The sequence below is a fragment of the Xyrauchen texanus genome, chromosome 38 (genome assembly GCF_025860055.1).
Source record: "Xyrauchen texanus isolate HMW12.3.18 chromosome 38, RBS_HiC_50CHRs, whole genome shotgun sequence".
Lineage (NCBI taxonomy): Eukaryota > Metazoa > Chordata > Actinopteri > Cypriniformes > Catostomidae > Xyrauchen > Xyrauchen texanus.
The window spans coordinates 2,281,973-2,354,061 of record NC_068313.1 but is presented as its reverse complement, the minus strand read 5'-3'; the positions used below and the strand labels follow the sequence as shown (position 1 = coordinate 2,354,061).

Sequence of the window (72,089 nt, the reverse complement as noted above, 5' to 3'; positions counted from 1 at the left end):
CATGTTTATGTTTCTATGTTTGCTCCGAGCCCATTCTTCCGTGTTTCCCTAGTTCCGTGGTGTTCGTGTTTTGGTTTCGGTTTTGTCCCCCCGTGGATGTTTTCATTTGTGCCTATCTGTTTATGTTTAATTTTGTTCAATAAAACCGTGTTTGGATCCGCACCCCTCGTCTGTCTTGTCCTGCTTCCACACCAGTAGTAACAGTAGGTCTAGCGGGAAGATTAGCAGCTGTACATCATCACATCATTAGCTGGGTAATTCCTAGCCAATCGCATGTAAGCCATTGCTTTATAAGTCTACTCACAATCTATCACATTGCTGTTTCAGTGTGCTAACACGGCAACCTCCACCACCCCACCACCACCAGTTGAAGCCTGTCCCATATGGGGGTAGGCTACTCCCCCTGCCTCCTCTCTCCGGCAGGACATGATGGTTCCGGGTACAACTCCCTCGGACCACCGGACTGGGCCTATGCCTAAGAGAGAGACATTACTTTCTGTTCTACATCTATCAAATAAATGGCATCTTAAACTTCTCTCAAGCCTGCGTCTTCCAGATAGAACTAATATTCTGCCTTATATCTCCTTTTGTGTTTCAAACAATTAACATGTCTCATCGTTTTAATTTGATTGATGAGCTAACTTAAAATCTGTCAAATTGAAACTACCTTTAAATTGCCTGTAATTAGTTATTATACATACATTTGTGAATGCAGTTCATTATTAAGATTTATATATTGTAGAAAAAGTTTACTCCAAAGAATTCTTAATTTGTAAATGTATATCCTGTAGAAATTAAACAATGAGTATCTGAATGTGCAGTGTGTTTAATAAATAGTAAATATGGCTTATTTACTCATTTTTAAGTATTTGGGATTTTAAAAACAAAAGTAGAAAATACGTGAACTGAAATCAACATTGTTTCGACGTCAGGTCAGGTTTATGTTAGTTTTCATTTGGCATGAACGACGTAGATTCAACGTGACTTCGATGAGCAAAAAGATGCTGAATCAATGTCGTTTCGATGCCAAGAGAGAGAGAGAGAGAGAGAGAGAGACATCAATTCTACATTAATTCTGTGTCGGTTTGTCATCAGTGGTTTCTTTCCACATGAACAAATCTACAGGTTAAAATGATATTGTAAAGCTTTTATATTTTAGATAAATATTTAGATTGTTATGCTTATAAAATGAACAAGCATGTATGTTCTTATTGTTAATATAAATTAAATTACACATTATATTGAGTTATTTCTTCTTTGTGGCAGTAGCGATGTTGCTTGTTGCAATATGTGTAATGTGCAAATTCTTCATATTTTTCATGATGATCTCTTGATCTTCAGTGGACATAAATCATGCTGTAAAGTAAATCATGTCGACTCTTTTCAAGCTTCACCCATTGTCTGTTCATTACAAAAGTCAGTCAGTCATGTGCACGAGCTACAGGGTTAATCATCAGAATCAAAGAGGTCACAGAGAACAAGACATGTTGACATGTCTCCAGGGATCATTTTAGATTTGTGAATATAGTTCATGTGACAATCATGTCAATTTGTTTGCACGTATCCATTTATCACATTGTTTAGTTCTCAGACTTAACTCTTAATTAAATGATAAAATAATAATGCATTGTTACAATAGCAAAATAATTTGAATAATCAGAAAACACTTTCTATTAATTTTGTTGTTGATGTTAAAGGCTGTGCGTCCAATCAAACAGTTTTTAACACAAATTCATCCTCAAAAACCATCAACAAAACTACGCAAGTTAAAGAAAATAAAGATATATAACATGATGAACTTTTTTGTCGAGTTTAAACTTTTAAGGAGTTTATTTCTCTTTTGTACAATAAATACTTTTATTACTGTGTGGTATAAACTTGATATCATGAAGCGAAACTAGTTGAAAACTCCTTTTCTAATTTGTTACATCACACAGTTTCACTGATGATCCCCATTTAATATAAAACGCAGGATATAGAGGTTGAGTGAATGTGGTGTGGACTCTGTGGATGAGGGTCAGTGTGTCAGAGACGTTGTAGAAGGACAGAGTTCCTGCACTGTGATCCACATACACTCCTATTCTACAACATCTGGAGGAGTCACCGAGATCAGTCTGTATGTTATTGTGATAGAATGAGTAACAGGAGGGAGAACAGGACAAACTCCAGGACTGATCATTACGTCCAAACATACACTCAAGACCCCGTCCCTTCCTGCTGATGCTCTTATATGACACTGATATAAACACAACACCACTCCACTCGATCTCCCAGTAACAGCGTCCACACACACTCTCTCTACACAACACCTGAAGATAATCAAATCTATCTGGATGATCAGGATAACGCTGGAGTGTTTCAGTGTATTTAATCACTCTGTTCTCTTCAGACAGACGGAGGTTTTTATTCACTGTGTTTAGATCCACTGTGAACTGATGGAAATCTGATGAGATAAAAACACACGACATTTCATTTCATTGAGTCAATCTTGTCAGTGTGTGCATGTATATACAGTACTGTATGTTTCTGTGTGTGTTTGTTTCATTGGGTGAAGGTGAGCAACAATGTTTAATGACATACTTATAATATACACTCACCTAAAGGATTATTAGGAACACCATACTAATACTGTGTTTGACCCCCTTTCGCCTTCAGAACTGCCTTAATTCTACGTGGCATTGATTCAACAAGGTGCTGAAAGCATTCTTTAGAAATGTTGGCCCATATTGATAGGATAGCATCTTGCAGTTGATGGAGATTTGTGGGATGCACATCCAGGGCACGAAGCTCCCGTTCCACCACATCCCAAAGATGCTCTATTGGGTTGAGATCTGGTGACTGTGGGGGCCATTTTAGTACAGTGAACTCATTGTCATGTTCAAGAAACCAATTTGAAATGATTCGAGCTTTGTGACATGGTGCATTATCCTCCTGGAAGTAGCCATCAGAGGATGGTACATGGTGGCCATAAAGGGATGGACATGGTCAGAAACAATGCTCAGGTAGGCCGTGGCATTTAAACGATGCCCAATTGGCACTAAGGGGCCTAAAGTGTGCCAAGAAAACATCCCCCACACCATTACACCACCACCACCAGCCTGCACAGTGGTAACAAGGCATGATGGATCCATGTTCTCATTCTGTTTACAACAAATTCTGACTCTACCATCTCTACCATCAGTCTATGGGGATGCTTTGCTGCATACCTCGGTTGTAACGAGTGGTTATTTCAGGCAAAGTTGCTCTTCTATCAGCTTGAATCAGTCGGCCCATTCTCCTCTGACCTCTAGCATCAACAAGGCATTTTCGCCCACAGGACTGCCGCATACTGGATGTTTTTCCCTTTTCACACCATTCTTTGTAAACCCTAGAAATAGTTTTGCGTGAAAATCCCAGTAACTGAGCAGATTGTGAAATACTCAGATCGGCCCGTCTGGCACCAACAACCATGCCACGCTCAAAATTGCTTAAATCACATTTCTTTCCCATTCTGACATTCAGTTTGGAGTTCAGGAGATTGTCTTGACCAGGACCACACCCCTAAATGCATTGACGCAACTGCCATGTGATTGGTTGATTAGATAATTGCATTAATGAGAAATTGAACAGGTGTTCCTAATAATCCTTTAGGTGAGTGTATATTAGCATCTGTAACTAAGAATATATATTTGTATTCTCAATACTCATATCTGTAATAAATAACATTGTTATCGTGTGTTATTGGATACATGTCAATAATGTATAAATATTAAATATTTACTTTTCTTATATTTATTGTACATTTGAACTTATTTTGTAGCAATTCTATGAAGTTTAATAATAACTCAAATGTAATTTATAATTCTGAGACTGAAGAATGAAACTCAGTTTTTTTCTGCTGTTTTAAAGCTGAACAGATTTTTAAGACCAAACCTTCTCAAATCTGCTCTCATGTCTGTTAATCTTGTGTTATTTCACATTGATATGCATATATATTTCATCTTACAGTAGCATGTGTTGTTTGATTCTTTATAGTGACTTACATCGTACAAGGTCATTCCTGGTCTTGGGTTCATCAGTGATAATTTCAATGCATGTTACTATGGTAATAAACAGACACAGTTACTGTCATTTTCACATTGTATGTACATTTATTATGTTTGATTTCGATGAATATCTGATACTTTACCTCTGTCAGATATCTTGTCAATGTGTTCTGTGCAGAAATCCTCCAGTTGTTGTTTCAGTTGAGAGACAGATTTGATCACCTCATCAAAAGACAGGAGAGAACTGACAGTGATGTTGGGTAAGACTGAAGATCCAGGAGGTGTAGAGAAAGACTGAAAACTCTACAGAAAAACAACATGATAATACAGAGACAAAAACCTTCATCACCTCCACTACAGTCACATTTATACTGTGATGATTCAATGAAAATGATCAAACACTTTGACTGTATCTGTTCTGTATGTGCTATTATTCTATGATGTTCTTGATGTTCTCAGTGTGATGAATATTAATGATGAGATGTGTTACCTGCAGGAACTGGATGTGATCATGTGTATGTGAAAGCTGCTCCAGCTCAGTGTCTCTCCTCCTCAGATCAGTAATCTCCTGCTCCAGTCGCTCCAAGAGTCCTTCAGCTCGACTCACTGCAGCCTTTTCCTGATCTCTGATCAGCTGTATCATCTCAGAGCGTCTTCTCTCAATGGAGCTCATCAGTTCAGTAAAGATCCTCTCACTGTCCTCCACTGCTGTCTGTGCTGAGCGCTGTTACACACACATTACAATCAGCTCTTACTGACACCTCACACAGTCTGTGAGTCTCAAACTTCTCTTTTCCTCTTCTCAAAACTCACCTTGTGAGACTCCACAGCTCTTCTCACCTCCTCCATCTTTTTCTCGCTCTCCTGGATTCTCTGTTGGGATTTTTTCTGTGTTTCCTCCAAGCGACTCTGTTGATCAAACAAACTGCATTAAAATCTCAGATCTATACTGTATGATACAAAATCATTATTGTTATATTTCAGTTTTCACAAAACATGATTTCAAACAGGAACTAAAAAACGATCCTTTTTTATTTCATTTTGGTTCGTTCTGAGAAAATAGTTTTTTTTGTTCTGGTTCAGAAGATCAGCTGCCTCCTTTCCAAAAGGTTACTGATTAGAAGAAAATAAAAGATTGGTTTATAAGGTTCTTTTCTCACAGCACTCTGTGCTGAGGGATGGATGAAATGCCAATTGTAATATTGCCAGATCACGCAAGAGAAACAAGAAACCTGGTCTGGATAAACAAGCCCAAAATAAGACACTTTCACTCACCTCACCAAATTAAAACACTTACCTCACCAAAATAAGACACTTACCTAACCAAACCTCACCAAAATAAGACACTTACCTAACCAAAGACAATTACCTCACCAAAATAAAACACTTACCTCACCAAAATAAGACACTTACCTCACCAAAATAAAACACTCACCTCACCAAAGTAAGACACTCACCTCACCAAAATAAAACACTCACCTCACCAAAATAAGACACTCACCTCACCAAAATAAAACACTCACTTCACCAAAGTAAAACACTTACCTCACCAAAATAAGACACTCACCTCACTAAAATAAAACACTTACCTCACCAAAATAAAACACTTACCTCACCAAAGTAAGACACTTACCTCACCAAAATAAGACACTTACCTCACCAAAGTAAGACACTTACCTAACCAAAATAAGACACTTACCTCACCAAAATAAAACACTTACCTCACCAAAGTAAGACACTTACCTAACCAAAATAAGACACTTACCTAACCAAAATAAGACACTTACCTCACCAAAGTAAGACACTTACCTAACCAAAATAAGACACTTACCTCACCAAAGTAAGACACTTACCTCACCAAATTAAAACACTTACCTCACCAAAATAAAACACTTACCTCACCAAAATAAAACACTTACCTCAGCAAAGACAATTTCCTCACAAAAAAAAACACTTACCTCACCAAAATAAGAGACTTACCTCACCAAAATAAAACACTTACCTCACCAAAATAAAACATTACCTCACCAAAATAAAACACTTACCTCACCAAAATAAAACACTTACCTCACCAAAATAAAACACTTACCTCACCAAAATAAAACACTTACCTCACCAAATTAAAACACTTACCTCACCAAAATAAAACACTTACCTCACCAAAATAAGACACTTACCTCACCAAATTAAAACACTTACCTCACCAAAATAAAACACTTACCTCACCAAAATAAGACACTTACCTCACCAAATTAAAACACTTACCTCACCAAAATAAAACACTTACCTCACCAAAATAAGACACTTACCTCACCAAATTAAAACACTTACCTCACCAAAATAAGACACTTACCTCACCAAAATAAGTGATAATAAGCCATAAAATGTTTTCAGATGTGGTGAATTTATTATGAAGATAAATCAGTTGCAAAACTTGATTTTAAGCTTCTTGAGCTTGTAGATTTTAATTTTAGAACTTGTACAATAAATATTTATATTCTTAAGTTGAAATTTACATTAACAGAAATGATGTGAAAACTTGTAAAATAAAAATCTGAAGTTGAATGTTAAAATCTGCACTCAGAAATAATCAAAAACCTGTTTTGAATTCAACCACATATCAGCACTTAAAACCTCTCAAATCTGCCACTGCAACTTCAAATCTTCCGGCCTTGACTTTTGCAACTACTTTTGTGATAATCCTGCAGCAAAACTCAAGATGTGAGAGAACAGACTACCAGTGCTGGGTGGGGGCGGGGCCAATGAAGTCATGACCAATCACAAGAGCTGGAACACCTGATGCTGCACCAATCAAAACTGATCATCTTAAAACATGATGATGTCACACAACTGTGCCATAGAGGTCTGCACTGGCTTTAAAATGAAACCCGAACCTGAACTTATTACAGAGAGGAGGTGCACACTCTGACACGCTGGTGTCAGGAGCACAACCTCTCCCTCAACGTCAGTAAAACCAAGGAGCTTGTAGTGGACTTCAGGAGGAAAGACGGAGAACACAGCCCCATCACAATCAATGGAGCACCGGAGGAGAGAGTCAGCAGCTTCAAGTTCCTCGGTGTCCACATTACTGAGGAACTCACATGGTCCGTCCACACTGAGGCCGTTGTGAAGAAGGCTCACCAGCGCCTCTTCTTCCTGAGACGGCTGAGGAAGTTTGGAATGAACCACCACATCCTCACACGGTTCTACACCAGCACTGTAGAGAGCATCCTGACTGGCTGCAACACCGCCTGGTACGGCAATAGCACCGCCCACAATTGCAAAGCCCTGCAAAGGGTGGTGCGAACTGCCAGACACATCATCGGCGGTGAGCTTCCCTCCCTCCAGGACATATATACCAGGCAGTGTGTGAAAAAAGCTTGGACGATCATCAAAGAATCCAGCCACCCGAGTCATGGTCTGCTCTCACTGCTACCATCAGACAGGCGGTATCGCAGCATCAGGACCCGCACCAGCCGACTACATGACAACTTCTTCCCCCAAGCAGTCAGACTGTTGAACACTTGATCTATCAGGATCAATAATTAGCACTGCACTTTGTTTGTCATTCATCTGCATTGGACTTGCACAACAACTTCAGCCTCGTCATAAGCAAAGACTGCGCTGTGATGTGTGCATTTGTGAGCTGGTTTTGTATTAATGTTGTCCGTTAGATCATCATTCAGTTCTTCAGTCAGTGGAAAAGCAGACCGATCCAGTTACCCATCCAACCGGCTCTAGTGTGAGCAGTACAGTGGAAAAGGATGTGTGTGTGTGTGTGTGTGTGTGTGTGTGTGTTGCATTTCCTGAGGCTGCAATGTGAACTAAAAGACTTTTTGCTATTCGATATGTCTTGCCCCCACTTCCTGTTTCAGCAGGAAATACATCAGAACACCCGACAGAACTGCAGTCGTCAAGAAACTTCACTGCGAGTTTATTGCTGTGCATTTATTACATTAAATTAGTCAGGGGTATTCATTTAACAGTTTTTAAGATCTGGCCATAAACATGTTCATAATCATGTTCACATTCAGATGAGCAACAGACTACAGAAGTGAACTTCGGCCTTTAGATTGTGCAAATGAGCTGACATAATGTCCGTAACATCCACTGTGATAACATACTGTATTTATTTTTTGAAATCTAAAGGTTTTACTGCACTCCTCAGCTAAGACATTTGCATGAAAACATTTGATGGAATAAGACACGATTAGATTTGTTCACTTTAACGGTGCATTTTCTTGTTTTGGAAGGCAGTGTAACTGAACTATGGCCAGAAAAGCATTAAACACATGAGCTCTGGTCAGCAGCTGTGAGAGTGCTTTGATTATTAGACCGCGATGCGATTTTATCAAAATTAGTTGGAGGTCCAGATAAAAATGATTGGCTAACCGGCGAAATGAAAATGAAATTTTGAGCATTTAAGAATAACTTTATGTAAATATGAGCAACAACTACCAATAAAGTGCAGGCAGTGGAGCTCATGTTATCTGTCAATAATGTGGGGCATCCTGCAGTTGGAACCAGGGGGTCAGGAATTGTGGGTTAGCAGGACCCTGTTAACACCTGCTAGTAGATGCTAGAACTACACCCTATACAATTCATACCTGCTTCTTAGTCCTCTCGGCAGAAGCTGAGACGGTGTCGTGATTTTTGTGATCATCCATCGTGCACAACATGCAGATACAGTTCTGATCAGTATGACAGAAAACCTCCAGAAGCTTACTGTGTTGACGGCAGATCATCTCCTGGAATCGTCCTGTAGCGTCCATCAGATTGTGTCTCTTACCTTGGAAGAGATTCTCATGTTGTTCAAGGTGATTCTGACAGTAAGAGTTCAGACACTCCAGACAGGACTTGACAGCTTTGTGTTTTCTTCCAGTACAGACGTCACACTCCACATCTCCAGCTCCAGCGTAACAGTGAGCAGGAACAGCAGTTTGGAGTTTCATCGTCTTCAGTTTCTCCACCATTTCAACTAGCATGGTACTTTTAAATAACACAGGTCTTGTAGTGAATGTGTGTCTGCACTGAGGACAGCTGTAGACTCCCTTCACATCATCCTGATTCCAGCAGTCTGTAATACAGCTCATACAGTAACTGTGTCCACAGGGAATGGTCACTGGATCCTTCAGTAGATCCAGACAGATAGAACAGCAGAACTGCTCATGAGCCACTGGAATATATTCTGCCATTTTACTGCATGTACTCTGAGATAGAGAGACACGTACAACAGCTCGACAGCACTTTAGTTTCTGTTTCCCTGAAATGATCAGTTGACACAGTTTCCTGGTTCAATGTTTGAGGGGCGTGTGCAAAACAAGTTTGTGTCTTTACAGATAATGTTCACTAGGTGTCAGACTCACGCTGGATCTTACTGCCATTTCTGTTTGTAATCAGTTCTCATGTCCATCTGTAGTTTTTCACTAAATCAACAGATGTAGTTCAGGTTTAAGAGCATATTAGTTCTGATGCTGTAAAGCTTCATGGATTCAGTTTGCTCTAAACCTATTCATTTCAATTTAACTGTAAAAATCACAGAATCCCTTAAGATAGTTCAGTTTGTCAAGAACTCTCGGACCTTCAGTTTATCAGACTGTGATCACAGTGTCCTAGACACACAATCAGCCAATGGTGAAGTGGAATTAAATCTGGAAGAGAGTTCAAGAGGACTGTGAACCTCAACCTCACTGGTTATCTCCTTCAATGGCAGGTATCGCCGGCGATCTTGTGATTGGAATTGTTTGCATTAACTGTATGTTATTAACATTTCAAGTCTTATTTATTCGTGACTAACTATGTGTAACGGTGTTCAAATGACTGTTAAATTCATGCTAAGATTGGGACATCTCGCCATTGGTTGATGCGGCAGCATATTTGCATGTATTTGCATAGGTTACATAGTGGGGTGGCACTACGTGATCCACAGCACAGCCTCATATCTCTCGCTGTTGGTAAGTTGCTCTGATGATTGCTCCGTTATTAAAATGAATTATGTTCATCTGCAGACACAAGTTCGACGTTTAAGTCACACAAGAATGTATCTGATTAATCTGTGATCATTCTGATCCTGTCAGTCGGGTCAAATATGTAATATGTGCAGAGATAAATTCAAGATGTATGTGTATCCCAGGTATGTGTTTTTATGAAGTGTATACATGTTCTGTGTTAAGAAATTCCCAATGTAATCAAAATAGAGCTAATGAGCACATGTAGATTGCTCGCGACGTGCTGTGCTCATGACTGCGTCATTACAGTCGCAGGGTTGTATCTTTCTTCTTTTCTATTTTTCCTTTTATAGAAAAACTACATATAAAATGATGGTCATTCACTGTGTTTTGATGCCTTGTATTAGAATATGTTTCTATATTGCTATAACAGTAATGAGGGAATAAAAGATGCAAATTTTTGTATTTTATTTTTAAATACTTATTTTATTTGTGTATTTCTGAACGCTATATGATCACTATCAAAATGTGAAGCTGTGAGATGAGCAGAGCCTCATATCTCTCGCTGTTGATGACTGAGCAACATTGAACCACTGTATTGTCCCAGGTCCAATAAAAGAGGAAGCCTTGAGAGACAATCCACCTGCTCTCATAGTGAATTCTTACACACAGACCCAGTCACATATGCATCATAAGAAAGGTCTAATACTAATAGCCAGTGTTTCACAATAGAAATGTTACTGCCTGAGTAATTTCTCAGCGAGTAAAGACAGTGACTATCACTCCTGGGGTTGCAAGTTTGAATCCAGTGTGTGCTGAGTGACTCCAGCCAGGTCTCCTCAGCAACCAAATTGGCCCAGTTGCTAGGGAGGGTAGAGTCACATGGGGTAACCTCCTCGTGGTCACTAAAATGTGGTTCACACTCGTGGTGAGTTGTGCGTGGATGCCGCAGAGGATAGCATGAAGCTTTAACACGCGTTACATCTCTGCGGTAATGCGCTCAAGCCACGTGAAAAGATGTGTGGATTGACGGTCTCAGACATGGAGGCATCTGAGATTTGTCCTCCTCCACCCGCATTAAGGTGAGTCACCATGTGGACTTACAGCACATTGGGAATTGGGCATTCCAAATTGGGGAGAAAAAAAATTAAATAATCAAGAGTTATGAAATTGTTATAAAGACGCATGTCTTGATGTAATCGCCATATGATTTGGTTTAGCAGGCTTCAGAGAACAACATCCAATAGAAAATTTAGTCCAACGGTTAACACATTTATCGAAATGTTAATTTGTTGAAATGTTAAATATTATTTATGTCCATTTTATACTAAATTATGTGATATGATCTGCTGACATGCTGTAATTCTTTCATAAGTTAGAAGGTGCACAATTTCATTTCTTTGTCAAAATATTTGACAGGTACTCTCCATCCCATCCCATAGTAGGATAAAATATGTATCAAGCATAAAATGAATCAGTTGACTGCTGAGACTTATTGTAAATATATAGATGAATAAAAAAGATATGGTTTGTCTATTATTTCCATGCAGTCTCTGGTATTTGTATATGATTATTGACAGTTCTGTAGCTGTAATGGCAGAAGAGCTGTACACCTGCTATCATCTTCACCTGCCAATAATCTGCTTTCTGTCCCATTATATGATTGAACACACACTGCTATATTAACTCAATCATGATTGGAAGTATAAAATATATGTACAAGATAATGTTTATTTTATAATGATTACTATTCTGTATTTAGAATAGTTTTTTGAGTATTTCCTTTTAGGCTTGTGCTCAAAACAAGAGGTTAATGTTTAATATAGTAAAGGCGCTGAATGCAATAATTATCTGAATGAAGGCTTGAAATGTGATGGATGGGATTTGATTATGGGGAGGGGGGTAAACAGAATATTGTGATTATGCTAATAATCTGAGTAATGATAATCACAGTAAGATATGTGGAGTACTCCTACTTTTATCGCTTTATACTGGCATGTAGACGCTTAAATCATATTTCTTCCAGTCTGACCAAAGTGTGCCTGCGCCAGTGCTGCAGATGGATGATGTAACGTTCAAGCACAGCCTTGTTCAAAAACATCACGAAACAGAAGCTGCACTTCTCGGCTTCATGTGAAACGGCACATTCTTGCACTGTTTTCCAGCAGTGGAGCCCCCCAACTGCAGAATCTACAGCCCCACGGCAAAATAAATCATATTTCCTGAGTTGTGAATGTCCTTTACAGTCTCAACTGAAAGTTGGTGAGATAAAAAGACAAAATTCGTACAAATGACTTTGTCCTCACAGGCAGAACACAACAACTTCCAGCACGTGTATTCTAATTCACACACAAATTACTCTTATGAACCGATTCGTTGTAGTGAATCAAAACAGACACCTGCAGCCAGTGTAGTCCGACAAACAAATGACTCGTGTGAACCGATTCTTTTAATAAACCGTTAAAAAAGACTCACAAACTGACTGACTCATTTTCTTTATGTCAAGCTGTATTTGAAGATACCTGAAGCCCTGTAAAATCAGGAGTGTTCCCTTACAAAATAATCTTAACTATTCGCAAACTTGCTGCAGATTTGTAGCTTATTATTTTCACATGCAAATGAGCTTGTGTTTTGCCATAAATGTTTGCCAGAAGTTTGCAGCTCTTCACCGGTAGACAACCTTTGCCAACAATGGACAATATACCGCAAGTTTCCCTCAAAGCAAATTTTCTTGTGAAAATTAACTATGGAGAATTTGCGGCAAGTTTGTGACAAATTTGCAGTGAACTTTTTGTAAGAATTGGGAGGCATGCACTGGCTGCGTCTTTTGAAAAAGTGGTGAGAACTCAATTGTGCTGAAACATGGGATGTTGTGATCCTTTAAGAGAAAAAAAATGGACAGTGTTCAACAATGACTTTGCCAGCTATATAAATCTCACAATTCATCATATGTTATCCTCATATTTAGTTAGAGCTAGCATGGTATGACTAGTGACTTGAAGGTAATCTGGACAAGATGGCGCTGGTGTGTGTGACTTGCCGCCTGCTGCCTGGCTTGCTTTTTTGTGTCTTATAATTAAAAATAATATACAATGCTGGTAAACACAATTGAAGATCTGAGCGGACCACACTTTTGTCCCAGTCTTTTTCTGGCAGATATACTTGCATGCCTTCTCTGACTGCCGTGTACTCTTCTCAGGAGAAGACATCCCAGAAGATGAAGAAAACAAGGAGGCATAGCCGTCAAACTAATGTTTTGCCTGGCATCTTGATCTGTATTTCAGCCTCGTCTGGGTTTTCTTGTTCGAGAGTTGGTTTGTGACCGCTTCATGTCATGGCATTCCCTTAAAGTACCATACCAATGGATTTTGCCTCCAACCCCATCAGTCCAATTCTCCATACTTAAGTCAACTCATCTCTGTTGAGTTGGAGGGAATGTTCGTCCACTGTGTCATGCATCACAGCCCGCCAATGATCCGATGTTGATCAGGATGGCTCAGATTAATGCTAGATCACTGGTAAATAAGACATTTATTCTGAATGATTTTCTCACCTCTCATAGCTTGGATTTTTTATTTGTGGATGAGATATGGGTGAATGATACCACACGGTCACTCTGTCACAGGTCTGTAGAACATCAGAACAAAATTTTTAAAAAGACAAGCTTCAGGTGTTTTATGACATATTAAGTGATTATTTGTTTAAATATCAGAAGGCAGTGAAAGTATCTAAGTCTAAGGTCTAAGTATTTCTCTGACATTATTGCAAAAAACTGTAATAGACATAGAGCTCTTTTCAGTTTTTACACCCCCGTCGGTCTCCACATCATCCACCATCACCCGCTCTAACTCGCCAACATTCTAACTCCATAATCATTCAATTATCAGCTACACCTGTGTCCAGTATCATCATCATTAAGGACTCTATATATACCCTCCTTTAGTTCAAACACACATTGTCTAGTCTCGTCTCTATGTATTCAGACAATGATGCTCTTCACACAGAACACATTATCATTATCATTACCATTATTTCTATTTCAGTGTGTGGTGTTATTTCACATGTTCTTTGTTATTTTCCTTCTTGCTGATCTTCATCAAAGATTTCTGCAGATGGGTAACTAATTCTGACCATCACGGTCTTCATTCCTGACAGAAGACTAGACAGTTTAAATGGACTCAGCAGGAACCGATACATCACAGCCAGCGCTCACTGCTCACGAACAGCTGTTACAAAGCCATGGGGATATGTTGCAACAAATTCAATACACCTTAGATTCTGTGTTATGGGCACTAACCTCTTCCACTCCCGCATCAAATGACAGCTGAAACTGCAGCGGCACCACGCGAGAATGAATCTCACACCAGGGGCTTCCACATCTGATCCTCCCTCAGTCCCATCGCAAACCAACTCTCTGGCTACACTGATGTACTGTCGTGGTTCCACAGATGAGTGTAATGCTTCCTGCTCCAATGTTTTCTGGCATTTGAGATGCAGCCCAGCCGATTTCCCACTGACCGATAGAAGATCGCATATGTCGGCTCAATCTGGAGACAAGGAAGTCCAGTTACCCAGTCAGTCAACATGTACTTTACTCACTTCCGAGAAGTATTCGAACATCAGCTGGGGATTCTCGTGCTAGCGATCATGAAAAGATGATGAATCAACGCCAGAGATCAACGTTGTTTCGGTGTTTCGGAGACCTCAATTCTACGTTGATTCTGTTTCGGTTTGCTATCTGGGAACTCTCTTAATTTTCTCTCAAATGGCCTTTTTGTATTTGCAAATCGTTTTCTGTTTGTTTGACAGTCGAGTTTTCCTTTACGAAGCAGATTGCGTTTATTTGCAAAATGTTCTATTTCTTTGTTTAGTTTTGGCAGATATTTGGCTCCATACATAGATTTTCCATTCTGCCAGCAAGACAAATAAAGGTTTAGGACACTCGATTCGATGTGTCCAGACAGCCTGAAGCATTCGCATTGCATCTTTGGATGCGCCCGTTGTACAAAATGAAAAAAAAAAAAAAAAAAAAGCAGTGCATCCCCTGTGTTCTGTTCTGTCCACTGATCTATATATATACTGTTATATATATAGATCAGTGGTTCTGTCAAGCTGTTCAGCTCAAGAACGGGTTCTGTGTGAATGGCCCCTTTGAAACGTTACTAATACGAGTAGTACAACAAATGCATGCATGAATGAAATTAGATTAAACAATCTTAACTTTCAACAGATGTAGGTGTTACTACTGACGTTAGATATGTTGAGCTGTGAATGCAGTCTGCCACACAGTTTAATCCATAATGCACTTGTCAAGGCAAGCTTTAGGTTTCGGAAAAGGATAAAATGCGACCACTCGTATTCTGTCAGGGTACCTTGAGTCCGTTTGACATTTTCCCCAGCAACAGCAATTCAACATATTTGAATTAAAACTGTCCAAACAAACACTCCTGACAAGAACAGCGCTTGTCTGACAATATTGCTGACAGCAACCGTCGGTGAGCTCTGATTGGTCAGAAACATATGTAAGGCGGGGATTTTGGTACAGATCTCATCTCTAATTGGTTCAATGGGTCTAAGTAATAAATCGTATTTCTACTCTTTACTGTGTATTTTCAATTCACATTATTTATGTGTAAATTATTGTCCAGAGGCAGCGAGGTCAAGAGGTATCTGATCAGTTTCGTGTCGTGATTGATGAGTCACTGTCATTTGTGATACTGGATCTAATTATTGGGTGCATTTTTCCATGATTTTTATGTTACACTCATGTCCAGTCGTTTTTAAAGTCATTTTTATTTGTGTAGCGCTTTTCACAACACACATCGTTTCAAAGCGGCTTTACAGGAAATTAAACTGTAATATCTACAGAGTCACCATTGTGTAGTTTGATTAAATATGATTGTAAATTGTGTAAAATAATTAAATAATTAAATGATAATTGTATTAATAACCCCAGTGAGCAGCTGAAGGCGACTGTGGCAAGGAACACAAAACTCCATAAGATGTTGATTAATGGAGAAAAATAACCTTGGGAGAAACCAGACTCACTGTGGGGGCCAGTTCCCCTCTGGCTAAACAACATGAATATACAGTATATGCTAATATTAGTTATTTGTGTGTAGTGCATCACATAGTTTAAAATGAGTAAACTAAGTAATTGCTTTACTGGTGAGTATTTTTTTACTTGCTTGGTGTGCTTTTAATTTTCCCAAAACATTTTTTGACAAATAATAGATTTAAATGATAATTTGAGTGAAGAAATGTCTCTGATTTGAGTTTTAAATGCATCTCAAAGCATACATTTTCTTTAACCAATGCGTTGCCCACACTGTTCCCATTTCGTACAGAGAGATTTGAAAAGGAGTGTGCAGGTCGTGGCGTCGAATAATGAGGATCGCTGCCACAGCATGGGTCTCGATGTTGTGGGCAAAAGGGCTATTTGGCTAGGTCTATCTGGCCTGTCTGGGAGGGAGAAGACAGATGTCCCAGTGGATCCGAAAGCCCTTTTTGGGGCTAGTGTGTCCAGAGTAAAGCAGCTGTGTGATTTGAGGAAAAAGGATGGGTAAGCATTCGAGGCGTGTCTTCCCCGAAAATCCACAGGTTCAAGTGGAAAAAGAATCTCCAAAGATGACAGATGGAGAATTGCAGAAATTAGTTGGATCTTGGGGTCAGAAAATCGCAATAAAAAAAATAAAAATAAAAAAAATCAGATATCACCTATGTACATCACCAAGTTTTTTGGGAGGGTTTCTAGAAAAAAAAGCCTCTGCTCTCATCCAGCAACAAACTCGAGCGTCTTCAGTTTGTGACCGGATTCTATGGTCTGATGAAACAAAACAAAAAAGAGCTTTTTGGCAGCAAACACCAGAGATGGGTTTGGCGCACACAGAGATGATGAAGTACGCAGTGCCCACAGTTAAATATGGTGGTGGATCTTTAATGTTGTGGGGCTGTTTTTCTGCCAGAGGTCCTGGACATCTTGTATGGATACATGGCATCATGGACTCTATCAAATACCAACAGCTACAAATCTAAACCTGTTTGCCTCTGACAGAAATCATACAATGGGCCCTGGTTGTATCTTCTAGCAGGACAATGATCCAAAACAAACATCAAAATCAACACAAAAATGTTTCACTGACCACAAAAATCAAGGTTCTGTCATGGCATCCCAGTCCCCTGAACTGAACCCCATAGAAAACCTGTGTGGTGAACTGAAGAAGAGATCCACCAGCATGGACTTCTGAATTTAACAGATCTGGAGAGATTCTGTATGGAGGAATGTTCTCAGATCCCTTGCCATGTGTTCTCCAACCTCATTAGGCATTATAAGAGAATACTCAGAGCTGTTATCTTGGCAAAGGGAGGTTGCACAAAGTATTGAATAAAAGCGCAGCACTAATTATGGTCTATGGATTTTGGAGAAAAATATTTATTTAATGAGATATTTCCCATTTCATTGGTTTTACTTCAATTAAAGGTTAGATTTTTGTGATTTCTTTTTTTAAAGAAAGAAAGATTTTTTTTACCACAGCCTTCTTTGATCACATTTGCCAAGTGTGCCAATATTTTTGGCCACAACTGTACTTGATCTAGACCAGGGAGTTTTACTTGTTTTACATTTCGCACAATTTTTTATGTTTAACTTGTTTAAATGATGCCGTTGTTTACATAGAGAGCATACTATACGGGTAACACTACACCACAGATCACAAGTCAGTTTGCATTGTTGATTTATTTTTTGTTACTAATGCAACATTTGTACTGTACGGTTTGGATTTTAACTGTAATGAACGCTGACTTAATATTTGGGGTGTAATGCTTTGATAGAATCAGAATTGCTTTGCCCTCTTGATAATCATTATTTAAAAACTGTTTTTGTTACAGTCCCTTGTCGTCTGCTCCGTGTTTCGTGCCATCTGCACCGTGTTTCGTGTCATCTGCACCGTGTTTTGTGTCGTCTGCACCGTGTTTTCCGTTTCACCCATCACCGATCCCGTTCCATGTCACATTTTCCCTGTTGTCCGCCCCGAGTCTCACTGTCCTTGTGCAAACTACACTTCCCGTCACAATGTTATTGTCCGCACCTGTCCGCTATTTTGTGATCACCGTGTCTGTTTATTTCAACCCCTCTGTTCCCCCTTCCCTTTGTCGTTCGTTGGCATTTCATGTCCTTCTCTGACGCTTAATGTTCTTTGATATGTGTGTTCATTGTTCATGTTCCCCACTCTCGTTGTTCGTCCGTCCTAGGTTACCCTGCTGTCCATGTTCCCTGTTGTCTGTCGTTTCAGGTTTACCCTGCCCTCCGTGAATGTTCGATGCCCGCACCCCTCCAGTGTTTGATCCAGTATTTTAGTTAGCGTTTTCCCATCGTGGACCTTTGTTTATTTATTTTCCATTTGCTTGTGTAAATAAAGCCGCGTTTGGATCCTACCTCCCGTCTGCCTTGTCCTGCTTCCCACAAATCATTACAGTTTTTCTGTTGGTGCAGTATGCACATTTGTACAAAATATTGATTATAAAATTAACAGGTCACAGATAACATTTTAATAAACCTTATAATTACAGGTTTGTGAGTCACATGACGCCATGCATGAATCGAACGTGTGAACGGAGAGCTCTGCACACTTTGCTAGTTTTAATGCCTTTTATGACATAAACCAGTGAGATTCGATACACTCTGTTCCATAACTGTTCAAGGAGGACAATATGTCAACGAATTCAAAATCCTCGAACCCTGGAGACATTAAAATACATTTATGTGCTCAAGCTGATGCTCCCGAGCAGGCCCCGAGCCAGGGAGTCGATTTGGTCAGGAAAGTGTGGAAAATGTGGCAAGAGATGTTGAATACGTTGGCAATGCTTATGATGGTCGTTGCTGACTTGGAGGATCTTACTGTGATATGTCGATCGATCACGTCATATTTATCGCGAAATGTACTGATGTGGTCACAAGAGTGGAGGATGTCGAGAAACGGATAGATTATCTGGAGTCATAGGAGAGGGATTTATCTACTAATCCACTAGTGAGTCTGGGAGAAGTTTGAGGACATGGAAAACCGTAGCTGGCGGAATAAAGTCTGTATCGTAGAAGAGGGAGGGGAGGGATGGTATATGGTGGAATTCCTGTATGGGCTCTTCCCAAGTCTGCTTGACAGAGCAGGCCATAAGCTGGAAGTCGAGCAAGCTCACAGGGTTCCAACTTCTGGCAAAAGTTCTGAGATCATCTGATAAAGATCTTGTGTTGCAGGAGGTGAGGAGTAAAAGAAGGCTTTCTTGGAAGAACCACAGCATTTTCTCTCGACAAGAGAGAAACATGATCGATTCAAGGAATGCAAGAAACTTTTACATCAATGGAAGATCGCTTTTGCACTGATATTCCTGGCCAAATTGAGAATAGATGCTAAAGATGGCCATAAAACATTCACATGCCCACAGCCAGTGATGTCCTTCATAAAGTCAATGGAGTAATTTGCACTCATTTGGCAGCCGAATGGATGATTCACTGAACATTAATTTGACTGTCTGAAGAATCTGCTCACTCTTTTTGTGCTGGTTCCGCCTAGCGGCTGGAGTTTGTTTAGTGGAGTAACACACTTTTAGTTTTATAGATGAAGCTACTTGCTCTTCATGTTTATTCTGCCTATTGGCTGGAGTTTGTTTTATAGATTATCTTTTGCTGTGTATTTATGTCTCAAAAAATTTGAATGGAAACAGGGGCTTGAGCAATCTGGTGGCAAAGTTGTTACGGGGACTCTTGTAGGCGTACATGGACTGTTTGAATTTGGAGGGACAGTTGGCACTGTGATGCGCAGGTTTTTTTTTTTGTTTGTTTGTTTGGTTCTGGGTAATGTTCTGGGTTTGACTGTAGCACTAATATTGGAATGTGGTCTTTATAATCCTGTTTTTGACACACAATCTTTTTTTTCTTACGTGTCAAAATGCCAAATGTTAATATGAGTGGATTGTCTCTCTACACATGGAACGTGAAAGGGTTGGGGCACCCAATAAAATGAAGGAAGGTTATTTCTCTTATGAAATGTAAGAAATATGATCCCCGCAGCAAGCTGAAAATTTGGAAAGATATGGGGTTGGCATTTTTTTTTATAGTGCTGGCTCGAGTAAGCTCAGGGGAGTCATTTCACTGATAAGTAAACACCTACAATTCAAATGTCTCAAGCAGAGTACAATACATTAGGAAAAGTCATTATTTATTTTAGCTAAAATTCAGTGACAAAGTCTAATTTTGGCGAATATTTATAGACCTAATGTTGATGATCAGGTAATTTTATAGATCTTGAAGGGATGTTGCAAGCCACTGGCACCCCTCATAATATAATATTGGGAGGAGACTTTAATCTATTGATGGACTCAGTACTTGATCATAGTGACGCAAAGTGTGCAAGCCCCCCTAGAGCAACATTGACGCTTCACAGGATGTGTAAAATTTTGGTCTTACAGATATTTGGAGACTTTTGAACCCATCTGGCAGGGAGTATACATTTTTTTCTTCAGTGCATAAGATTTACTCTAGAATCGATTTTATTTATTTATTTTTTGCATCCAAGTCTCTCATTTCATCTGTTATTGATTGCTCAATTGGAAACGTTTAGTCTCAGCTCACGTCCTGGTGTGTTTAGAGGTGTTGCCACATACGGAGAAAAAGAAATCATATAGTTGGCCTCTTTCCACATTATGTTCTGTCTTGCCCTGGAATCATTAGCAACCACGATAAGAAAGGAGGATGATTTTTCAGGGGTGATGCAAGAGGTGTGGCGCCTAAGCTTTTGCTTTACGCAGATGATATTTCATTATTCGTCTCAAAATGACCTCTATTAGACCTATGCCTTGCCTCAACAGAATTATAATTGTATCCTGAGAAATTACAAAAGGAGAGTTAATTGGTCTAATTCAAAAGCTTTGGCTCTGTAAGCATACTGCCTGGTAATGGCTTTTCAGCCAGGGTCCTTACATTGGCTCAAACAGGGCATTAAATATTTGGGTATTATATTCCCAGCAAATTTGTGTGATTTAGTTAGTGTTAATTTTGACCATTTAATAAAAGCCATGTGTGCTTCATTATATTTATCTATGATTGGGAAGGTTAATGTTATTATAATAAATTGAATTCCAAAATTCAACTACCTTCAACAGTCTCTCCCTATAGATGTATCCCACTCTTATTTCAAGCAATTTTATAGCATAGCAAAGTCCTTTATTTGGAATGGTAAGTGTTCCAGAATTCAGTAAGTTATACAGGCCGATTCACAAAGGTGGGCTAGACCTACACAAGATTTTGTTTTATTATTATTAGGGCTGACAATCTATTAACATTTTTGATCAAATTAATTATATGTTGTCCTGATTAATTCATCGCAATTAATCGCATATACAAATATTTGCTGAGAAAGCCCCTCATATAACAATAATTCAATATATAATGATGAAATAATTATAGTTATCTTAAATATTTAAAAATGATATAAATGCATAATTAAAATGCATTAGATTCTTGTGGCAGAAGAGTTAATTGAAGAGTCATTGATAAGACAATACGAAAAGCGGTTTTATAATACATTGTACTTTTTACTACCATATTATTGATCATAAGACAATCATTGGCATACAGTTCACAGAATCTATTTCACAAGTGAATTTGTCAATCAGTTGGAGATTTATTATGAGGGCTTGTTTAAGGATCCGTCAATTTACACCTACGTTAGACGTCTCTGGTGTGTTGCGTCATAAACATAACATTTTTAGGTCACTGTGTCGTTAAATATAGTTTAATACTTAGAACACATCTTGAGGTCCATTAGTTCGAATTTGCACTCCATCAAGTGTTTTGAACGCAAGAACTTAATGCATGTTTGTCTTGTGCTGCTGGATGGTTGTTTTCTTTATTGTATAAACTGTGTGTTGCCCATACAGCTGAAGTTTCACTTACTGCCCTCAGGAGTAAACAGGTGGTACTACAAGCTTGCATTTCTCAGGAATCTTCCTTATTACGGTCCGGGGGCATTGCGATTAATTGCGTACAATTTTTTTTACACATTTTTTTAAATAAAATTAATCACACTGAATTAATGCGTTAAATCGACAGCTCTAATTATTATGAATTCAGTCTCAGATATTTGGCTCATTGGTCACTTATACCTGAGAAAACCCCTCCCTGGTTTTGGATTGAACAGGAAGTTCTTTCCCCTATATTGCCATTGCAAATCGTTTCTATCAAACTAATTAGAGAAGTTACAAACCGTTATCTCATGTTTGCACTCGGTATGGACATAAGTCCCCTTTCTGCTGGTCAGAGTGGATTGTGAGGGGGGGTTACTACACTCAGTGACCTATATGAGAGTGGAGCGTTGAGATCCTTTCCAAATATGGTTCATTTTGGGATTCCCAGATCTCAATTATTCAGATATTTACAGTTGTGCAACCTGCTCTATACAGCAGATACTCCGGGAAAGGTGATTACTGCTTTTGGAAAAGGTCATAAGGCATCACTGTATTACTCCCTGCTAATTCAGAGTCTGGGGGACGGAGCTTTAACTTCTCTCAAGAGATTATAAGAGAAAAATTAGGACTAAGATTCTAAAAAATGTCAAGTCCACATCTAGAGAGATGCAAGGGTGCTCCTTATGCAGTTTAAGATTTTACATTGATTCTATTGGACCCCCTCTAGATTATATAGGCTTGGTCTGAAAGACACACCCACCTGCTGGCGATGTCATTCAGTAGATGGAGACACAACCCAACCCCTGCCACCAGTGCTGCTGAAACAGTTCTACTGTTGAGTCTGTCCTCTGTCCTCTGAGTCTGTCCTCTGCACTTCAATAACTGTCTGGTTTGGTGCAGCTACGAAATCAGACATCATAAGACTACAGAGGACAGTTCGGTCTGCTGAGAGGATTATTGGTTGCCCCCTGCCCCCCCTTCAAGAACTATACACTTCCACAGTGAGGCAAAAGGCTGTAAAAATCACTCTGGACCCCACTCACCCTGCCCACTACCTTTTTGAACTGTTGCCTTCTGGCCGGCGCTTCAGAGCACTGAGCACCAGAACCATCAGACACAAGAACAGTTTTTTCCCTCAGGCCATCCATCTAATGAACAATTAAATTGCCCCATTGAGCAATAATTATGTGCAATACACAGTTTAATTTTAATTTTAATTTATATTATCCAACATATCCACTTCTGCCATTACTTACATTGCTCTGTACATAATATACAGTTTTTTGTTCTTTATATACAGATTGTATTAGATTTGCACTACGTGTGTATGTGGGTATGTATGAAGGTGAGTGTATGTACGGTGTATTGACTGCTGTAATATGCACTGATTTCTATTACGGTTCTAAATCACCTTTAGAGGATTATTTTCCAATTAATGTCCAGTAACTAAGAGAGGAGTAAAGAAGCCAGAGTCATGGATCCAGTTCACTCAATGTATTAGTTAGTTAAATGAAAGAATGAATTATTTCTCACAATATCAACAACATGTAAATATATCACAATAAAACAACGTAGGCCTACGTAAAATAACCAAACAATAAACCAATGTGTGTGATTCAAAATAATATGAAGGCAATGAAAATTATGTTAATAAAAGTACTCAATCTTTAGAAGTCCAAGGTATTTCAGAGGATGATCATTCGATGGCAGAAGGGTACAGATGTCCTCAGACGTCGATCATCCGACGCGGGGCAATCCCAGTGAAAGTTGAACAGGTAGAGTCGGCAAGGATCCCGGTCTGGTCAGGATAGGGTTAACGTGATGCTTCGCGCGCTGCAATGCTCAGTATGCGATAGGTTTGTGTGATAGAGTTCAGCTGGATAATCGTGGATAACTTGTATGTCGGTATAAATGTGTGGTTCTACAATAAACAAACATACTCAGTTAGTTTTCTGTGACAATTTGTACAACAAAAACTGCGTTATCAATTCACGTGACTGAACGCGAGACATCGCAAATATATATATAATAACATCATATGTCAGCAATTCTCTTATAACTGAGGAAATATCTTATCGATGCATTCAACAGAATATCAAACAATGATTATTAGATTAAATAATGTCAGATAAACACTTACAATCTGCAATGACGCACTACGATGATATTCGCCAGATAATACCAACGACCTCTGTAAATGATCACACAACTTCGACTGCCCATCACATCTGAAATGCAAACTGGTCACTACCTAAGTGCTATAGTGTCAATCGATAGCTTTATAATCTTAATTCACCTCACCTAGTTGACTCACGATATAATATGCACTACATTTCTTCTTTCTTTATTGCCTCATATCTGATCTCGCCTCACTTCACGGAACTCGTGAAACTTCCTAATAACTCCGCCTACTCGGCAGACACAACACCTAACAGAACACTATACAACTACGACTTAAATGCAACATGACTATGGCCTTTTGCACAGCCGCCCCCAAATTTGGTATGCAAATTTGCCCTATACGGAACTCTCTGTATCTGGGGGTAAAGATGGCAATTCAATCAACTTCGCTACTGGTCTTGTGTACGTTTGATCTTTCACTTTCACCACTGCTGTTCTGACTCTCCCATCTGAACTAGGAATGACAGAAGAGACCGTACCAACTCTCCAAAGTGATCTTGGAATCTGTTCATCAACAATGAGTACTACAGTACCAACTGCAATATTCCCTTTTTCTCTGTGCCATTTCTGCCTCGACTGCAATGTGGGTAGGAAGTCATGAATAAAATGTTTCCAAAAATGATCACTCAGAACTTGACTATGTCTCCATCTTTTTCTACTGAGTAATTCTGTGTCAGAATATACAACTTGGGGCAAGGAGGAGTCAGGCCGCCCCATCAGCAAGGAATTGGGCATAACTGGGTCTGGATCTGATACGTCGCTAGAGACATAACCCAAGGGTCTAGAATTAAGGATGCTCTCAACTTCGATCAGAAGGGTTCTTAATACCTCCTCGGTAACGGTCTGCGCGCCTAAGGTGGTCCTTAAGGCTGTCTTTACAGACCTCACTTCTCTTTCCCACGATCCGCCAAAATGAGGTGCACTGGGTGGATTGAACTGAAATCTGATTTGCTCTTTTGCTAACTGGTCTCTGATACTGGGCTGAATCTGAGAGAAGGTTTCCTCCAGCTCTCTGCATCCACCTCGAAAATTTGTTCCCTGATCAGAGAGAAGCTCATAGGGTTTCCCTCTCCGGGCAATGAAACGCCTGAGAGACAGCAGGAATGAATCTCCATCCATGTGATCCAACAGATCAAGATGTATGGCTCGAGTAGTGAGGCACTTGTATACGACACCCCACCTCTTCTCAATGCGGCGACTCACCTTCACCATCAGTGGTCCAAAACAATCTACTCCAGTGGAGTAAAAGGGAGGTTTAAATAACCTCAGACTCGATGTGGGTAAGTCTGACATTCTAGGAATCACCGGTTTGCCTCTCCACTTATTACACTCAAGACAGTGGTGCTGATGTCTTCAAATCGCCTCTCTTCCTCGCAAAATCCAAAACTTACGCCTCAACTCGGCATACACTCTGCCAGCTCCCGGGTGGTGCAGTTGTTCATCGTAATGCTTGATTAGGAGCTTTACAAAGGGATGATTCTGTGACAGAACGATAGGGTGTAAAACTGCATCACTCAATTCATGACACCTACGAAGTCGTCCTCCTACTCTAAGTCTAGTTCTTTGTCATACTCTGGAGCAAGCTTAATGAGCCGGCTATGTACAGAAATGTCTTTCCCTCCCTTGAGCAAAGCAAATTCGTCAGGAAAGTCTTGCATCTGGCTTTGTCTAAGGATAGATAATTCTGCCTTCTGAAACGCATCTGCACTTGATGAATCTGTATTGTCAGCCGCCCCATGAAGGAATCGTGCTGTAGCCTCTAGTAACTCAGTATAGCTACTAAATTGACTGGGATCAGGTTCAACTTGTAGTTTATGTTAAGTCAACGAGCCGCAAAATACAGATTTCTTCAGTTCCTGAACTTCTTCGGGGGCCTTTCTTTCTGGTACCTTAGGCCAACAGCTGCTAGACTGCATCAAGAAGGCTGGTCCTTGATTCCATCGTGTTTCTTCAGCTAATTGAGCCAATGACAACCCACGCGTAATATCATCAGCAGGATTAGCCGCGGAATCAACATAGCGCCATGCTCCAGGATCCGACAACTCTTGAATTTCGGTGACTCTAACTCCTACGAATACTCGGTATCTGCACGAATCAGACTGCAGCCAAGAAAGAACTGTAGTCGAGTCAGACCAATAGACGAATTTGTAGATATCTAGAGTCAGCTCCTTCTTGAGGACGTCTCCTAGCTGTGCTCCTGTCAATGCAGCACAAAGCTCTAAAAGAGCAATGGATATCTGTTTTCTTGGAGCGACTCGTGACCTTGCGGCCATGAATGCAACTTGCATATTGCCCTGATCGTCTTCAGAACACAAGTATGCTACCGAGCCGTACGCCTTTTCAGACGCATCACAAAACACATGAACACTGCGGCTCTTGACAGGATACTGAAGACTGGAACTGTAACATCTTGTCAGGTGGATCTGAGACAATTGTGGAAGCTCACTTTCCCACTGATGCCAAATGTCTAATAAGCCTGATGGTAGATTAGGATCATCCCATTCACGTTTCTTGTCCCACAACATCTGCACGACAACCTTGGCTCTTGTGGTATAAGGAATGAGATATCCAAGGGGGTCGTAAAGCTTGGCTAAAGTGCGATAGATGCTCCGCATGGTAATTTCACCATCATCTCTCTGGTAAGGTTTGTATAACAATGTGTCAGATCTACATTGCCATATCAATCCAAGAGCATTCTCCTGAGGGTTAGCCATTTCTTGACTGAGCTGAATCTCCCCACTCTTCGACTTTAACTCAGCAGGAAGGTGGTGAATGACCTTGGGGATGTTACTGGCCCATTGCCTCAATTCGAATCCACCATCCATAAGATGACACTGCAATCGGTTTACCAGCTGTAGAGCTTGAGCTTCAGTAGAGACACTCTTAAGACAATTGTCAACATAGAAGCTACGCTCCACCGTTTGACGTACTTCATCAGTAGCTTCGAGATCCACCTTTGCATGGACTGAAGTGCGTATGTAGCACAACAAAGGCTACATGCTGTGCCAAATGGCAGAACTTGCCACTGATACACGATGGCCGGTTCAGAGGTCTTTCCATGACGCCACAGAAAGCGGAGGAAGGGTTTATCTTCATCAAGGAGACGGATTTGATGGAACATACCCTTCACGTCACTGCTGATGGCCACAGAATGTTCCCAAAAAGTAGGAGAACTCCCAACAAGCTGGCACTTAAGGTAGGACCGGGTAAAAGATGTTCATTCAAAGACTGACCCTGGTACTCAAAAGAACAATTGAAGACAACACGGTTCTTTGCATTGTGATGAACCATATGATGTGGTATGTACCACGACTTGGAACTCGGATCACATTCTGCAGATGTCAACGGGGTGACGTAACCCTCCTGGAGCAGTTTCTGAATCTCTGATTCGTAAGACGCAGCCATAGTAGGCTTTCTAGTTAGTTTCCGCTCTGTGCTGCGTAATAGGGCCATGACTGCCTCTTTTGGTGCATTCAGAGGTGGAGGCGACTCTTTCCAGAGTAGATGCGTGGCGTACCTTTTTGTACCATTCACATCGATCCTGATGGTTTTCTCCTCTAGGAGGCGAATAGCTTCTGCATCCTGTCGAGATCGGCTGACTACTTTCTCAGATTGATAAGGAAGGGTATCCATCTGCCAAAGTTTTTCGACTTGACGGAATAGCTCAACTTCAGGAGAAACACAAGAAATGAATAAACATTCTTGAGACTGCAAGTAAGGCTTAATCAGCATTGAGGGGCCTTGCAATGTCCAGCCAAGCATCGTATGAACTGCCGCTGGACCTCCAGGAGGACCCAATCTCACTGGCTCCACAGGGGTTATCAAGTGAGGATAATCTGAGCCAATAAGTACCAATGGCTGTGCTTCATGGATGTCATGCAAAGGTAAGTCACGAAGATGGCGATATCTTCTTTGCAAGTCAGAGATGGGGTAAGTATGCTGAACCAGGGCTAATTCTTTTGCTGTGAATGCACCCTTAACCGGGTAGGATCTGTCAGGGTGTGAAACAGGTGCTATAGAGAAGGATACAGATCTTCCATGAATGGTATGGACATCCTGTCTCACGGTGCACAGAGCTAAATCCTCAATTTCACCTTGAAGGTCTAGACGTCGAGCAGCTTCATTCAACAAGATAGTACGCTCCGATCCGTCGTCTAGCACAGCGTAAGTTTCTAGTAACTTATCACCATTCCGAATGATTACTCGACTTAGCTTCAGTAGAACTTGCTTGCCACTCGTAGGCCGATCCAAGTATAGGGTCTGAGACACAGAGCTTCCTGGACTTTTTTCCGTTGTCCGGTTATTACCTTTACTCGTCCCATCGGAGTTGGCACTCACTTCATGAAGAACATCAAGATGCCTCCGTTCACATCGCTTGCATTTTGCCTTTAACGTGCATTTAGATGAAGCATGCCTTCGTCCGCAATGCCAACATCTATGCCCCGTTCTGATCCAACTCTCAATCTGCTCCTTAGTTAAGAGTTTGAAGTTGGAGCACTGATTCATGTAGTGCTGAATTGTGTCACAAAACGAACAATACTTTTTCAGCTTCTCCTGTGGTCTTGCTGAGTCCATGTATTCAGTCTTTGAGAGCTCTACTAATCCTACTTTCTGCTCTCTACCATGTAAAACAGTAGTCATCTTACGAGGCACAAAGCCAGTGCGCTTATCTTTGTAAACACTGTGTCTCCCAGGATCAGGATAGGACCCATATTGTGTTCCTTCTACCTGCACATGTACCTCAAATTCCAGCCAGTCCGCAAAATCAATCAAAGTTGGAATAGGTGTCTGAATGGGGTTAATGAATCTCTTGAAGTAAGCTCTTAGATCGTACGGCAACTTGGCTAAGAGACGAGAAACATGTGAGCCACATTTCAGTTCAGTCCAACCTGTGCTACCTAATTGGTTTAACATTTCGACCAGTGCTCGGACACGAAGAGCAAATGCCTTGAAAGACTTCACATCCCCGCTCCTGATATTGGGCCCATCCATCAGATCAGTGATCCTTTGCAGTGCCAATTGATGTGGCTGCCCATACATCTCAGTGAGCGCTTTCATAGTGTCACTGAACGGAGTACGACTGTGACTATATGAGTCAGCGACAAGTAACGCATCTTCCAACTTAAGGTGGTCCATCAGTATTTGGAACTTAAAAGATTCAGAAGCGTTTTCAGGAAGAACGTTATTTAAAGCAAGCTTAAGACGAGCAAATTCTCTAGGGTCATCCCGAACGAAATGAGGAATTGTAGGAGTCGGCCCTCGATATTGCATTGATGGTGGATACACATCACGATGAATATCAGAGTGTCCAAGCGAACGGTGAGAACGGTCAGCGGTATGTAACTGTACGTTATCTTGACTGTACTCTTGCCTCCAATCAATTGGAGAATGATCGAAATGATCCATAGATGCATCCTTATACAGGCGGCTCTCTCAAGCGGCGATGATAAGAGTCCGTTGCTGGTCGATAAGCATCATGATACGGCATACTAGACCGCAACATTGGTGGATCATCTGGACATTGCTGACGAATATCAGATGAATGAGGTGGCGGCAGTGGAACATTAGCACCATAATGATGATCACACCGTGGCAAGTCATTCTTACTACTAGGTGGATCATTATACAAAGGGGTCGACATACCTGAATTGGTCGGGCTATCACTAAGCCGGCCTGCTCTCTTTAGACTGTTTGTAAGCTCCTCAATGAGATCTCGCTCACAACTGCGAACTGTAAGGAGGGATTCATCTCTAAGTGGCACCAAAGGAGTATGTCCTGTATGGCCAGAGTTTCTATCACTCTGCACTGCCTCATGCATACTAGTAGACTTTGGTGTGGATGACACCACAGCTCCTTCTGACGTAAACTGTTGCTCAGCTAATGAAACCTGGAAAGCTAACACAGGAGAGTTCACAATCATATCAGATATGCATTGCATGTCTTGCCTCATGCGCCTATTTTCCTCCCTCAATTCATGCATACAACTAAGCATATCAGACTGCTCATCTGCAAATGCTAGATGTTTCTGAGGATAACTAACTTCATAATCACCCAAATGTGCTGGCCGTCTTATTACTCTACATGGGCGTACAACCTCTGGCTCCATAACTCCCTCACCTAGTCTGGACATCATCGCTAAAAGTGGTTATAGTAATCCGGCTCGAAGGACCATTTAATGTATTGACTGCTGTAATATGCACTGATTTCTATTACGGTTCTAAATCACCTTTAGAGGATTATTTTCCAATTAATGTCCAGTAACTAAGAGAGGAGTAAAGAAGCCAGAGTCATGGATCCAATTCACTCAATGTATTAGTTAGTTAAATGAAAGAATGAATTATTTCTCACAATATCAACAACATGTAAATATATCACAATAAAACAACGTAGGCCTACGTAAAATAACCAAACAATAAACCAATGTGTGTGATTCAAAATAATATGAAGGCAATGAAAATTATGTTAATAAAAGTACTCAATCTTAAGAAGTCCAAGGTATTTCAGAGGATGATCATTCGATGGCAGAAGGGTACATATGTCCTCAGACGTCGATCATCCGACGCGGGGCAATCCCAGTGAAAGTTCAACAGGTAGTGTTGGCAAGGATCCCGGTCTGGTCAGGATAGGGTTAACGTGATGCTTCGCGCGCTGCAATGCTCATATGCGATAGGTTTGTGTGATAGAGTTCAGCTGGATAATCGTGGATAACTTGTATGTCGGTATAAATGTGTGGTTCTACAATAAACAAACATACTCAATTAGTTTTCTGTGACAATTTGTACAACAAAAACTGCGTTATCAATTCACGTGACTGAACGCGAGACATCGCAAATATATATATAATAACATCATATGTCAGCAATTCTCTTATAACTGAGGAAATATCTTATCGATGCATTCAACAGAATATCAAACAATGATTATTAGATTAAATAATGTCAGATAAACACTTACAATCTGCAATGACGCACACGATGATATTCGCCAGATAATACCAACGACCTCTGTAAATGATCACACAACTTCGACTGCCCATCACATCTGAAATGCAAACTGGTCACTACCTAAGTGCTATAGTGTCAATCGATAGCTTTATAATCTTAATTCACCTCACCTAGTTGACTCACGATATAATATGCACTACATTTCTTCTTTCTTTATTGCCTCATATCTGATCTCGCCTCACTTCACGGAACTCGTGAAACTTCCTAATAACTCCGCCTACTCGGCAGACACAACACCTAACAGAACACTATACAACTACGACTTAAATGCAACATGACTATGGCCTTTTGCACATATATGTATAATTATTTATTTTGTGTTCTTCTTTGTTTTTAATTACCTATGTCTTGCTGCTGTTTTTGGTATTGTTTGTATTGTTGTAGACTGGAAGCTCCTGTCACCAAGACAAATTCCTTGTATGTGTATGCATGCTTGGCAATAAAGCTGATTCTGATTCTGATATTTTTTGGTGGTGTGTTATGATCCAAGAAATGTATGAGTTCTATGTGTGATGTATTGGGCACTCAAATTTCATTTAGCCCCAGAGTCTGTATTTTAGGCAATGGGGTGGTCATTAATGTAGGGAATAAACACATAAAATATTGGGGAATGAATGAAGCAATAGGTGATTCTCACAAAACTGACTAAAAAATGATTTTGCATATAGAATTGTTTTCATGATAGTTTCGCACATTTTATCCCCAGTCGTCATTACTGCAATTCTCGGGACCTGAACATGAAAATATTATTCAAATAAAAAAATATTTATACATCATACTAGTTCTGCCTGCCTTTCATTTTTAACTGATTTTAGTTAAGAAAATGCAGTAAAAACAACTGTTACAGTAATGAGTAGTCACATTGAAAACAATGACAATAGATAAAAGTAAAACATCTGGACGCACGATGGTATCGAGAATTGGGAGGAAAAAAAAGTCTTAAATACAGACTTCATTTCTTAATGCAAAACATTAGAACAATAATTATACTGTATATACAATGTATCATGCATGATTTATTGAATAGTTACAGATAAAGATATTGTGCTGTCAAATTCCTTTGAGTCAATCAAAATCAATATAGAAATCAATCAGTGAGACACGTCTGATCAAATCAGGTTGACTTGGGAAAGAGCTGACAAGACAAACTTCAAACATTACACAAGACAAAAAAATGTATATGCAAAACAAATACTGAGGTTGAATTAAATGTTTCTTACAAGATCATTTTTACTTTTGCACACAACCACTTGTTTGCTGAAATTTGGACTTATTATATGTTATAAATGAAGGCAGCTTTTGACTATTTTTGCATAACAAAAATACTGTAAATTTATATGGTGATTTTTTTAATGCACATAATGACTAGAGATATGAGCCAATGATAGCATAGATTTTGCTGTGTTTGTCATAATTGGTTTTAAAACCTGAAACGCTCTCCTCAAACAATATTTACAGCAAATAATATATATATAAATAAATTAGCAACTTTGAACCTCCTCAAGCACAAGTATGATTTTTGCATCACAAGCATTTGATTTCTGACAACATTCAAAGGAGCCAAGCCTGTATTTCGCTGATTTTAAAAGGTTGAATCCAAGCTGAATAGTCCACTCATACTATATACATTTTAATGCCCTCCTTTTATATCCTTCAAATATTTCAACTAAAACTGGGCTTTGTGAACACAGCCTATTGAGAAGATTTGAAAAACAAGCAAGACTATCTGGCCTTTTGTCATTTAATCACATGTGGGATATGAATTATAGATATCTACAATTCTATTTGCACTATATAAATGGAAATCAGTAATGGAATTATTACTAGTGAAAATGAAAATTCTGAAAATGATTTTGTTTTTGTAAAAAGGTTTTCACTAGTTACCATGTCAATAATGACATCATTACTCACAGAAATACCAATTCTTGATATCAAAAATGTAATGTCAGCTAGTAAAAAATAATTCTGTATTAACATGTATTACTGCAAAAGAGTAACAATATAATTACTGATATAAAAAAATTAACTATATTATCTGTAATTGCTTTTGAACAGCAGTAAACGACAGATCATTGTGAACTAGTGAAAATGCAGTTACAGATATCAATAATGGGTCATTCTGCATGTAATGGCATCATTGTTTTTTTAAATAAATAGTGATAATGATAATAATGAATGTTTTTTCTAGTGCCAGTATAGTTACTGTTTTTTAAAGAGCATTTTCACTAATAAGCTTCACCATTACTGATATTAAAAATTCACATTTTAACTAGTGAAATTAATTGATAGATATAGAGTACATAATTCATATTCATATATATATATACATATATATATATAAAATAATTTAATTCAGCTTGCCATAGTGACTATTTAAAAACCTTTAAAATCCCCTAAAAATCCTATTTAAAAAAATTAAATAAAAAATACAAATCAGCAAAGAAATACCACTACGGCCACAAACTGAGTTTGGTTTGCGGATAAAAATTTTGGGCAATTTTATGATCCGAAAGAACGTTTTATACATAAAGTTGGTTGGCATAATGAAAATGGCAGTGAATTTGTCATGTCGCAGTCCGTGTCATTCGCTAGCAGGGATGGAATGATGTCATCATCTTCGGCTTCATTACTGCAGTGGTGACGCCTTCAACGGGATCATTATTCTGGACTCCATGTGCTGAATGAGTGGCACTTCAAACATAACAAGAGATTCAAAGGCAAGGTTACTACGAAAATGAACTTAATGTATTAGAAGATGGCAGAATGATGATAGAGTTTACCGGTGTAATAGACGACTTCATCCCAGCCCTCATGTTGCCAAGCAGCATTTCTCGTATGCTCTCTAGACTGCAGGTCTTTGTACGCTGATATAAACAGACAAATTAAATGAGATCCAAGCCAAATCAACTTAAAGAGTCATGCATAGTCATACATACAGTACACTCCATGGCCAAAATTATGTGGACAGGGACACACTATATTGAACAATGAAGAAAAATCTTAATGCTTTTACTTCCAACTTTGTGGCAACAGTTTGTGGAGCACTTTGCACACAGGGAGGTACATATAAAATAGTTTACCGAGTCTGATGTGGAAAAATTGGACTGGCCTTCACAAAGCTCAGACCCGAGGCTGGCTACATAAATGTGCAAAATGCATATTTTGGCTGCGTTTTTAAGCCCCAAACTTAAAAGCTCACAAAAATTTCTGTTACCTCACAATAATTTGCAATCCCATGCATGTTAAACTTGAACCAGTTGATCTATGTTACTGTAGAAAAACTATACGTATGTTTCTTAAAACCAACGTTTCCGGCGGGTGGCACCTGGGTAGCTCTGCAAGTAAAGATGCTGATTACCACACCTGGAGTCACAAGTTTGAATGCAGGGCATGCTGAGTGGCTCCAGTAAGGCTTCCCAAGCACATTGGGTTAACCTCCTCATGGTCGCTATAATGTGGTTCTTGCGGTGAGTTGTGCACTGATGCCACGGACAATAGCATGAAGTCTCCACACGCGCTATGCTATGTCTTTGCGGTAACGTGCACAACAAGCCACGTGATAAGATGTGCGGATTGATGGTCTCAGCATACCTGCTATGCAAAATGCGTCCAGGTTGTCAGGTCTGCCAGTTACATTAAAAATGGCAATTTAATGTGGACAATGTTTATTTTAAACTGATAACATACCAATATACAGTATTTATGCAGTGCATCCGGAAAGTATTTGCTTAATCCAAAATGGATTTAATTCATTATTTTCATAAAAATTCTACAAACAATACCCCATAATGTCAACACGAAAGAAGTTTGTTTGAAATTAGCAAATGTATATAACACACACACGCACGCACGCACGCACGCACGTTGTGTTTCGATGTTTTATGGGGACTTTCCATAGACATAATGGTTTTTATACTGTACAAACTTTATATTCTATCCCCTAAACCTAACCCTACCCCTAAACCTAACCCTCACAAAAAACATTCTGCATTTTTACCTTTTCAAAAAACATAATTTAGTATGATTTATAAGCTGTTTTCCTCATGGGGACCGACAAAATGTCCCCACAAGGTCAAAAATTTCGGGTTTTACTATCCTTATGGGGACATTAGGCGCACGCACGCACGCACATCAGCATCTTAACAAGTATGGCAGCCATTCAATTTCAGTGTCTGATGAATTCCAACACAAGCACACCTCATTCTAATTAATGATGTACAGATTAGGTTATAACCTGAACCAAATCTTATCAAGGAAAAGTAAAAAAAAAAACCACTGCTGTGGTCATCAATATCCTCTTGCAATAGGACCAGCTGGATAGCAAAAACAGTGCTAGTAGTAGTAGTACCTCAAAAGTAATTGGAATCAAAAAATAAATACTGACCATGCCAAAAGAGTTGAAAAGAAAAGTTTTCAGTGAGGAAAAGGGTTCAATTCTGGCTTTACTGGCAGAAGGATACAGTGAGCATCAGGTTGCTTCCATCCTTAAAATCTCAAAAGTCGCCGGTTCATAAGAACAAGGTCAAGCAGCAGACATTGGGGACAACAAAGCTACATACTGACAGAGGGTGAAAACAACTCTCCACTGATGACCGCCAACTCATTCGATGGTCACTCAACAACTGTAGGATGACATCAAGTGACCTACAAAAAGAATGGTAAATGGCAGCTGCCGTGAAGAGCATGACGAGGACTATTTGAAACAGGTTCATGGCGGCAGGGCTAAAGTCATGCAGAGCTAGAAAAAAGCCCTTCATCAATGAGAAGCAAAGAAGAGCCAGGCTGAAGTTTGCATAAGACCATAATGATTGGACCGTAGAGGACTGAAGTAATGTCATCTTCTCTGACGAGTCCAATTTTCAGCTTTGCCTAGCACCTGGTCATCTAATGGTTAGACGGAGACCAGGACAGGCCTTCAAGCCAAATTTGTTGGAGGATTGGTGATGATCTGGGGGTGCTTCAGCAAGGCTGGAATCAGGCAGATTCCTCATTGTGAAGGACGCATGAATCAAGCCATGTACAAGGTTATCCTGGAAGAAAATGTGCTTCCTTATGCTCTGACAATGTTCCCCAACTCTGAGGACTGCTTGAATTTTTGCACCAGGAGTGGCATAAAGTCACCCAACAACAATGTGAAAGACTGGTAGAGAGCATGTCAAAAAGGATTTTCAATCCAGGTAACCTGCACATCAGGAGAAGCAAATTAGTTGAGCACTGGCACTTCAGACCTTAGAGATGCTCTTCAATCAGCTTTGCAACCAAGGCTAGTAGGATCATGGTTTCTTCTGTCAAAAAATTGGACACATTTTCAAATGATTCAGAGTTTGATTTGCAAATACACCTGGCCCACATGTCCAGTTTCTTTATTGTGGCTTCGATATTATTTTGGACTTGAAACGCTGTCACTGATTTGCCTTGAAGACTCAAGTTCAGACCATTTAAGTGATTGAAAATATCAGAAAAGTAGGACAATTTTGCAAGCCACTTAAAATCACTGAGGCAGTCCGAAAGTTGATATTTTGTCTGATCAATGATCACAAAGTATTGTCAGGACATTACTGATGTAAAAAACAGCACCAACACTATTTGAAAAAGTAATTTTAGATCAAATCTAGACAGCAGCATCACTCCAACACCTTATTCTTGAGTAATCATGATAAATTGCTAATTTGGTGCTAGAAAATCACTTGCCATTATATCAAACACAGCTGAAAGCTATTTGGTTCATTAAATGAAGCTTAACATTGTCTTTGTGTTTGTTTTTGAGTTGCTACATTATGCAATAGACTGGCATGTCTTAAGGTCAAGATTAGGTAAAATGGCAAAAAAGAAACTCATCAGTCAATCATTGATTTGAGGAATGAAGGCTATACAATGCTTGATATTGCCCAAAAACTGAAGATTTCATCCAAAAGGTGTACACTACAGTCTTCAAAGACAAATCACAACTGACTCTATCAAGGACAGAAAGAGATGTGGGAGACCAGATGTACAACTAAACAAGAGGATAAGTACATCAGAGTCTCTAGTTTGAGAAATAGACACCTCACATGTCCTCCGCTGACAGCTTTATTGAATTCTACCCGCTCAACACCAGTTTCATGTGCAACAGTAAAGAGAAGACTCTTATGGGAAGAACTGCAAAGAAAAAGACACTTTTGAAACAGAAAAACAAAAAGAAAAGGTTTGAGTGGGCAAAGAAACTCATTGACATTGGACAACCGATAATTGGAAAAGAGTGTTATGGATCTTAACCCCATTGAGCATTTGTGGGATCAGTTAGACTGTAAGGTGTGTGAGAATTGCCCGACAAGACAGACACATCTATGGCAAGTGCTACAGGAAGTGTGGGGTGAAAGGTCACCTGAGTATCTGGACAAACTGACAGCTGGAATGTCAAAGATCTACAAAGCTGTCATTGCTGCACGTGGAGGATTTTTTTGATGAGAACTCTTTGAAGTAGTTTAAGAAGCTCAGAATTTTTTTTTTCAAATTGTAATAGTAATTTTTCACATTATTAATGTCATGACTATACATTGCCATCAGTTGAATGCCACTTTGGTGAATAAAAGTACCAATTTCTTTCCATAAGAGCAAAATCTGTCCACTATTCCAAACTTTTGGCCACCAGTGTATGTCAATGTTTCAGTTTTCTCTTTTTAATAAATTTGTTTGAATTCTTTGAAAAATCAGTTTTTTTGCTTTGTTATTATGGGGTATGGAGTGTAGATTGATGTGGAAAAAAATTATTTAAAGCATTTTGGCTGCAACTTAAAAAATGTGAAACAAAACTTTATGAATGCCCTGTGTGTGTATACATATACAGTTGAAGTCAGAAGTTTACTTACACTTGGGTTGAATTTATTAAAACACATTTTTTTAACCACTCCACAGATTTAATATTAGCAAACTACAGTTTTGGAAAGTCGTTTAGGACATCTTTGTGCATTACACAAGTAATTTTACCAACAATTGTTTACAGACAGATAGATTAAATTTAAATTAACTATCACAATTCCAGTGGGTCAGAAGTTTACATACACCAAGTTGACTGTGCCTTTAAGCAGCTTGGAAAATTCCAGAAAAAGATGTCATGCCTTTCAACAATTAGCTTCTGATAGGAGGTGTACTGAATTGGAGGTGTACCTGTGGATGTATTTTAAGGCCTATCTTCATACTCCGTGCCTCTTTGCTTGATGTCATGGGAAACTCAAAAGAAATCGGCCAATACCTCAGAAAACTTCATTATGGACCTCCACAAGTCTGGTTCATCTTTGGGAGCAATTTCCAAATGCCTGAAGGTACCACGTTCATCTGTACAAACAATACTACACAAGTATAAACAACATAGGACCACGCAACCATCATACCGCTCAGGAAGGAGACGCATTCTGTCTCCTAGAGATGAACGTAGTTTGGGGCGAAAATGCGAATCAATCCCAGAACAACAGCAAAGGACCTTGTGAAGATGCTGGAGGAAACAGGTAGACAAGTATCTATATCCACAGCAAAACGAGTCCTATATCGATATAATCTGAAAGGCTGCTCAGCAATGAAGAAGCCGCTATTCCAAAACCGCCATAAAAAAAGCCAGACTACAGTTTGCAAGTGCACATGGGGACAAAGATCTTACTTTTTGGAGAAATGTCCTCTGGTCTGATGAAACAAACATTTAACTGTTTGGCCATAATGACCATTGTTATTTTTGGAGGAAAAAGGGTGAGGCTTGCCAGCCGAAGAACGCTACCAAATACTAAGTGCATGTAAACTACATGACAGAGGTTACTACATGACCCCAGACCATGACAGATCCTCCAACTCCAAATCGATCCCGCTCCAGCGTACAGGCCTCGGTGCAACACTCATTCCTTCAACGATAAATGCGAGTCCGACCATCACCCCAGGTTAGACAAAACCGTGACTTGTCAATGAAGAGCACTTTTTGACAGTCCTGTCTGATCCAGCGAAGGTGGGCTTGTTCCCATAGGTGACATTGTTGCCGGTGATGTCTAGTAAGGACCTGCCTTACAACAGGCCTACAAGCCCTCAGTCCAGCCCCTCTCAGCCTATTGCTGACAGTCTGAGCACTGATGCAGGGATAGTGCTTTCCTGGTGTAACTCGGGCAGTTGTTGTTGCTGTCCTGTACCTCTCCTGCAGGTTTGATATTCGGAGGAACCGATCTTGTGAAGGCTTTGTTACACATGGTCTGCTACTGCGAGGATGATCAGCTGTCCTTCCTGTCTCCCTGTAGTGCTTTTTTAGGTGTCTCACAGTACGGACATTGCAACTTATTGCCCTGGCCACATCTGCAGTCCTCATGCCTCCATGCAGCATGCCTAAGGCACATTCACGCAGATAAGCTGGGATCCTGAGCATCTTTCTTTTCAGTCAGTAGAGTCAGAGTCAGTAGAAAGGTCTCTTTAGTATCCCAAGGTTTTATAACTGTGACCTTAATTGCCTACCGTCTTAATGACCGTTCCACAGGTGCATGTTCATAGAACAAGCATGGAAAACATTGTTTAAACCCTTTACAATAAAGATCTGTAAAGTTATTTGGATTTTTACTAAATTATCTTTACAATAGTGTTCTGAAAATGGGATTTTTTAATTTTTTTGCTGAGTTATGCATTTTGATAATCAACTAATCGAACTATTATTAGATGATTATTCGACTATTGCAACAATTATTAATTTAACTTATTATTCAGTGTGTGCCTCAACTTAAAAAGGTTGAATTAAACGTGAATACAACAATAAAGAGGACAAAAATCATCTTTTAAAAATACTTCTAAATGACATTCACTGAATTACAAGGAATTCTTTTTTTATTAAATTTTTTTATACATTTTAATTCATAAAAAAAATTCCTATAGTTATCTAGTGTTTTTGTCTTGTTTTCCATTTAAAATGACCTAAAAATCATATAAGATATGATAGAAACACAAGATATTTAGACTTGTTTTCAGAGAATATGTCTTGACTATAAGTGTATTTTGTATGGAAATGTATTTTTCACTTATATATCTACCAGTGCAGTAAAGTCACTATATCCTTGTATTCAACATATAAGATATTTAGACTTTCTTTCAAAGAATATATGTAGCTTCAGAGGTAAATGTATATTGTTTTAAGGATTATTTGATATCTTAAAATATTAAATATTATATTAAACATTCTCTAAAACAATTTATTCTGCAGTATACACTATATGGCCAAAAGTTTGTGGACACCATAAGTGCTTGATGAACATTTGATTTCAAAACCTTAGGCATCAATTTCCCCCTTTGCTGTAATAACAGCTTCCACTCTTTTGGGAAGACTTTCCACTATACTATATGTAGTAACATGGCTGCAGGGAACGCAAAACGTATTCAGAGGGAATCCTATGCTTTCCATCAGGAGTGGATGAAATTATATGGAATTCAATATTCAACAAGCACATATGGGTGTGATGTACACTCTTACCCCAAAGGTGATGCACCATATAGAGGCTTCCAATCTGAGAGAAAAATCCACTAACGGCCTCATGATTGTATTGCCGGTAGCCAATCGCTCGAGCCCTGAAGAACAATTATAATAATTTCAGCTCTTTATTCAAGCCAGTGTGGAATTAGAAATTGTTTAACAAAAAGACTTTAAGACTTGTTATGCTTCTACAATATTAAGGCCCGTTTATACCAGTGGGTCAGGAATTACCTGCTGGTAAATGCCATAACACGGTTATGATGGCAATAAGAATTATTCCGCATTGATGGGTGTTTTTTATTAACCAATTAACTAATTTATTATGTATTTCATTATATCATTGTTATTTTTTTTTTAATCTGCTACCACTGACAAGTGATAAGTCACCTGACAAATGTTCCCGAATGCACCTAATCGTGGATTTTTCAGATGATTATAATAATAACAGATTGCAAATCTTACCAATAATTGCCCCATTCAATCATGGTCCCAGGCTGCAAAAAACGACAAAAAGCAACAAATGTAAATATGTAAAAAATAATTTATAACCTCAATAATGTCATTCTTCTAATCATTTTAAATGGACAACTATACTATGAGATCCAAACAACACCAACAATAGCTGGGAACCCATATGGAATACAGAGAAATTATGCTAATCAAATGGCTGTTTGGTTGCATGGCCAACAGTCGGATATTTGGGGAAACATGACAGATCGGAGAGTTAAATGCAGACACTCACTCTGAGCTGGTAGGAGCGCAGCTCATATATGTTGGGTCCATCTCTGGGAACCGGTTCATTCCAGAAACTGAACTCCAGCAGCAGCTGATTTCTGCGGGAGAGGAGCATCTTTCCTCTCTCCTTCCTGTACTCCATGAACTCCTGTGTAGTGAAAGCCAGATCCATTATGCTCAACTATCTACTGCCCTTCAACTGCATAAATCAGCGGTTTTCCAAATTTTTGATACCAAGAACCCCCAAATATCACAATCTCCTTGCAAGGGACCCCCTCCTAAATTATATAAAGGTTGCTATATATTTTTTTGTTTAAAAAACAGAAAGAAAAAAAATTACGAAAATTTAAGTTAAAAGTTTGATATTATAAAGACTTTTATAATAGCTTTTATTTTACTACTATGCTAAAGTCAAAATAAATTAATAAATCATTATCTGTAGAAAATGTATCTGCCAAATATTGAGACCAAATTAAAACCTAATGAAAATAGTTTATTCATAATAAATTACTAAAATGTATTGAGTTACATAAATTTTATAGTAATTTTTTGGTTTGTAATAAAAAGAAATGTGGTAACTATCAAAATAAATAATAGAACAACCCCATCTGTCTATAGCAGATAAAGTGGGGGGCCTGGGAAGCTCCGTGGTAAAGATGCTGGCTACCACCCCTGGAGTTCGCTAGTTTGAATCCAGGGTGTGCGGAGTGACTCCAGCCAGGTCTCCTAAGCAACCAAATTGGCCTGGTTGCTAGGGAGGGTAGAGTCACATGGAGTAACCTCCTCGTGGTCACTATAAAGTGGTTCGTTCTCAGTGCGGCTGGATGCTGCGGGAGATGGCATGAAGCCTCCACACGCGCCATGTCTCCATGGCAATGCGCTCAACAAGCCACGTGATAGGAGCCACAGTTTGATGTCTCAGACACAGAGGCAGCTGGGATTCATCCTCTGCCACCCGGATTAAGGGGAATTACTATGCAACCACAAGGACTTATAAGCACATTGGGAATTCGAAATTGGGAGATTTTGGATTTTTTTATTTTTTTTTTAAATGTATATGCTCGCTTGCTTGAGGTGGATAAATTGTTTTGTTAGAAAAAGACTATCAACTAATCAACTATTAATCTCAGGAATGGATATCTGCACGAGTAATAATTATTCATATAAAAACATAACTGTACTGCAATTCTTGGTGTGTGTGTATAAATATATATATATTTACAACACACAAAAAAAAAAAAAAAAAATCACATTATTTATCATACTGCTGCTATAAGTTAGTAGATATACTGCTGAAATCCTGCTTATACTTATTATATACTTGTCATTATTTACTCACCCTCATGTTGTTCCAAACCTCTATGCCGTTCCATGTCATTGCATTTTTTATTTCATAAAATTAAAGTGAATGGTGAGTCTTTTTCCCAACATCTTTTGTGTTCCAGAGAAGAAAGTCATCCGAGTTTGGAAAAACAACCTGAGGGTCCCCTTTTAACTACACAAGTATGTAGAACACAAACACCAAGAGCAAACAAATCTTACCGTGTTATTTCTCAGTTTGCTCATGACTTCAGTGAGAGCTGGATATCCTCCTCTGTACTGCCACAAGTGCACTATATAGTCAGCCACATACAGTACAAATATTACATTCCATCAGCACTAACATACAAATACATCTAGAACTGGGGAATGCGGATACAACATCTTATTGTTGCAATGTTTAACCCTTTAGTTACAAAACGGTTACAGGAAGAGTCATTATTTGTTGCATTTCACATTAATGCAGTTATTAAACAATTATTTAAAAGAATAATTCACCAAAAATGTAAACTGTCATTATTTACTAACACTCATGTCATGAACGGAAGATTTTCAGATAATAATGACTTCTGTTTTCCACAAAAAGCTACACACACAAACACCTTTTACTATCGTCAGTTTTACTCAATCATCACATGTTTATATTACTCCAAAAATGAATTAACTGAACTAAAAGTGTCTTGTAAGCTTTACTTAAACCATGTGACCAACATGAACATTTTTGTTTTTGCTTCCCACAAGCATGTATTCAGCATGCTTACATTTCCTGACACTTGCTAGCATATTTTTTTCAGTTAGGTTGAAAATTCAAGATGATATTACATAGTAATTTTAATGTAAGAAAATTCATTTAAAACATGTGGAACCACTGTCCATGACTGAATCAAGTTTAGCCAAAGATTTATTGATTTGAGTGTGTCATATTGCTTCAGAAGTCATAGAATATACTTTTATGATGCTTTTTTGTCATTTTTGGAGCTTGAAACGGAAAATGGGTTCAGAAGCAACATGAGAGCAAGTAAATAATCGAATTTTTGGGTAAACTATTTTTTTAATTACAGTGGTGGCCAAAAATATTGGCACACTTGGCAAATGTGAGCAAAGAAGGATGTTAAAAAAAAATCTTTCATTAAACAAAAATCACAAAAATATAACCTTTAATTTAAGTAAAACTATTGAAACGGGAAAAATCTCAAAGTTAAATATTTTTTCTCCAAAATGCATTGGCCATAATTATTGGCACCCTTTTATTCAATACTTTGTACAACCTCCCTTTGCCAAGATAACAGCTCTGAGTATTCTCTTATAATGCCTAATGAGGTTGGAGAACACATGGCAAATGATCTGAGAACATTCCTCCATACAGAATCTCTCCAGATCTGTTAAATTCAGAAGTCCATGCTGGTGGATCTCCTCTTCAGTTCACCACACAGGTTTTCTATGGGGTTCAGTTCAGGGGACTGGGATGCCATGACAGAACCTTGATTTTGTGGTCAGTGAAACATTTTTGTGTTGATTTTGATGTTTGTTTTGGATCATTGTCCTGCTAGAAGATACAACCAGGGCCCATTGTAAGATTTCTGGCAGAGGCAAACAGGTTTAGATTTGTAGCTGTTGGTATTTGATAGAGTCCATGATGCCATGTATCCATACAAGATGTCCAGGACCTCTGGCAAAAAAACAGCCCCACAACATTAAAGATCCACCACCATATTTAACTGTGGGCACTGCATACTTCATCATCTCTGTGTGCGCCAAACCCATCTCTGGTGTTTGCTGCCAAAAAGCTCTTTTTTGTTTTGTTTCATCTGCCCATAGAATCCAGTCCCATTTGAAGTTCCAGAGGTGTCTGGCAAACTCAAGACGCATGAGAGCAGAGACTTTTTTTCTGGAAACCCTCCCAAACGATGTGTGGTGACTTTCTGAACCCAAGACCCAACTAATTCCTGCAATTCTCCAGCTGTGATCCTTGGAGATACTTTGGCAACTTGAACCATTCTCCTCACTGTGCGAGGAAACAATATAGACACACGTCCTTTACCAGGCCAATTCTTAAAGTATCGTTGATTGGAACTTGTTAATTATTGCCCTGATGGTGGAAATGGGCATTTTCAATTCTTATAGCCACTTCCCATTTTGTGAAGCTCAACAACCTTTTGCCACACATCAGAACTATATTCTTTAGTCTAACCCACTGTGATTGATGATTAAATGAATTTGGCCAGTGTGTTACCCAATAATTATATCCCTGTGAAGTCATGGCTGAACAATTTCATGTTATTTGTCACCCGGAAGCACAAAAAAAAAAAAAAGTAAAATATGAACGGGAATATCCTTCAGATATATTTTACTCATAAGAATTTTTATAGGTGCCAATAATTGTGGCCAATGTGTTTTGGAGAAAAATATTTATTGAATACTTAAGATATTTCCCCTCTTTCAATTGTTTTACTTCAATGAAAAGGTTAATTATTATTTTTTTTTTTTAATGAAAGATCAAAAGATAATTTTATTACATTTTCACAGCCTTCTTTTGCTCATACAGTTCAGAAGTCAGAAGTTTACATACACCTTAACCAAATATATTTAAAATCAGTTTTTTTAATATCGTAGAAAATATTCCCTGTCTTAGGTCAGTTAGGATCACTACTTTATCTTAAGAAATGTCAGAATATTACTTGAGAGAATTATTTCTTTCTTTCATCACATTCCCAGTGGGTCAGAAGTTTACATACACTTTGTTAGTATTTGGTATCATTGCCTTTAAATTGTTTAACTTGGGTCAAATGTTTTGGGGATCCTTCCACAAGCGCCTCACAAAAGTTGCTGGAATTTTGGCCCATTCCTCCAGACAGAACTGGTGTAACTGAGTCAGGTTTGTAGGCCTCCTTGCTCGCACACACTTTATCAGTTCTGCCCACAAATGTAGATTCGGACACAAATCAGATTGAGGTCAGGGCTTTGTGATGGCCACTCCAATACCTTGACTTTGTTGTCCTCAAGCCATTTTGCCACAACTTTGGAGGTATGCTTTGTGTCATTGTCCATTGGGAAGACCCATTAGCAACCGAGCTTTAACTTCATGACTGATGTCTTGAGATGTTACTTCAATATATCCACATAATTTTCCTTCCTCATTATGCCATCTATTTGTGAAGTGCATCAGACAGAGAAGAGTTGGAGAGAAATTGCCAATTCTCTTAGACAGTCAGGTCAGCAAATAGGTCGATTTTCAGTAGGTGTTACTTTTTCATATTGTAACCAATAAAATATATTATTAAAAAAATAATACACATCATATTCTGAAATGCATAAAATATGATCGTGCATTTTTGTTTTCGTATCTCGTATCATCTCTCGTGTGTACTCTGTCTGGACTCCAAATTACGTTTCACAAGAGTCAAAAGTGAAAAGTCTTGTAATGTGTTACCCCTGTCACCGAGTCGTCGTGCAATTTGAAAATGCCAGGACTTCCATGACAAGAGAGACAGTTGTATAATATGAAAGGTACCATGATCCGATGTCTTTGAAAGTCGTGTAGTGTGTAGGAGGCATTAACCTCTACAATCTGTCTTACTGAAGTCTTTATGAACGCATTGCACAACATGTCACGGAGTGGTAAACACTCGAGGAATGGCCTCTATCAGATTCCTCCCAGTGTTGCTATCAAACATAGATAGGAATAGAAAGCAGGACATTTCATTTGAACTTCACAAACTGCCGCAGTCAAATCAGTTCAGGCTCGAGGGACTCGCACATTAAAAACTGCTTGCTTTGTGTAATTAACACCAAACAGCCTCATTTGACATTTTTCATTCATGTGGGAGAAGTTTGACTTACCATAGTTTGTTGTATGCCTCGAGACATTCAGGTTTCACATTGTGAACTAAAACACAAGTTAACCGAATCAATAAACAATACGCTTATTTTGATTTTGTACAATCTAGTCGAGGACAAACGCTCAATATGACTTGCATTGTATTTTATATAAGTTGTTATCCTCATTCTTGGCTAACAGATGGGAGTGAGCGTCCTTTCTATGGTCCACCTTTCGCACAAACAGATTTAAACCAGCTGTCCTCCCGATGCCTAGACGCTGACAGACCCCTAAAATGAGACAAACACGTTATGTCACATCATATACAGCATGCATAGACTTATTTATCCCAGATAGCACACGTGCAGCTCCGAGATGTATGCTTAAAGAGCATTTCTTCTGGAAAGCATCGCATACTAATTAACATCTGCTTAACATCTTAAAAAGATCATAGATCTGCTGAATGTCTTATTGGCACCGGAGACATACTTACTGAAATAAATATTTCATATTAAATATATATATATAATTTAAATATATTGCAGATGAGCAAACAACCTTAAAAATGTATCTTCCAGATATAAACACACACATCAGATATACATCTGGGTGATGAATGTGTGCTATCGGGGTATGATGTTTCCTTTCAGATGTCAAAAAGACATTCAGCAGATCTATGATTTAGAATGTTTGTAAATCTGATATTTTTAAGATGTTTAGCATCTCCGATAGCATACATACATCTCCAAGATGTCTGTTTTATTATATTTTAATCTGGAAAGCATCAAAATGTAATCCACTTTTGCTAAACATCTTAAAAAGTTCAGATTTACAAACACTCGAAATCCTTAAAAACATCTGCTGAATGTCTCATTGATATCCAAAACATACTTAATGACATCTTATAGAAGTATTGCAGATGAAAAATAAAAAAAAATAAAAAATACGTCTTCCAGATGTAAATACACATCAATGATGAATGTGTGCTATTTTGGTATACAAAATGACAGAATGGTAATGTGTTCACATTAATCCATGTTAATAACTGTTGTTGCATGTCAGAGGATAATAAGATGTATTCAAACATTATAGTTCAACATAAGAGACCTCTCATAAGCTTTAATTAATAAATGGATGGAAAAATAAACAAATCTCAAGTTTAAATGTAATGACTTACTATTATTGTTTTGATCATAATAACACTATTATAATAAAACGACATTAAGCACGTTAACACTGGTCTGTGCTTCACTTTGTGTTTGAATTAACTTTATTTTACATTTCAAAACCTTTTAATTAGTTAACATTTTCATGTTTTAGTAAGTGTAATCACGCTATTATTAAATAAACTCACATGCAGCACTGAGCCTGCGCACTAATGCTTTAATAATGCAGTGTCAATGCAGCTTTATAACGTAAACCGGCCGACCTGATAACAGCAGTAATGTGTCCTTTCATCCGGGCGGTGTTTGTAACTTGATAAAGGCCGGAGCAAGAGCTCTGAAGGATTCTGTTCGCCATCTTCCACTGATAGCACGCGCTCACTGCGGGCAGGAAGAGGTTAAACATCTGCTGTTCAACGGAGCTGTCTGCAGAGGGCGCCGGAACACCGAGCGATTTATAGAGGCGGCAGGAGAGGGAGCCAGAACCTCACATTTGAAATTTAAGATACTGCTAATGCATTGGCTAGTATTTCCTTTTCCATTTATCCACATCAAACTTTGCTATTTTAAAAATAATTATCAAAAGCAATATTTTTTTGTGTGTGAATTAATATATTTAAGTCACTAATATCCACAGAAAATATGAAAATTTAGGTGTGCAATTCTGCATGTTAGCCATCACAAAAGTGATACAGACCCCACAGAAAATTACACAACTTTAATTAATTTATTTTTTGTAATATTTTTAAAACGTAAACTTTGGTAATCGTATACATAGGCCTACTGTGCACATTCATATTATTTGTTTGTTTGCATGTGGATGATTATGTACCAAGCTCAATTCTTACCAGTTAATATTAAATTTGTATTTATGTAATATATTTAAAATATTTAAATGTATTAATGAATGAGAGTTAACAAATTTGATTAATATTGAACTTAATACAGTATTATTTTTTATTTAACGATATAATTTAAGAATACCTCTTAATTTTTTTATTTTTTATGATAAGATTTAAAGGGGAAAAAAAAAACATTTAATAGATTTAACTTTGTGTGTAATACAAATGTCTTTTTTCGAAAATAAAATACAGAGCATTCAGAAAGTAATCAGACCTCTTGATATTTTTACACATTTTCTTTTGTTGCAGCCTTTAATTATGTAAATAATTTTTTTCACATCAATCTCCATCCATACCCCATTAAGACAAAGCAAAAAAAAAAAAAAGATTTTTCTCAAAATTTTTAAAAAGAAAAAAATGAAATATCACATTGACATAAGTTTTCAGACCCTTTATTATGACACGTGAAATTTAGCTCAGGTGCATCCCATTTCTCTGTATCATCTTTGAGATGTTTCTACACTTTGATTTGAGTCCACCTGTGACAATTCAATTGATTGGACATGATTTGGAAAGACACACACCTGTCTAAATAAGGTCTCACAGCCGAAAATGTATATCACAGTAAAAACCAAGCTATGAGGTCAAAGGAACTGCCTGCAGAGCTCAGAGACAGGATTGTGTCGAGGCACAGATCTGAGGAAGGCTAAAAAATTCTGCTGCATTGATGGTTCCCAAGAGAATAGTGGCCTCCATAATTCTGAAATGGAAAAAGTTAGGAACAACCAGGATTCATCCTAGAGCTGGCTGCGTGGTCAAACTGAGCGATTGGGGGAGAAGGGCCTTCGTAAGACAGGTGACCAAGAATCCGATGGTCACTCTGGATGAGCTCCAGAGATCATGTGTGGAGATGAGAGAAACTTGCAGGAGGACAACCATCACTGCAACACTCCACTGATCTGGGCTTTATGGCAGAGTGGCCGGGCAGATGTCTCTCCTGAGTGCAAGTCACATAAAAAAGCTACTAAAGGACTCTCAGACTGTGAGAAACAAGATTCTCTCATCTGATAAAATAAAGATTGAACTGTTTGACCTTAAATTCCAAGTGTCATGTCTGGAGGAATCAAGGCACCACGCATCACCTGTTCAATACCATTCCAACACTGAAGCATGGTGGTGGCAGCATCATGCTGTGGGGGTGTTTTTCAGCGGCAGGGACTGGGGGACTTGTCAGGGTTGAAGGAAAGCTGTAGGCAGCAAAATACAGAGACATCCTTGATGAAAACCTGCTCCAGAGCGCTCTGGACCTCAGACTGGGCCAAAGGTTCATCTTCCAACAGGACAACGACCCTAAGCACACAGACAAGACAACACAAGAGTGGCTACAGGACTCTGTGAATGTCCTTGAGTGGCCCAGCCAGAGTCTGGACTTGAACCCAATTTAACATCTCTGGAAAGACCTGACCACCGACCATCCCCATCCAACCTGACAGAGCTTGAGAGGATCTGCAGTGAAAAATGGCAGAAAATGCAACGCTTGTCGCATCATACCCCCAAAAGACTTGATGCTGTAATCACTGCCAAAGATACTTCAACTATGTACTGAGTTAAGGGTCTGAATACTTGATAATGTGATAACAATGTGATATTTCAGTTTATTCTTATTAATATATTTGCAAAGTTATCAAAAAATCTGTTTTTGCTTTGTAATTCTGGGTTATGGAGTGTTGATTGATGTGAATAATAATACTAATAATTTAAATCATTTTAGCATAAGGCTACAACATAGCAAAATGTGAAAAAATGAAGTTGGTCTGAATATTTAATGAATGCACTGTATAAATTACATTTTTAAATGACTGTTTTTACATTGTATTGCCAATTATTTTCCGTGCCCCCACTCAACACCTTTGCATTTTATGTTATATAGCATAAAACATAAACATAAAATTATTTTTGATTAAATGGATCAAAGGCAGGTAAGTGTCTCTTCTAACCTTATGTGTTCATTATGTGTATGATTACAGATCTTAGTCACGCTAGCGCAATCTTTGATTTTTAATGGGAATGAAAATGAGGCTGTGAAGTATAGAAATTATGTTGGAGTTCTTTGTATACTGAATGTTCTTGGACAGATATTTGATCATTGTTTTGTTAAAACCTTTCAAAAACACTTTAAACTGCAGTACTGCCCATTGAAGTGATGGTCTAAGGTATATAATTGCCACGTCAAACTCAAGAGTTCAACTCTGTTGTGGGAGAAAAAAAATCACAGTCCCCCTTCTGTCTCTCACTCGACATTGTGTCAATGTAGTGACACCAGGGGTCGCTCTTGAGACCCCCGAACACCTCCCATTCTTTCAGAAAAGGCCAATGAGAATTGGCTAGTGGAATTTGCATGCCACTCCCCTGGACATATGGATATAAAAGGAGCTGGAATGCCCACTCCATTCAGATTTATTTTTTCGGAGCCGAGCGGTTGTACTATCAGCGAGCTGAATACTACTGCTGTTCCGTTCATCTCTTAAGAGGCGTATGCTGTTGGATATACAGCGCATTTCCAGCGGCTTTCTTTCCTTCTGCACGACGAGTGCAGATTTCGCCTCTGGGTGCTTCGACAGCGCCAAAAGGGTGTATATTCCTGCTAAAGACAAAATTTTCTCTATTAGGCCGGCCCGGCTGGCACTGGAGGCGGTTTTTCAATTGGCGCGGTCCTCTTGTTCCCCAGCATGCTCGTTTGCTCCCGTCTGGTTCCGAAATGAGACCAGCCCACCTCACGGCCAGCATTTCTCAACACGCCCATCTCCTGCTTCGCCCAGCAGTTATCGGCGGTGAAAAAGCAGACGGCCATCCAGCACATCTTTCCCCGGCGCGGCTCAAGATCTCACACCCTGTCTGCCCCTGAGGCGGACAGGGTGTGAAAAGCCCAGTTCTCAGCCCCAGCGTAGAGTCCCCCGTCTCCTGGGCTGACCAAGATGGACGACCCAGGGAGCGAGATGTCTGCTTCGGAGCTGGTATCGGGCTGCGGTACCAAATTGTGAAAAAAGACCAGTTTCCTCACTCCTTGGGTCACGTAATAGGTGTCCACAGCCGCCACCGAGCACCGAGATGCAGAAACACATTTTAACATGCGTCCGGCATCAAGATCGGTTCGTGGCTGTAGACCTGAAGGACACATACTTTCTCGTCTCAGTTCTACCTCGACACAGACACTTCTTACGGTTTGCTTTCGATGGCCAGGCGTATCAGTACAAGGTCCTCCCCTTCGGCCTGTCCCTGTCCTCTTGCGTCTTCACGAAAGTCGCAGAGGCAGCTCTTGCCCCGTTAAGGGAAGTGGGCATCCGCATTCTCAACTACCTCGATGACTGGCTGATTCTAGCACACTCTCCTCACACAAAGAATTGGTGCTCAGGCACCTCAGCCGTCTAGGGCTTCGGGTCAACTGGGAAAAGAGTAAGCTCTCCCTGGTTCAGAGTCTCAATGGTAGCAAGCCTCACAAGCGAGCGTGCGCAGTTGGTGCTGTACTGCCTGAAGTCAATCAGGCGGAGGACAGCGGTTCCACTGAAACACTTTCTCCTGGGGCATATAGCTTCCTCAGCAGCAGTCATGCTGCTTGGGTTGATGCACATAAGACCACTTCAGCACTGGCTTCAGACTCGAGTCCCGAGATGGGCATGACACCGCGGCACACATTGCGTAGCTATCACGCTGCTCTGCCACCACTTATTCATCCCTTGGACAGACTTTGCATTTCTAAGGGCAGGAGTTCCCCTAGAGCAAGTGTCCAGATGTGTTGCGATCACCACAGATGGCTCCAAACTGGGCTGGGGTGCCATGTGCAATGACAGCCGCCGGTTTCTGGTTAGGACCGTGACTGGGTTGGTACATCAACTGCCTAGAGTTGCTGGCTGTATTACTTGCCCTGCGGAGGCTATTGCCATTGGTCCAAGGCAAGCATGTATTGGTCCAGTCTGACAACACAGTGATAGTAGCATATATACATTTCCAAGATGGCATACAGTCTCATCGCATGTAGCAACTCGCCCGCCATCTCCTCCTCTGGAGTCAGCAGTGGCTGAGGTCGCTGCGGGCCACTCATATCCCAGGGCGCCTCAATTGGACGCACTGTTGAGGCAGGCAATGCTCAGCGGGGAGTGGAGACTCCAAGTCCAGCTGATTTGGAGTCGATTTGGCAAAGCACATATAGCCCTGTTCACTTCCCAGGAATCCTCCCACTACCCGCTATGGTATTTCCTGACAGGAGCCCCCCTCTGGACAGACATGCTGGCACACATCTGGCCCCGGGGGCTGCGCAAATACGCATTTCCCCCAGTGAGCCTTCTTGCACAGACCCTGTGCAAAGTCAGGGCCTGATGGATGGAACGAGACATTGTGTCCCTCTTGCCACAATACTTTACTAGCCGCTGAAATGGCAGGACCTTGTCTTGGCTCCTCAGCACAAAACCTGATTTCTCATTGGCCTTTTCTCAAAGAATGGGAGGTGTTCAGGGCTCTCAAGAGTGACCCCCAGTGTCACTACATTGACACAACGTCTCATTCCCTCCATCACATATTGTGACTCAGCTGCCTCCTACTTTGAGCAATGTGAATTTATGCCTTAAACCAAGCTTTTTCATTGCCATTTTAATAGTTTTGCCCATGAAATGTGTCCCATGAACACTATCAGTCTGGTTCAGATGTTTCACAGCAAGTGAAATACTTCCTGCAACAGTGTTTTAGCAACCTTTTTTAGCCACAGCAGTCATTCATCGCAATACCCACCAGGAAAACAAATCTAGCATCACAAGAACACAATGATGGCCGTGACTAACAGACTAACTCTTAATAGCGCAGAACATCACTCATGCTAAATATGTTTCCAGATGTGCCACAAGCCAGACTGCATGTTCTGTGAGGGGATCTTCATTGTATTGAATGTGGATTTATCTGCAGGCTGTACTGTCCTTTTCTGCCACCGTGTTTGGCCAGTATCAGGTCTGGCCCAACACATATAGAATCTTAGGATCAATTTCACACATTTCTCCAAACTCAGGTCACTGCTCTCAAAATTATTAATAAAGCCATCTGAACACTCTGTAATTGTCCTAAACAGATTGCATATTTTTCTTGATTTTCGTCATTATCTCGAAACACTACACAAAAATTTCTCAGATCCAAGATTCATGCATTCAAAACAGTTAACACAGACAATTAAATTAAAGTCATATACTCAAATGCACATGTCAGGTTGTAAAATCCCTTCATATAGATATCTGCTGTGTTTGCCCACGGCAAAGAAAATGCAATTTACTCAAATGTTCACACAACTACCATGACTTAGCAATCTAAACATCATCAAATATCAAAATTCAGAGCAAACAAATAATGAGGAAGATGAAGAAGAGGAAGAACAAGATGAAGAGTTGAAAACTGAGAAGAGGTAGATTGGGTAAAGTAAGAGGAAATAGGAAGACAAATTAATGAGAAAAGGGGAATGTTTTCTCAACTCTTTCAGGGGTGAGCATTGAAAGAGTTGAGGAAAGACCAAATGGAGATTGTGTAATGATAATGATCAGAGAGAAAGAGGACAGCATGGTGGAAGAGTAGAGTAAAGACACAGAAGAGGCTCAAATGAACTGAAAGTCTCTAATTGATCATGTTACGAATCACGGTCTCTCTGAGTCACACATAGAGTTCCAACAAATGTGAGAAGAAATCTTGACAAAAAAAGGAGGAGGAATGGCATTGGTCTCCATGCCACAATCAATGTACACAGTTACCATTTGTGATTACAGTGCTAATTTAGCTTCATACAATCTACTGTAACAAGACTGCTATTTTTTATTTACATTCATTTATTTATAATTTATATTTATATTCCACGGTAAACTTCCTTACCCTCTTTCTAGAGGTAGAGCAGCAACAACTAAAATTTAGATACATTGTTACAAAAAAAGGTAGAAAAAAGTCTTTATTTTGGATTTTTATGATAAATATGTTATTTCAGTAGTAGAGTTGTGTGTCTATAGCTGAAAATATTATGAATTCAAAAGTGAACACATTTATAGTTTTTATGTATTTCGTTATATAAATGCAAAATCAGAAAATAATATAGTGCTTCATTATGCCATGAAATTGAATTGTTCTGCAAAATTGAGTGTCTGTTTCATCTGCTGTGTGAATTGATTTGAGAGCATTGATTATAGTTTGGAGAAATGTATAAAATCGATTTAGAAAAACTGTAATACATTATATAATGGATATGATTGGTTGGTAGGTTTGGTTTGGGGGACTAGATCTGCTTACACTGTTAGACACACATACAGTACAACCCCCATGAAACAGATTTAGAAAGTGGACCTGAGGTGGAGGACGGTGTGGCAGGGTGGATGGCACTAATTAGGCTGATCAAGTATTTTTGTCTTGTTTCCTTTAAAATGATCTAAATATTCTTACAATCACTACAAACGTGATTTATTTACATGTCAAGCAAAATGGGATAAAATATTAAGTCTTGTTTTAAGATAAATCTGACTACATTTTGTGAACTTTAGACTAAAAACACGAAACAAAATCTGCCAATGGGGTAAGCAAAATAAACTTGTTTTCTCTTTAAATTAAGTTTGTTTTTCTTACTCCATTGGCAAATTTTTTTTCTTGTTTTAAGCATAAATCTCACTAAATTTGATTAGATTTCTCTAAAAACTAGACTTAAAATATCATGCCAGTTTGCTCGTCATGTAAATAAATCGCGTTTTAAGAATGTTTAGATATATTTACTGGAAAACAAGACAAAAATACTTTTAAAAAAAATCATTTTTTGCAGTGTATAAAGGTGACCTGAGGTGGCAGTTCAACAGAGAGAGAGAGAGAGAGAGAGAGAGAGAGAGAGAGAGAGAGTTGCGGGCAGCTGCCCTGCATGTGTTTGTGTTTGTCTTTTTGTTTAAATTAATCATTAAACTTTTATTTATATTGTTAAGCCGGTTCTCGCCTCCTCCTTTCTCTTTTATCCTATTACAGAGAGTTTCAGAGAAAAACTCTTGTTGCACAGTGCAAAATGTTAGACAAAGAGAGAGAATGCAAGTTGATTGTCTTAACAGTTTACATATCAAAGGACCAATCAGCTTGCAACATGTAGAGTGTAATGAGTGAACTATGAATAATTTACACCACACTGAGAACCTGTTTACACCTGGTTTTAGATGCATTTTGGGTGATCCAATCACATGTGGTCAGATGAGACACATCGCTGTTTACACCTGGTCACTTAAATGTATCTTCTGTGACCACTTGGGATTGGATTTGGAGGGAAAGGTCTCTGTTTCATGATGACACACATCGATCACTACCTCTAGTGTATTACTGCATGATAAAAAAAATGCAACAAAGTCAGAAAAGACAACGAAAGCGCCAAGAAATGGCATGCTATTTCTCCCAGTGTCATATCCCCTGTTGTCTTGTTTTTGTGCTTTTATGTTGGAATTCTTTAGTTTCCTGTTTCCTGTGTTAGTTTTGTAGTCCTTGTACATTTATTCCTTGACTGATTTCTCCCTGATTGGTTCTCATTCCCTGATTGTTTCCCCAGGTGTTCCATGATTTCCCTTGTGTATTTAAGCCCTTGTTTTAACTGTTTCCTTTATCAGTTTTTGCAAGATTTGTCTATGCTCTGTGCTAGGTTCCCTGTGTTTTGCTTTTCCTTTTATTCTGAAGTTTGCTTGTTTATTTTTCAGTTTAATAAAGCTGCGTATAGATCCTCATTTCTTGCCTGCCTTGTCACAGAAAAACTGAACTAAAGATGGATCTAGCAGCGGTCTTCATCCGGTTGAGCCAAGCGAACCTCCCTGTAATTGAATACTCTTGTCTGTTCAACACCATAGCCAGATGCACTGGATTTGCTGATGGCCACTTGAAGTCCCTGTACCAGATCGGCCTCCTTGATAATGAATAGAGGGAATTGCTGGAGACAGGTGACTACACGTGGGAAGAGTACGTGGATTTAATTTTAGAGATGTTCGCCTCTGAGAATCCTCTTAAAGTGTCAGAGCCCACACCCACACCTGCCACGGCCAACGAGCCAAAGCCCACGCCTGCCACGGCCAATGTGCCTCATCAGTCCCAGAGTCAGTGTTGCCAGCCTCGTCAGTCCCAGAGTCAGCGTTGCCAGCCTCATCAGTCCCAGAGTCAGTGTTGCCAGCCTCGTCTATCCCAGAGTCAGCATTGCCAATGGCTCCGCCTTCCACGGCTCCGCCCCCAGAGACTATTCCTCCAGCAGCTCCGCCCATTCCCTCAGAGACTATCTCCCCCGCTCTCTCTTCTCTTTGCTCGTCTGGTCGCTCCACTGACTGCCAGGTCCATGCCATGTGAGTTCCAAGGAAGATCGAGACTCGATGTCCTAAGAAAGCTCGTCACTCTCTACGGTTCACACACCCATGAGAAGGGTGAAGCCTCACTTCAAAGCCAACCTCATCATTCATACAGACAATAACTGCAATCATACAGAGGTCCAAAACATCGACGGAACGAACTTTCAACCAAGTGCCAAGAACCAAGCAACACAAAGAATGCAAGGAAACACCACAAAGACATGCAAGTACATCTCCAAGATTGGACTCAAGATGGCGCAGAGTATGGCTGCTGCGTTGCGAGCTCCGACACAACACTGCGGTTTATTGTTTGTTTTGTTTACAGTTTTTAGTTTTTTTGTCGTGGATGTTGTCTGCCTTACTGTATATGACAGACAAATGTTTTTGGACATTGGTTCTGCAATTACACACCGAAAACTGGACTTGAAATTCCTCAATGCCGACCCACTGTTTACAAACATGCCAGCGGAGCCCTTTGTCTGGGCAGTCCGGCCGCGGAAACGCAGAATGAAAAGGGGAAAAAGAGCCGGTGTCCACATCAGAGTAAGACGTCACGCAAGTCGACCCCCGCTACCCAGTATTCTACTGGCAAATGTTCAGTATCTGGACAACAAGCTCTGCAAGCTGAGAGCGCGGATCTATTTCAAACGAGAGACGAGGGACTGCTGCGTTATCTACCTAACAGAAACTTGGATGTCTGCAGAGATTCCAGACTCAGCCATTGAACCCGCTGGGTTCTCCGTACACCGAGCGGACAGAGCGAAAGACCTCTCGGTTAAAAGCAGAGGTGGTGGTGTATGTTTTATGATCAACAAATCATGGTGTGATCAGAGGAACGTACAGTTTATCAAGTCTTTCTGCTCGCCTGATCTGGAATTTCTCATGCTTCTGTGTTGACCATTCTGGCTACTGAGGGAATTCACAGCGGTCATTATCACAGCTGTGTACATCCCCCCAGAAGCCGACACAGACCGGGCACTCAAGGAACTGTATGGGAGTATAAGTGAGCAGGAAACCGCACACCCTGAGTCCGCTTTCATTGTTACTGGGTACTTTAACAAAGCCAATTTCAAAACAATCGCACCAAAATACCACCAACACATCAGCTTCAACACACGAGGGGACCGGGTTTTGGACCATTGCTATTCTCCTTTCCGGGATGGCTACAAATCCCTCCCTCGCCCACCATTAGGCAAATCACCATTCTGCTTCTGCCCGATTACAAGCAGAAACTGAAACAGAAAGCACCCACCCCTCGGACCAATCAGACTCTATGCTACAAGACTGTTTTGATCACGCGGAATGGTGATGACATCGAGGTTTACGCTGATAGCGTAATGTGTTTCATCAGGAAGTGCGTAGAGGATGTTGTTCTGACCAAAACAGTACGGATCTACCCCAATCAGAAAACATGGGTTAACAGTGATGTTCGCGCAGCATTTAATGCAATGATTAACTCCGGGAACGCGGAGGAGCATAAACAAGCCAGTAATGCCCTCCTTAAAACTATTAGAGCAGCCGAACGCCAGTTCAGGCACAACATTGAAGGACAGTTCAACACCACCGACTCTAGAAGTATGTTGCAGGGAATTAACATCATCATGGACTACAAAGGGAATAAAAACTCCACAGTGAACACTGCTGGCTCTCTCCCGGATGAGCTTAATACATTTTATGCTCGTTTCGAGGAAAATAACACCACCTTCGTGGAGCGAGCACTCGGGGCCAATGCTACAGAGGATGGTTCACTCTCTGTCTCTGTTGCGGATGTAACCCAATCCTTCCGACAGGTGAACATCTGTAAAGCCGAGGGTTCAGACGGCATTCCGGGCCGTGTCATCAGAGTGTGCGCGAACCAACTGGATGGTGTTTTTACTGATATTTTCAATCTTTCCCCTCTCCTTGTCTATAGTCCCCACATGCTTCAAAATGTCCATCAATCAAAAGCAATCAAAAATCACTTGTTTAAATGACTGGATTCCTGTTGATCTGACCCCATCATCAGCAAATACTTTGAGAGGCTAATCAGAGATCACATCTGCTCTGTGCTGCCCACCTCACTGGACACATTGCAGTTTGCCTATACCGCAACAACTGCTCCACTGATGATGCCATTGCATCTACAATACACACTGCTCTCTCCCACCTGGAAAAAAGGAACACATATGTGAGAATGCTGTTTGTGGACTACAGCTCAGCATTCAAAACCATAGTGCCCTCCAAGCTTGATGAGAAACTCCGGGCTCTGGGCTTAAACAGGGCTCTGGGCTTAAACAGCTCGCTGTGCAGCTGGATCCTGGACTTCCTGTCAGGCAGACGTCAGGTGGTTAGAATGGGCAGCAACATCTCCTCATCACTGACCCTCAACACTGGAGCCCTGCAGGGCTGTGTTCTCAGCCCACTCCTGTATTCCCTGTACACACATGACTGTGTGGCAACACATAGATCCAATGACATCATTAAGTTTGCTGACGATACAGCGGTGGTAGGTGCACACTCTGACACGCTGGTGTCAGGAGCACAACCTCTCCTTCAACATCAGTAAGACCAAGGAGCTTGTAGTGGACTTCAGGAGGAAAAACAGAGAACACAGCCCCATCACCATTAATGGAGCACCAGTGGAGCGAGTCAGCAGCTTCAAGTTCCTCAGTGTCCACATCAATGAGGAACTCACATGGTCCGTCCACACTGAGGCCGTTGTGAAGAAGGCTCACCAGCGCCTCTTCTTCCTGAGACTGCTGCGGAAGTTTGGAATGAACCACCACATCCTCACATGGTTCTACACTAGCACTCTAGAGAGCATCCTGACTGGCTGCAACACTTCCTGCTACGGCAATAGCACCACCCACAACCGCAAATCCATGCAAAGGGTGGTGCAAACTGCCAGACACATCATCAGAGGTGAGCTTCCCTCCCTCCAGGACATATATAACAGGTGGTGTGTGAAAAAAGCTCGGAGAATCATCAGAGACTCCAACCACCCGAGCCATGGGCTGCTCTCACTGCCACCATCAGGCAGGCGGTATCGCAGCATCAGGACCCGCATCAGCCGACTACATGACAGCTTCTTCCCCAAAGCAATCAGACTTTTGAACACTTGATCTCTCACGATCAATATACGTCAGCACTGCACTGTATATATATTTTGTTTAGATACTTTTTAATTTTATTGAATTTTATATGTTGTGTGTATTGTTTACTGTACATTGTATACTATTATCGTGTATTGTAATTATGTGTACATTTGATGTAAATTGTGTTGTGTAACTATGATGTTTATTGTAAATGGTTTATGTCTCGTCACTGTCATGATTGCTATGTTGCTCGGAACTGCACACAAGACTTTCACCGATTTGAGATGTTTATGATGTAAGGTCTGTGAGGTCTTTTTGTTTTATTTTTTTCATTTTCAGGTTCCGGTGACTCTAACAACCACGCTGGTGTTTGGTAGCTGTGATGTGAGTCCACTTGATAACACAAATGTGACAATCAAAACAGATGGAAATGTCATGGTCCGTGATGATGGCTGAGTTGACCCATTCACTTGCAATGGCATTTTCATTGTTTCGCCTGTTCCAAATTATATGGAAAACTATGTTGTTCCTTGAGGCATTTGTCTTCAAAATGAAAATTAGAGTACCAATTGCTGTCCAGAGAGTTTACAATCATATGTAAGATGAATGTATAAGAAAAACTGTTTTTGGTTTGAGGTAATTGTCTTCAAATTGAACATTTCCGTTTTTGAATTGCTGTCCAGATGGTGTACAATTCTTTTGTAAGCTAAATGTTTATGGAAAACATAAAAAAAAAAAATTCCATATCTTTTTCAAATTCAGTCTTGATGTTAATTTAAAGAATGAAATGCTAACTACAGGGACAATAAAGCCAAAGTAATTTGTATAAACTTAAAAGCCCAATTAAATGATAAAAGCTATGGATGGTTAATTTGAATAAAATATGTTATAATTTTCAAAGGCTTTGGATTTTTTTATTTTAATTGACCACATCCTTTTGCTAAGTATCTTAACAGTGCTGTATAAAGCCCTTGGTCCTTCAGAGATCTAATGTACATTAGGTTCTTTGTGGAACTGGAAAAGGTTCTCCTATGGCATCACTCTTAAGAACCTTACTATGGTTCCTTAAAGCACCATAGTACTAAGGGTTCTTTAGAGAACTTGCAATATCATGGTTCCTTGTGGAACTGAAACGTGTTCTTTGTGGAACTGAAAAGGGGTTCCTTGTGGCACCACTGTGAAGAGCCATTTCTGGGTTCTTTAAAGCACCAGTATAGAGATGGTTCTCTAAAGAACTTTACAATAAAGGCTTCTTTGTAGATCTTAAAAGGGTATGGCATCACTCTGAAGAACCCTTATTGGTTCTAATTGGAACCTTTATTTTTAATAGTGTGCTGTTGCACTTGTGTACATAGTGTGACAATAGTGATGTGATTTGATTTGTGCTCAAAGTGCTGGTGTATTAGTTAAATTCTTTGTGCAATCCGATACCAAATCATTGTAGACTCAAAGAAGTATAAATGGTTCTTAAGGTATTGTCAACAGACTCCGTTAAGTTCATTCTCACTGTATTGATCATTTATTTCACATTCTGTCACTCTTCTCATCAACCTGTCTCATGTATATACATGTTAAATTAGATTTATGTTTAGAATAGCAATAAAGTTTGTCTTTATTCAAAGATTATTTGACTGTGGTATATTTTGATAAATAATCTCATCCCTGTTTCTAAAAGATTTCACTTCAAAGCTGTACCTAAATACATGTGTATTATTTTCAATACGCCATGAGAATAATATTACTCCAATAAGTGAATTCATCATAATTCCCTTATTAAAGCTACTTCCTTACATTAAAACTGTGAGCGGATATTAAGATTTTAATGGTGGAGAATAATCTAGTTATTTGTAATTTATCTAATTTATAATGGTTGTCAAACGCGACTAATTCCATTATACATTTCATTACATAATAATGTACAATAAGGACCATTTAATTTAGTTCATAGCTCACATATTTCTAGACCCTAAATTCCCTCCTAAATGTCGCATACCAAATATCTTACACGACGTAGGCATAACCATGTGATGATGCTTTCAAAACAGATGCGGAAAAATGGAGGTGCTTCATCTCGCTCTGTAAAAATGATACAAGTATCTTTTTGTTCCTATTATTCCAATAATAGGGTCTTTCTTATTTCTGAATTTAGATGTTTTCTTACGTAAAGTGTCGTTCTATCAAACGTAAATTTGCTTACGTTTGCATAGGCAATGAAACTTTTTACATCTTGACTGCACCAAAAACATATCCATTTTACCTTTAACACCTTTAGCGTCATACAAATGTTAACATATACTGAATTAATTCATGAATATTGATTTCATGAAATGAATCAGTTAATTGCAATCATAATAAAATTGCATTTATAATCAATAAGATGAGTTAAATTCCATCACGTTCTACTAGAAATAATGGCCAACACTATCAGTCTCCATTCTCTTCAAATCTAAACTACAGGTGGTAAGCTACATTGGAGCAGGCAAGGATGAAGATAGATGAAGGAATTCGTTTTTAAAACTTACTGCCATGAGATCATATTTGATATGATAGGTGTGGGTGAGAAACAGATCAATATTTCAGCCAAATCTTTCACTTTCACATTCAGCCTCCTACTGATTGGGGCTGGTGAAAGGTGGAGATTTATTGTAAAAAGGAATTAAATATTGATCTGTTTTTACCCACACTTAGCCTATTATATCATTTCTGAAGACATGAATTAAACCACTGGAGTCCTACGGATTACTTATGCTGCCTTTATGTGCTTTTTGGATCTTTGGGTTTACATTCACTTGCATTGTATGGACTGACAGAACTGACAAATTCTTCTAAAAAATCTTTATTTGTGTTTTGCAGAAGAAAGAAAGTCAGACACATCTGGGATGGCATGAGGGTGAGTAAAGGATGACAGAATTGTTAACTGTTTTGTTTTTTGTTTTATTTTGGGGGTTTTAATGAAACATAGCTCAGAAAAAATATGGAGTTCTCAGTTATGAAAGCGCAATCTCTGAGCATTAACAAAACAAGTTTTAAGCAGAACCCTTGAATGCAGCAGCTTTTAATTCCTCCTTTCTGCAGTTCCCTCAGCTGCTGATTTTCTGTTTGTAGAAAGACAGAATAACAAATCATTTTCATGCAATCTGTGGAAGTATAGGTATATGTAACCAGGGTGGCAAAGATTAAATATTTTCAAATTTTTTTTTACTCCTAAAGAAATTAATGTTTCAAACACATGTATAAAATCAAGAAGGGTGTTTTAATATTTTTATTGGAAAACAAATTTTAGTTTAGTACATTTCTGTTTGGCAGTGTATAATATGAGCCTGTAGATGGCGTGTTTGTCAGTGTGTTTCGATGTTAAATGGAGGAGACCCGTTTCACCACACAGAACATCTGCATCACAGCCGCATGGGAAGATGTACTGCAGATGTATAGAGAAGGGAAAATCTACATCAGAATACTGCAAAAATTTAATATCAACAGAACTGTGGAGAAATGTGAATCAGGTGTGAAAATTATCTTTACATATGAATTCTCCTCATATCTTGCATCAGTCATTATTTTTATGAGTTTTGAAGATAAAAAAAAAATCTATTGTGAAATGTACAGTGGCCACAAAAAGTATTTTGACACATAAGTTTTCTTAATTTTAAGTGTGACTAAGTGTCCAAGAACTTTTTGAGCCACCGTACACTGTGATTGGCTTTATACTGTATTAGAAATCACCATTTTATGAAAATTCAGTTTTAAGAGCCTGAAAAAAGGCACTGGTGAAATAGATCCTACAATATAATGAAATTACAATCAATTTAAATGTTGCCTACAAAAAAAAAAAAAAAATTTAATCAACCAAACCTTGAACCCTTGGTTGAAAGTATATGAATACTTTCAACACAGTTGAATACAGAAGAATTTTATTCTGTAACTTCCTCATATCATGTACCTCCATCTCATCCAACTATCTGGCAAACAAATTAGATGTACATTCCCATATTTTGAGACCTTTTAACTCTTAATGGAGTGTTAAATTATTCACATGACATGTTCGGAATTGGGCCTCTGTTAAACCCTTGTTCATGTTAACTTAGATTAGAAGAATCGGCTTTGAACACTTTCCTGCTTCTTTTGAACGATCCTTTCGGCCTTTTATGGTCACTTGGTGAGGAATGGGGCGAAGAAACGTTCCAGAGCTGCATTCCTGCAGTTGTGATTCTTGGCACACGCAACCAGAGGCTTCAATCAAGAGCCTGGCACGGGTCGAATCCAGCACGCAGCTGGGCAAACGGTCCACAGAGGGCTCAGAAAACATGCAGGTCTGGGCCTGTGATTGATTTGGCCTGGCCTGAGTTCCTCACGAGAACAGCAGAGATATATAACACACTTTTAGAGTTTGGGTAAAACATCATTACATGTGCAATGTCTGTAAAGTTAATTTGGCTTTAAGCATGCAGCTCATACAACACTTACTCTGCACAAGTATGGAAATGCAAACACGTCTAGCTACACAAGATTTTGTGTATTTAGAAACGTGTCAGAACTAGTGCTGTTGATTTAACGTGTTAATTTATTTTAGTGCAATAAATCACATATTTGAAAAAAGAAAACATGAAAAAAATTACACAATTAATAATGCCCCCTGATCCGTACTTAAATTACGTTAAAAAAAAGAAGTGAAGTACCATCAGAGAAATTAAAGTTTAAAATACATGTGATTACATGCAATGCCCTAAATTGCATATATATATATATAAATGTTTAAATAGACTTGATTAACTGTTTGTTTTTTATCAGTAGTTTTTATATTGAATGGATTATATGTATATTTATTAAGGCTTCAATTTAACATTAATTCAGTGTCTGAATGACTCTCAAGTTATTGTGTTTATTTGGCACGATTAATTATAGAATAAAAAAATGCATTAAAAATTGAACACAATCATGCCTCCTGACCCAAAAGTAAAATCCATAATAAAGTATATATTTTTTTATACCATCGGAGAAATTCAAGCTTGAAGTACAGTGCATACATTGCACTCGTAGCACTGCCACAAGGGACGCTATAGCAGGTATTACTGTAAGCCAGGAGTCCCCAAACTACTGCCCTCTGAATTGTTTTGACTCTCCAGGAGAACCATGCCTGTCACACAATTTGACCGGCCCGCAATGGAAGCGCGAGACTGCTTTGATGGCTATTCATGCCGGTAAAGACTTAGTATAGCGTAAGCCAGAAGCATTTAAATGTGGGCTGTTAGGGAGCATATCAATGGTTTCACCCGCTGAATGAATACGGCCCTACACTGAAGTTTGAGTTGGTCGTTTGAGTCTGAACAAGATGAGATAGACATCTCATTAATGATAGACATATTCATTAATGAACGAACTGAATGTACTGATACACTTGTTCGCTAACAAAATGCATAAAACTGTCATCATGAACGAGGATCTGCGGTTTGACTGAACAAGAGGAGGAGGAAAGTCATTTGCTCAATTTTGCAATCTCGATCAACAAGAAAATGGGCCAGATGAATTATGAATAAAATAACGATAAACAACTTATACACTCTAAAGAATGCTGGGTTCTTTTTTCTACCCATTCGCTGGGTTAAGTATTGTAACCTATTTTGCTGGGTTATATTCTCGGTAATGGCTCATATTGACCCAGCGTATGGGTTCCTTGGTTGACAAAAATTGCACTTAGAATATTTGACCCAGTGTTTGGGTTATCTCGTCTCCTCGCGCTGTTCAAGGCCAAAACGTAATGGTGAAGAGGAGGACAACGTTGGACAGTATATGAGGTGGGTGATATTTGTTTTGCTATAAATCTATAAAACTATCTTTATTTCTAGTAAGAAGTATGATTTTTGGGAGATTACATAATTAAGGAAAAAATGACAATTCAAAAATTATTAACACCCTAAGGTTGTAATCGCGTTGTGGCCGTTACTCTTCGGGTGCCAATTAATGACAATAATTCAACTGGCCGGCATCAATTATATAAAAATATCAGGCCACAATGAAACCATTTAGTAAACCAAGGAAAGAGGTAAGGTTTAGGCAGACGACTCACTACAACCAAAGAGCAGTGCCCACCCCGTAACCTCGTAACCCCGGCACTGCTGTGTAACGACCAAAGACTAGCATACACGTCATATCATCACAAAAGGGGTGCAAAACGTTTTATTAAACATGAAATAGTAAATTTAAAAACCCTTACAATGTTGACAATGTTGAATTGTTAGGCATATTACAACCTCTTGTCTTTGAGGATAGCTGAAATAGACTAAAAACAAAAACCAGCTAACAAGACACACAACAGTGCTAGCTATGTTTAGTTAGCAGTAGCTAGCTAACCTAGTCAAGATATTGCTAATCAGATGTTTCCGTGTGTTTTTGTACAGCAATGGATATTTTTGTGAAGCAAAAACTCACCAACTGGAATCTTGAGTGCCTCGTTGAAAAAGGTGCAGGTAACCATTCACAAAAATCTTTTTCAATTAAATATTTTTTTTTTTTGTAGAAAATTATGTTTTTCTCCGATATAGCCAGTGCCAGCATTTAAACAGTGTCAGAGTAATATAGAATGTATATAATGTAATCCATGACTGCTTTTACTGTTTGTTTTTGTTTGTTATCTTCCAGATGTGCAGATAGATGATGGCAGTTTCTTGTTATTGGATGTGAACACAATTGCAGCACTCTTTCCAAAAACTGGCCTCCAAAAATTCTGACAAATTTTTTTAAAACATTTCCAAGAACTAAAATTAGTAAGTTAGACATGCAATATATCTAACAATGGCATACAGACTTTATTGAAATTCAATAATAATTTTTTAGGCTAGTATTGCTGTCTTTTTTGTATAGCTTGAAAAAAGTCACGCTCAGCAGTTCATAATATGATAGATATGCTTTGATGTCATTTCTGGGGAGATGATTATGATTCTTAAACACTCTGCAGTGCTGAAGTCTCTTAGTAGAATTGTTGACATGCAAATTTTAATAAATGATAATTAGACTTGTTCCAATCGTGAATAACTGTGCATTTTACTCGTTTAAAGTGTAAAAAAAATGTATTTGGTGACATTTGGCAAAAACTTAATTTGCAGAAATGGTTAATGAATGAATCAATGAACTAATCTGAACACATTTTTTTGGTGAACAGATTCAAAAGACTCGAATCAAAATCACCACCAGTTCTGGACAGGCAAATTCTTGAGCCAATGGATGGATCTACTGATTTAAGATGAAAGTGTCTACAATGTAACATTTCACACAGATTAGCCTACAATAGAACAACATATAGAGACGTCTCCCCACTAACTTAGTCCTAAATTAAAGCAAGTCGCTAAAAAATGCATGCATTCATACAATAAATATTATTATACCAATATTTAAAATCTTGTTCTGTGAATGGACTTTAATTGTACAAATAATTCATGCAATAAAAGCAGAAGAATAATCTCTGTTACAAAAATACCATTTTGGGACCTCTGGTGTTAATGGTCTTCTTCCACAGTCAGTTTTCACTCAGGTTCATAGTGGAGTTTAAAGAATCTTGAGGAAATTAAAGTGTTTATATCTAACTACCTAAAAAATAACAAATTCAGTTTAATGGCACGGACATATGAAGGTACTTTTATTTAATTTGTATTTTTTTACCGCCACAGTAACGAAGTTACATAACGAGACCACACACTTGCGCATGCATTGTGTGCATTTCTGACTTAATTTTTTGTCTGCAAAGTGATCAAATATACACTCTTATATACACTCTAAACCACTTTACTGCCAACCTTTTCAATAACACATGTATACATTAATTCATTTAACCAAGCAAATCACAATATAATGAGTTACAGGTCACAACATTCATCACACAATCAGACATCAGTCATTAGTTTTGCATATGCTAATCATTTAATGCTTCTTTCACTGTTATTTATTTAGAGTTTGGTTTAACGTATTCTTGAGTTTTTCAAAACAGGAACTTCAGGAATCAATCACTTTGATTAGATTGTGCATCACAGTTGAACATCAAATGAGTCTGCCATCCTGTGGCTCATGTTGAGAACTGCAGACCTTTCAAAAACCTTCACATGTGCAGTATCAACAGCACACACAACACATATGTTCACTGTATAATTCTACTAAACAGAGTGGAAATCAGTGGAAGAAGTGCTTTACCACATTGCTGTGTGTCAGGTTTTGCCTACATTGAATATGACCAAAGAAGAGTGATTTTTGCTGAATTAAAGAACTATTAAAGAACCTCAAAAAGAGTGAAGAGGGGCTTAACGAAAGTAACTTGCCTTAAAAATAGTATTTTCTCATCTCAGGCCCAAAGGACCAGGGCTGTAACCACCAAAGACACTGAGGGACCACCACAGAGGGAAGAGTATTGCGATTAGTGGTAAACAATAATGGGTTTATCAATGGGCGATTCTTAAACTTTTAAGAATTTTTTGTAGTTTTCTAAAACTAAAAAAAATACTTTACACAAGTTTGTGAGTAATGCAAGTTGCAATGCAAGCATTACTAAATGTGTCACAAAATACATTAATAACACAATGCAAGAACATGTTGCATTCTCAAAGTTGCCACAAGGGGGTGATATAGACAATTTCAAGACAGTTTAAGGAAGTAACGTCTTTTATTTGTGCATTCTAAATGGGATAAATCACCCTCCGAAAAACACTTTGAAAGGAGAACAATCATGCAAGTCAAGCTGTAAATTTCCAATACAAATTACTTACAAAGTGAGTTCCAAATGACCCTTATTTTTGAGCCCCACACCTTTTAGACTTTCAAAGCTCTCACAGGGGATGGTAAAGTCTTCAAAGTGCACAGGGATTATCACTTCTGAATAGAATGCACACTCATTCAAAACAAGAGCGTGAGGCGCCTCATTCATAGTGACTTTAACACGATTACTTAGCTCCACAAGTCATTTACTTTTACATTTAGTCATTTAACAGACACTTTTATCCAGAACAAAGAAACAAGAAAAGTATTTTAATCATTAAAAAAACTAAATCCTTACCTTGTCCGAGGGTCACGCAGACAGCTTCATTAATTGGCTTAATTGATTTTAACCAGCGACTATTTAGCAGAACACGAATGGAAGAAATTGGTTTGCCCAACAGTCAACGGATGTAGAAAGCAAGTCCCGCCTTATGGTTAAACCAGCCAGACATCACCTGTCAACTCGAGAATGCGCATGTTCATAAGCTATACAAGCTGAGGAATTTTTATATATATTTTTTTGACCAAAATACGGTATGTCCCGACTGATAGGGGACAGTTGGCAACCCTAAGCCTAACCCTAAAGAGCTACATTATTTCAACTCCTTTGCTGTAAGTTTGAAATTCATATACTTGTAGTTTTATTATAGTTGCAACCTGCCATGTAATAATTGACACATTATAATCAAAATTATTTTAATAACCTATAGCACTTCTCTTTCAAAGCATGTTTTGTGCCAACCCTGTTCCATTCAAAATGATTTGGGGTTAAAGGTCAGTATTAAAATGGGTAATAGCTGTCTAAAAAGCAGCTGTTATTGCACCACACCACATCATTTACAGTCACTATTAGTACAGGCAGTGTTGTGCACAAAGAACACTTTTTTCTAACCCCCTTAAATATTATAGTTTTAATGGTGGGAAAATTGACAAAGACAAATTCTGCATTTCCTGAGAGAATATTTATGAATAATTGTATTTACTCATGAATCTATTTAACCTATTAAATGTAATGGTGATAAACGGGAACATGCAAATTGGCAGATATTCAGATGAAACACCAATATTGAAATTAAATCTCTGAAATATTGTGACCCACTTCAAAATGCTGTCTTGGGGACACACACAGCACATATATGGCTACATCATGGCATTTACGAGAATGGTAAAAATATGTACAGTCCAAGACAACATTTCAATCTGACATCCATCCTGTAAAATCAATAGACCACATGATGTTGTATCATCGTAATGTGCTGAAATGAGATGCCAACTGTATGTTGTAAATATGGCAAATATATGTGTGATGTTTTTTAATTAAATGAAAACTTCTCTTTAAAAATTCCCTCTAGTGACTTCACTACAGCCCATAAAATCGGTCTATTTTCCTATTATGTCCAATATGCCAGTTTATGTCCAGTGAAACTGCACAGTGTGGTCATTCTGACTTTTACAGTCTGAGCGAGCCAAGACCATGTGGAGGTTTTGGAACCAAGAATTGATTCTTAATGATTTGACACATTTAGTTCCAATAAGAGTTTTTAAATGTCTGCATTCTTCCTCCAATGTGGCAATGTGTACTCAAATAGTCTGACAGTTTTCTCTGAGCCACTACTGAATCTACACCACCACAGCAGTTGTGAGCTTATCATATGAAATAAACAGCTGCCTTCTGTTAGGCATGATCTCAATGCAGTGGCTGTTCCAAAAGGTAGGCAACATAATTATGACATTTACACCTCAGATGACATCTTGAGACTGCTGCATTCTGCTATGTGCTGTCCAGCTGTTGTTTTTTCCCTATACTGCTACGCTGACTGTCTCCTGCTGACTGTGGAATGCACAGACATGGTGGTGGGACGTCAAGCTTGAATTGCGTTGAAGTATGAAATGCATGTATAGTAAGGGCACATGATTAATTGCGTTACGTTTTATAACGCATTATTTAGTAGGGCTGTCAATCGATTAAAATTTTTTTAATCAAATTAATTGACATGCTGATAAATAATTCTAAATATTATATTTATAATTTATTTATATTTTTTTCAATGAAAATATATTGTAATATATTGCAACATATTAAATATTGAAATATATTGCAGATGATTAACCTTGCGTGACCCCGCGTCCACATGTGTGAAAAATGTTGCTTTCAGAGGCTTTATATGGAGTTAGGATGAAAATAAGTTGCATTTTGAACTGAGACCAGTGCAGACAGACAGCACACTGGAGGTTAAGTCATTCACTAAATAGGGACAAAGGGAACAAGGACCATTCTAAAGCTCTCTATGCTGCTAAGTGCATTTACTCCAACAATCCAACCAAAAGTTCAGTTCCAGGCTGCAGATGATGTTTGCATGGGACAATGATAATCATTATTTAGATTCAGAATTTTATAATGCAACATCTTATTTGAACATGGTTAGCAGTGATTCAATGATGCTATTCATATTCAGCTATTCGTCCAGCTGTCAAGAATGTGTCCTGTGTGACTCTGATTCTGTGGCTGCATTATTGTGAGGTTTGTTGAGGTGCACTGACTGCCCTCTGCTGATGCAGTTGTAAAAATATGACGTTACATGTACTTTACTTTAAAGGTGCACTAAGTAAGTTTTTGCTAATTAAAAACGTTTTACACATAAAATGATGTACACTCACATGAGATGATGACTCTTCTCATACCAGAAACCCAATAAAAGCTGTTAATATTACTTGAAGCGGGTCTCCCGCTCATGGGAGCTACCATGTTGACAGCACATGACACTCATGAGTTACTACCACTTATACTGACAATAACACGTTTACTTTATATAGCTCTTTCAGCAAATGCTCAAACATCTAAGTACATGTAAACAAAACAAGCAAACCAAAAAATAAAACAAGAAACATGATATACTTACAATGGAACCTGAGTCATCAGCACAGTGCAGAGGGATAGTATGGTATTGCTAAAGAGGAACGTAATCCATCAGACAGTCCGAACAGAATGAGTGCAAGTGGAAAGATAAAATATCCAAACAAGAGGTTCCTGCTGGAGTCATGAAAAAACACTACTACCTGCAGCTCTCATGGCGCGGATCACAGATAAGTGTGCGAACATCAAATGCCAATCGCGAGCACAACGCGGTGTTCAGCCAGTTAGAGAGCTCGCGAGTCGCGGATGTTCAGCACGCAAAAATGCACAAAAATGATTTTGAATGTCCATTATAGGAAAGTGTGTATTATGAGACGGATAAAAACACAGACTAAAATTAAAAACAAACAAACAGAAGATAAACAAATCTTCAGTGTAAATGGACAGCACTTAGTAAACAAACTTCCAGAATCCAGACGACTGGTGTCAGTATACAGTCCAAAACCACAAGTAATACTGGGACTGATGGGGAGTTCGAATTGCTCAAATGGTAGCAAAAAATTGTACTTTTATGACGGAATTTGCATATGGGTCGGCATGATT

The 72,089-nt window shown here is 39.0% G+C and overlaps 1 protein-coding gene and 1 pseudogene across 1 annotated transcript; both read right to left on the bottom strand.

Annotated features, from left to right (window-relative positions):
- Positions 1 to 1,395: 1,395 nt before the first annotated feature.
- LOC127632046 (tripartite motif-containing protein 16-like) lies at positions 1,396 to 9,277 on the bottom strand. Its single transcript, XM_052110513.1, has 6 exons — positions 8,633 to 9,277; positions 4,839 to 4,934; positions 4,516 to 4,749; positions 4,169 to 4,328; positions 4,023 to 4,079; positions 1,396 to 2,443 (listed from the first exon to the last, which is right to left on the bottom strand). The coding sequence occupies exons 1-6, from the start codon at positions 9,218 to 9,220 to the stop codon at positions 1,917 to 1,919; spliced, it is 1,662 nt and encodes a 553-aa protein (XP_051966473.1). The 5' UTR covers positions 9,221 to 9,277; the 3' UTR covers positions 1,396 to 1,916.
- A 22,886-nt stretch (positions 9,278 to 32,163) lies between these two features.
- On the bottom strand, positions 32,164 to 47,975 carry LOC127631431 (protein NipSnap homolog 2-like; annotated as a pseudogene).
- Positions 47,976 to 72,089: the final 24,114 nt, after the last annotated feature.

Excerpts from the sequence above, each read along its gene's own strand:
- LOC127632046 (XM_052110513.1), bottom strand. The coding sequence starts at position 9,220 with ATGGCAGAATATATTCCAGTGGCTCATGAGCAGTTCTGCTGTTCTATC. Across the intron at positions 4,935-8,632 it reads CCGAGAGGACTAAGAAGCAG|AGTCGCTTGGAGGAAACACA; the intron begins GTATGAATTGTA and ends TTTGATCAACAG. Across the intron at positions 2,444-4,022 it reads CAGGAATGACCTTGTACGAT|ATTTCCATCAGTTCACAGTG; the intron begins GTAAGTCACTAT and ends TTATCTCATCAG.